The 72089-nt window shown below is 40.5% G+C and overlaps 1 protein-coding gene across 1 annotated transcript; it reads left to right on the top strand.

Annotated features, from left to right (window-relative positions):
- Positions 1-28461: 28461 nt before the first annotated feature.
- On the top strand, positions 28462-59256 carry MDFIC2 (MyoD family inhibitor domain containing 2). The gene is made up of 3 exons (XM_050712794.1): positions 28462-28570; positions 55148-55369; positions 58997-59256. The coding sequence occupies exons 1-3, from the start codon at positions 28462-28464 to the stop codon at positions 59254-59256; spliced, it is 591 nt and encodes a 196-aa protein (XP_050568751.1).
- The last annotated feature ends 12833 nt before the right edge of the window (positions 59257-72089 follow it).

Below are 72089 nucleotides of genomic sequence, written 5' to 3' on the forward strand. Positions count from 1 at the left end.
TTCTTGTAAGCCCTGAATCAACAACCAAAAAGACAAGCAGCTGTCTGTGTTTCCTCTCCCTTCCCAGTATGGGTTCATTCACACCTTCCCTCTGAACAATTCTGTTATCTCTTGGAGGTGTTGGTCCCAACTCATCTTGCTTTCCTGACATATTTATACAGATCACAGAAGTCACTGCAACACCTCTTAGGCTATGAGTCATCTGCCATTACTCTTGCTGACTTGGAAGAGATTTTGAACCCTACACGATATTCTCAGAAAGATCTCAGCCATCCTCTAAACACCTGCAATCATCACCTTCTCAAGAGACCTCTGCATTCAGAGAGGTATACTCTTTGGAAGTCTGGCCGTAACAGCCACAGCTGGAGATGTTGGCCTCAATGCTTGTGAAAATCCCTGCTCTAGGCACGGAAAAATAAAATCGATAAATCTGAAATAGGTTCAGACTGATAAGGCAGCTTACATCTCATGTAGTATTCTTCTCAGGTGCCTCTAAGCTCCCTGGTGCACAGACCTTACACAAGGCACTTTTGAGTCTAAAGATGCTCCTTCAGGATGGCAAGCAGCATGCAGTGACATGCTCCTTTTTCATGGGGTCTCTCTGGGGGTGGTGTCAGTCCTATCTTCTAACACTGGGTAGAAACATTGCTCTGAATTTCATCAGGGTTTTGGGGGAAACATGCTGCAACAAGAGGCTGGATTCTTATCTTTCCCTGTATCCTTTCTGATGCAGTTCTTGCAAACAGATGAAGCAGGGAGATCACTACACCTGTGAGAAGCATTGAGGACAGCCGAGATCCATGCAGATGTGTCTGAAAATGTTGGATAAAGCATTCACACAACAGCCAGAACTTCCTTCTGTCTACGTGCATTACATATCCTTAAGGACTGCCCACTGCAGGAGGTTTTCCTGACAGGTTGGACTGAAAACGTTTGACTGGCTGTGCAGCAAATAGTTTTTATCAATGATTTCATTTCCAGTCCATAAATACCAAAAGGCTTTGTGATTCAGAATGTTAACACAGAAACAGTCTTAGGTCCAGAGAACTTATAACCTAGAACAGAAGGTATACAGAAAACAAAGGAAATGATGCAGATGCTTAGGGTGAAGGAGTACAGAATAAATTAAAATTAAGCTAACCTATTTTAGGACACAGATTTCTAGCTATGGTTCGACTCTTTCCCAGCTATTGAGTTGTAACTCACTGGTTCATTATGAAGAAGGCAAGACCATCATCTTACTATGTATGCTTGAGAAATCAAAATATCAGCAGCAGATGAAGTAGTTGGATTTCCAGTTATGAAACACACATTTGACTCTTTAGAATGCTGGAGGCTGAATAAAGGTTAAAAACTCAGAAATAATATTGTTCCTGCAACTTTTGCAAAATCTTTGAGAGATGAATTTAGCAATATGTGGCTTTTAATGGTGTTACATTAAACAGCAGGATTTCCATATGGCGTGAATCTGCTGAATTGTATCGAAGATGAGGATTTTGTTCCAAATTTCTATGGCATTCTGTGATTGTGTCATTAGATACCCGCAAGCCTTTGCTACAATGAAGAGTACAGAACGTGCCAAGTAAAACAATCTTGAGTGTGCCTTCCAAGGGAAAATACTGAGACTAAGGTTTAAAATTTCCTAGCCCCATTTTCTTTGAAAGGCAGTGAGTTCTTTTTGTTAGAAAAGGGTTAAATGGAAATGTGTCATTTTCATAATAATAATGTGTTTTATATTGAAATTTGTTCTTCGCGTCTTTTCAGTATAAGTGTTGGTGTGTATGAGTGATATGAGGATAAGTTTGTGAGGGCAATTACCCATTATTGTTGAGTAGCTGAGTAGTCCCCTGAGCAAACTCATGCATAATTTGTTTGTTCATAAGATACTGTAGAGCTGAGGCTGCAGTATCTTCTATGCCCCAGCTTATGGGAAAATGGAAGCTTTTTCCCACTGCTCTGCATTTCTTACCCTATTGTTTGAACTCTGATCATCCTTCTTGCCCCTTTATTATGGGCACCTTCGCTGAATAGGAATTGCATATCAAGTGGGTGAAGGTCAGAAATACATCATATAAAAGGGGAAACAGCGAATTCCTTTTACAAGATTCATTATGATAATCATGTCCAAATACATTATTAGCAGCATTAAAGAATCCTTTTCTAATTTATTTTTGTGCCTCTTCCTATCTGCATATCCTTGTTATCTAAGAGAAACAGTGTGGTCTGCAAAGTTGAGGTTACAAATGTGCAGTGGTCTTGGGAAAGACAGGGCTGGCTTGAGATACAACTTCAATGTTAAATAATTTTCCACTTTTTAAAAAAAGTCTAATCTTTCCTTACATGTTTTTCTCCCCTTACAGCTCTCTCTTCTCTTATCTGTAAGAGGACTTGCCCTTTTCCTCAGGTAGCAGCATCCCTATTACCTCTTTCCCTTATACACACACAAGAACAGTGATTTCTTGCTTTACTGATCAGCTCTTCTACAGCTTCACCCTGGAGATGCCCCACAATTTAAATGTTGCTGTCTGCAGCCCTTCTCCTCCAAAGAGCTGCATGTTTAACATTGTGCTAGACGGGTAATGTATTTTGTTCTTAAAATTACTGTAATGGGAATGTGAGCTGTTCAACGTGATCCACTAGCACTAAGAACTATATGCCTGGATTTTTAAGGGTTTCTCCCCCACATCTCTTATTTTGAAGCCAAAACAGTTTTAAGCTATACCACAAGGAGAGAGGCAGGATGATAAATAACTATCAGGAGATACAGCTATCCGCATCAAGAAGTCAGTTTGTTACATGAATTAATATTATTGTTACCCAGAAAACGTTTATTTTTTGAATGAGGGGTCACACATTTTTCCTCTGTAGGAAATCAGAAGTTGGAGGTACCACCAGAAATGGTAACAACGACATATCAGTGTACCCATTTGCTATGTTTAGCATGCCACATTTTGGAAAAGTTTGTTTTAGGATTCAGGCACTTAAAGTGTTTCTATCAATACTGCTGAGAGATTACATACAAGAAATACACCTATAATTCTCTGAGTACAGAACAAGACCATTTCTGTAACGGATTTTAGGTAAGATTTTCACAAGAGGCTAGTTTTACAATACCTAAAGAGGTATTACCAGCAGTTTTATCCTTCCACAGGAGCAGTAGTAGGCCAACACAGAACATTAGGTAATCCCAGCATTAGTTTTTTGTATTTAGACAACGCATTATCACCTGGAATAAATTATATGAATTCTACTTGCATTCTACCTGTATCTAGCACACTTTTATCATGACAAATGTCTTTTTCAAAGAAATGGTACAAACAGGAGGATAAAACATGGATATCCAAATGTCAAAAATAGGCATAAAAGAGGGAAAAACTTTTTTTTTTAATGGATGATCACTCTTTTTTAAATGTTTTCAGGGTATTCTCTCTTGCTGGTGAAGCAGACAAGAATTAAAGTATGACCATAGGATAGCTCTAACACAATTTGCAACAAGTTTAAATGCTTCAGTCTGAAGAAATGCTATATCAATACATGCATCCGTTCCTACATCATTGTTCTTGGGGTACGCCAGCATAAAGCATTTGTCACAGCAACCCTTAAACTCCCTCACACCTGAACAGTATGAGCTGAAGCAATGATTCAACAACATACTTCCACATGAAGGCAAGCAAGCAAGTTCCTGAACTAATTAATCAGCCTTTACTTGCAGGTTCTGGAAATATGCTAAATATCTTCGTTCTCCATAGAAATCAATTCTCTAAGAAATTCCAGCACAGCACTCTCAGACCATCTCTTGCCTGACGAAGTTTCAGAATAAATAAATTAGTGTTCCAGGCTGATTTAAATGACAAAACCAGTTATTAATTTTGGTACAATCTTTGGATGAGCCCTCCAAGACTTTATGACACCTTCCTTCACACGTGGAACTCTGCCACCAGTGCTTTTATCTCCTCTTTCACTCTGGCTGACGTTATTAGTATCAGAAATGCTGTTTGGATGGAAAGAGGAAATGGAGATGTAGCTAATTTCTTAAGAGGTGGGACCATTAATCCTGTCAGAGGAATATTTGGATCCTAAGGAAGAAGATATTCTCAGGCTGGTAGCTGTCTGTTATAGATGAGTATGAACACTGTCTCCAAAGACAATGCCACCACTGTAATGCACTCAGGTGCAAGGTGAAGACACCATCTTACAGAAAAGGAGAAACCCACCCTGGGAATAAATGGCACACCTGTGACGGTTTAAGAGCAATTCTTCAGCCTATGCTGGAGAAGAGACTTTCAAACACCATAAATGGGAAGGGAACTTGTTATGAAGGGAATATCAGTTTTTAGAACGTGATATATTTGAATTGAAGGAAGAGGTGAGAGTGGCAGTGTGATTTCTTAGTCCTTGTGCTAAGAGACACAAGGTGTGTGATTAAAGCAGTACACAAAGTCAACACAGCAAGTGTACTGGAGCACTCCAGGTTTGGGATAGCTTTGATGTCTGAGGCTCAAGAGGAACTGGGCTGCTCATGAAGGACTGGCTCTCTTCTCTTTGAGAAGAGATCGACTGAGATCACAAGAAAGCAGAGAGGTGGTGGGACAAACAGGCCAAACTGGTAGAAAATGAACATTAAATGGATAATGAGATACTGAGAAGATGGACAATTTTGCCCAGCATCCTCTCTGGTGACCCTAAACACTGTTCTGGGAAGGAATGATGTATTCCTTCAAGAGGGAAGAAGCCTTTACATTTCCATGTGTCTATGCCTCTCTAGGACTTTGTATTACATGCAAGAGCCAAAATTTAGTGGCAGTAAGAACAAAACCTGAGATGTGAGACACCCTCCTCATCTTTCTCTGTTCACTCTGTTCTTGTCTTCTCTTTTCACGCTTTCACAGCATTAAACAATTTAATTTAAATGTCCAACAGCCTGTAAACATATATGGTGTTAGCAACAGTAGTCCTAGAGTCTGTATAGATTTTTTCCTAGCTAGTTCAAAACATGACCAGTCTTTTTTTTTTTTTTTCAGATGGGAAAAATACAGGGATTTACCCTGATCACTCACCATGCAAATGGCAGAAGAGGGAGGAAATAATCCTGTATTTTCAGAGTCCTTAGCTGGCAATTGGTACTTGCAATACCATGTCATAGCTCTAAATCTTTATTAGTTATTATAATTTTTACTGTATTTTAGTGTGTTAGTGTATTTTTATTACAGCAAATCCCAAAGAGTGAAAGGAAGAATGCTCCAATGTGCCAGAAAGACTTGGTAATGAGAAAAATAAAAATATTCACATCGTGTAATAAACAGTCATCTCTAAAGACCAGAAATTTCTGTGCTACAGCTATGTGGGATAAACAGCAACATCCTGATGTCTAAGATACCATACCTGAAAATTTAAAAGTAGTTCTTGATGTCCCATATAGTTCTGTTCCTCAGGAAAGAACTCATAAGAGCAGGGAGAACACCAGGGAATCACTTGGAAAATATGACTTGCAGTTAAGCCCTTGATCAATCAGAGTAGTGAAAGGAGCAGTATCACTCTTCGGAAGTTAATTAGACACTAAGAGTAATACTCTAGAAAGCTTTGAGAGCAGATTGTGTAAAGACAGCTCCCCATATAAATCATTACTGTACCTCAACTCTGAATTTCCATTAATTATTAAAGCCTTCTAGGCAAGCTAAGCAGATACTCTAAGATGCATATTTCAGAAATTTCCACATGTTAAAAATTAAGTACTGTCGAACAAGCTGGGCCAGGCAATGAGAGGCATCCTTTGGAGGCCCTCATCGCAATGTACTCCTGTCACTCATCATTTCCAGTGGCTGTGTCAGACTGTCCTGCTGATGCACCGTGCAGGCTCAGGCCCCGACAAGCTGCCTCTGGGCACATCACTGCCCTGTCCAACCAAGGTGTTTTGGTTTCTTTTCCACAGATCTGGGAGACACAGGTGCATCTAAGTGTGTTCAGAAGCTCTCCCGGGTTCTTCAGTGTACTTGGTGTCAAAGCTCTCGATCATGACACAAACTAAAAGAACTGGGGATATGAAATAAATGAGTGAACACGTTGAGGCTACGGAGAGCAGTTTGTGTGAGGAATCAAGGCCCAGATGGATGACAGGAATGAGGCTCTTCCACTCACTCCTCAAGTTTGCCTATGTTTTTTCTTGGTTTGGTGATCAGACACAGGAAGAAATAGACCTAGACCAAAGACATAATTTGAAAGACCCCTCCTGGCATTCTCTGAAGTCAAGAGAAGTCACATTTCACTGACCCTTGGCTTTGTTTTGGAGTTTAATTAGAAACAGAAGTCAACTAAAACGGTCTCCCTTGGGATGACTGCATTAAGCCCCCTCTAAATCCAACCTCACAATAAAGTATTGCGGGCAGAGGTCCTGTTGCTGTTTTTAATTAGATTAATTATTTTCAGTATTTTAAGCTAATACTAAGAAAATCACAGCAAGAGAGATTTGCATCAAATGCTAAAGATAGATACTTCTCTTATTTCTGCAGTAAAACAAAAGAAAAAAAATCAAAGGATCTTATTTAGACAATGCAAAAGCACAGGAAGATAGCCCACTCAATCTATTTTATGGGTCCTTTTTTTTTTCTTTCTATATTAAATACAGGAGTTGTTAACTTTATTTGTAAATAATACATAGGCTTGTCCTTCTGTTGGAACAGACATGAGAAAAAAGATCAGCAAGGAAGATGTTCAAAATAATAGGAGAGAATTGCAGGCTTTAGATTTGCATGCAAAGCTTTCTATGTGTGAAATGTACCCAAATAAAGTGTCTCAATTTTTGATTATTCAAATCAGGATATTGCAATATTTTTGGACATTCAAGACTTTGAGCTGTTTATTTATTCATTTTCTTTACTGCTTTTGTCCCCTGAGAAACCTAACATCTGAAATACAGCAACAGTGCAGAATATTTATTGGAGAAAACAAGCACTTAACGGGATTGCAAAATTCCAGGTTCTCAAGAAGAAAAAACAATAGGCATTTAGACAAAAGCTGCTGATAGCGTACTACTTTCCGATGGTACTGATAAAAGATATTTTGCTTTTAAGAAGAAACCTAAGCATAGTCAATTAACCGCATTAGACTTTGTTTTTCCAAACTACAAAGGTCTCCTTGTAGTGCAAAAGTACATGAGAAGGATGGATGATGCTTTGCAACTAAACCAAGGTAAAGATTGAGAAATGGCCACTCTCCAGAAGGGTTGGGGGTGATAAGCTGGTCTGAAAGCCAGCTGGCTTAAAAACCTGGTGTTTCCAAATGTGAAGCAGGAAGAAAGGATAGTCAATGATTGCTAATCAAGGGCAGTGAAGAAGAACTGGGATGGCAAAATAGAGAAGTCTGAGTAGAGAATTTAAGTGGGACTGGTGCAGAAAAGGAGAAGAGTCCATAGTGGTAGAGAGCTGTCTTGTCAGAGAGACAATGCCCAAGGTGAAAACAAGATCAAAAAACACAGGTACATGAGGTCATGAGTATAGAGACTGGGATGCTAAGAGGCCAGAGAGTCTCCATGCTGGGGCCTCACAGAGAAGCGGTTTTCAACGGATTTTTAACTGTTATTTGACAAATTTTTCACGACAGCCACATCCTTCCTGCTCCTTGCATTTTCAGCAAAACATGCACAGTGCTTGCAAAACACTACAAAACCCTGTCCCCAGGCTTTTCAAAACAGGAGAAATTGTCTTGCACAAATCCTTGTCTAAACCCAAGATATGGTCTGAACTAAAAATTTAGTAGCTTCAATTATACAGTCACCTAGCATGTTAATGAATGAGGGACTAGAAATAAGGTTGCCTGAGCAACCTCATTTCTGGCATTGCTTAACATCAGAGTACTTTACTAAGCAATGGGAATAATTCTCTTTTAACACCAAGTGGGTTTCTTGGACAGATCTGGAGAGCACACTTCCTTGTTATGCTTTTAGAAGTAAGAAGAATACTTTTTTTTTTCAGAAGTATTTACAAGCATACCTATCTCATTTCTACTACTCTGTGAGCAAATTTGGAAAGAATAACCCCAGTGCAGGGTCTGAAGTTGCCATAATGCGAAGCAGCACATCCAAAGTGTTGCCTGAGCTTGCACCAGGATGAGTCATCCCACAGAATAGCCCCAAAGCACATTTCCACTCTGCTCTGGCTCTTCCCTGGTTTGTCTCACCAACAGAACCTCACAGAGCATTGGAGCAGGCCTGGTCTATGGGAGATGAGCTGACACTCCAGGACAGGTTTCAGTCGCTTTTGTCTCACTTGCATACTGTTAGGATTGATGGCAGTTTATTTTCTGATGTTCAGGTCTAGGGTTGATTGCAGATATAATTTTCCTCTATTCTCAGCTGCATGCTTTCTATATATAGCACTATTTTTTTTTTTCTTCCAGCAACTTTTACTTTTTATCCCCCCAAGTTCAGGATGGAAAGAAATGCAGTCTTCAAAACAAAACAGGAAGTGATCCCGTTTCAAATAAAAATATGAACTTCATATTTTCACCTGTGATACACTTTCCCCACCCTCTTCCAGCCTCCAGCTTGTTATATATTTGAAAGAATTTGGTACTTAAAAATACAGTGAATATGTACAAATAACTTTAATCCCTATGACTGTTTTTGAACTATCAAGCTACATCGAATCAGACAATTCTTCTCTTTCATCTACACTCCAGAGAACTAACTGTGCTTTTTTCCCTGAAATTCTATAGCATTTGAAAAGAAATGGTCCTAGTTTAGAGTGATAGCGCTCCAAACACTTCTTGTGTTTTCCATTAATTTTCAGTTGTATTGGTATTCTGTTCCAATTAGTCTCTGTTAATGCTTCAAAGCTTTATCTTATCTGTAGATAACATCAAAGATGAGAGCTTCCAGTTTTAAATTTGGTTTGTAGTTATTTTAAAGATACAAAGGCATCATTTGTGAATAGCTGATCAAATAGAATAAATACTTTCTTGTTTGGGCTCCAAAAGGGCCAGAAAACTACTTTTTATTTTGAAGTTCAGTTTCATTTAGACTTCAGGCCTGATTTTCAGGGTGCTGAACTCCCAGAGCTCGTGTTGACTTCAGTTACGATTGTATGTATGCAGACAGGAAGCAGATTTCCTCTTCCACAAGACTTTGAGACTCACAGTTTTTCTCATTCACAGTTCAAATCACAGATATTTCAAAAGCATCTTACAGAGGCATTAGCAAGAAAGATCCAACTCCCATAATGACCAAGCTATCGCTTCCTTTAGGACAAGGAGTTCTTAATCTCTCCTGTTGGAGCTGTTTCACTCCAGCTAGAAATGAACATAATCATTCAGAAGGAGTTTGAACTGAGGTTTCTTGTACCCCAGGGAGATCCTAAGAGTTCAGAAAGTTGCTGTTTCCTCTCTACTGCTACCTTCTCTCTAGCCTAAGAAGTATTTAAACAAACGTAAACAAATTTAGCAAGAGAACAGAAGAAACTCATTTCACCAGTGGTTAGCTTAGAAATAGCAGGGCTGAGTGCAAGGCACCTAGAATTTCCCTTGACATTTTCCTGAAATAACCCAGCTGTTTAATCTTTCTGATAAGAGTTACGTAGACAAAAAAAAGTCTTCCTCAGCTGTACTCAGCACCTCCGAGAAGATGACCACATTTCAACCACTGTTGGGAAGTGGCTTACTTAAAAGCATGAGAGAAAACTGTCTGAAATGTTTTCCCTTCTGTTTGAGAAGCGCAGTGCTCTCGCTGACATCTCCTCTGGGATAGTGCTGTTTAGGGAGGTGCTGTCAAGCTTTGCCAGTCAGCAAAGGAATCTGTAAGTGCTTCATTACAAATACTTGCCACTGGCCTTTTACGTGTGATGGAACACGTACCAAACCACTGTTGTGCCTACCTGGCTTGTAAACAACATTAAAGGTGGTGTGCACTCACCGTCAGCAATCCCAGTTTGCACCCTGCAATTACTGAGAGCATGAGGGACTTTCCTCCATGTTCCTGCATGCCTGCTTATATACTCAGAGGTGTCATCTTGGCATTCAAGGAGCAGTCCCTCTTGTTTATCAAACCATGAAGAGACAGAGTTTGAAGGTACTCATGGATTCTGCTAAGAAAGCAAACCATGAAGGCATATATACCATCCATGAAAGTGTGGTTTGGAAAACATAATGCTTCATATTTCTGACCTACTCCAAGTGTCTATGTAGCAGCAATTTCCACGGGAGCTCTGCAAACATCCACCAACACAACCACAATACATTGGGGCTAGAAGCACTTTAGAGGGCAGGGTGAGAATTCAAAATGATCTTCACAAACTGGGGAAATAATACGGAGAAGATTGGGATGGAGTTCAGGAAGCACAACTGCACAATGTTATGCTTAGGTGTGGATAATTGGTTGCGTAAACACAAGACAAAACAACTGGTTATGTTGCTATGCTGAAGAAACTAATCTGGGGAAGAGGATGTATTATAAACTACACACAAACAGTTTCATGCTGTCATGGAAATGACATATACAGGGACGTACAAAGAGGAACAAAGACTGTAAAACATGCAAGTAACCTCAATGCTTAATCCCATATTGGCAAAGTCCTAGGAGGAATGCATGACCACTTTTGGATACCACATTACAAAGAAAGAGAAGCTCCAACAAAGATGACAAGATCCATCATACACTAATGAAAGTGATAAACATGCAAGTGTTGGAAAAACAACAACTACAACAACTCAGGGAATATGTGATCATGCTCCTTTATCTGCTGAAAGAGGACTGTTGCAGAGGGATAGGAAGCTCAGCTTTGCACAAGCAGAACAGAAAAGACAAGAAGGGCAGCAATAAACTGTCGCAATGAAGATATGACCCTCATTTTTCACATCTGTTACACAAACTTCCCTTCACTCCCATGGAAGTCCTGTAGATGCGTGTGACCAACAATAGCTACCAGAGGATACATCCCATTCTTGAACACCACATTCCTGTCCCCTGTACACAAGCATACATTCAGACGAGGCAGCAGTTAGACCACAAAGCTTATTTTCCATGTAATCTTATACAGGTTTTTCCTAATTTTTACTGTAATGGCCCAAAGGCTTTCAAACATCAGCCTGAAAAGATCTCCTGCAGCAGGTCTCCTTTGGCCTAGAGGGGTCCACCCAAGAGACCTGTACTTCCACCTGCCTTACTAAATGCACAAAAACAGAGCCTTTTAAGAGGGCAAACTGTCCCCTAACACTTTTTTTTTTTTTTTGAAAAAGCTACTGTGTTTAAGCTACTCTCCACTCAAATACAGCCACCTACATGCCCCCCAGTGCAGAGCCATGCAAAAAGACAGTGTACACATAGGTAACAGAGAACTTGGTCCACGACAGACAAAACAACATGGAAGCACAGGAGGATTTTCTGCTTGAAGCCAGGGTACACAAAGCTTCACATACCTCACGTTACTATAAAAACATTATGAAACCTGGGCCTTCATTTTGACTCCAAGAGTTTACAGTGGGTAGGAGGGATATTGGCCAAAGAATATTTGCGCATCCATAGCCCCTTCCCCAACTTGGACGAGGTTAGAGGCTGGGTCTTTCCTAGGCCTTCCCTACTCTAGCATCTCACTATCACTTGTTCAACTTGATTTCACACCTGCCCTCCATCCCATTCTGATATCATCCCCTTCATCACTTTTTAGCTCAGTCCCTCCTTGCCCTCTTGAAGGATGAAACCTGTAAGCTATCTGCTGTCTTCAGACACTTTGCTTTGCTGGGGAGGGAAGTGGTTTTGCTGACATGTAACATCTCTTTTTCTTTCCTGTTAAGTATGGAGTATTTCTAATCTCACTGGTTTGTAACATTTCCTCTGCATTATTACTGACCTCTGTGCTCAACAGCCTTTGCAACACTTTTCAAGATTTTATTCCTTTCCCCAGTCTAAGCATATTCCCAGGCATTCGCCAATCTAGAGTGGCAAGGAGTGGCAAAGTGAAATAAAGCCTCATGTCTCCCCTTACAGGACACAGTCACTGAAAAATTATCTGGAGTGTCCATGAGGCAGAGTGATGGGGAATAAAATCTGACTGTCTTTGTACTGCTCAGAGCCTCTGCAGCATATAGATCATTTGTCAGTGCCAGTTTGAGGTAGTCTCTATAAACAGGCTGTTTTGCATTTGAAGCACTCACAGGACATGATGGTTCGGCTAAAAAACCATGCATTTTACATGTAATCACCAGGATAATTTGGCTGTATATCGTGTTCCCACAACTTAATATTCTACCTACAGATGCATGATCAAGAAGAGATTCCTTAACTTTGACAGGGCACATCACATTATACTCACTTTATTATTGGAAATGATCACCTCAGGGTGCAAAAGGGAGCAAAGGCAGAGTTTCATCGTGGTGTTTTTTTTTTTTTCCCCTCCTTACACATTTACTGCAGTGTGGGGTATTCCAAAGCTACAGAGCGCCACTTGCCAGTGGACAAGTGGCTATGTTTTACCTGCGCTATGCAGAATAGAAATAACTGCTTAATCCAATGTTGTGCTGTGGAAATTGTGTCGTTCTACTTCCTGGAAATGAAGCTTTGAGGCACACAGTTCATCTCCTCAAATAAAAAGTCACTTCAGGTAGTGAAATATAACTCTGTAAATGCTGTACCCATGGATGTAACCAAAAACCCTCTTGGCTACAGCTTCGCGTCCCTCCCTTAGTGCAGCACATGATTCTGGACTCTTGACCTAACATTAAGCACACAAGGAAATCTTAAGTTTTGTTGCTTGCTAGGACCAACAATGACATTTTTCCTCTGCTTTGATGGTTATTACAGTCTATTAAAGTTTCCTGTTCTCCAACTCTACAAAGACTTGAATGCACTCCTAGCTGAGCAGACCAGAAAAATATACTCTCAAATTTCAACAAGCACTTGACACAGTACATTTATCTGGCAGCTGATTGACATCATATCTATTTTGGCATTATGATTTTTTTTATTTTTTTATCCTCCATATAAACGCCCTATTTCACAATCTGGAAGGATAAGAAACAAGTGATGGCCCATAGCTATTTAATAGCTATAAAGTAAAACCTATAAAATAGAAGTGAAATGAATTATCAAACCATAAACTAAAGTTCGGCGTTTAAAATGGGCCATGGCTTTAAAAATTCAATTACAGCTTTAATAGAAACAAGTTTACTCAATATTTTAATGACCTTCTTGCATAATGTTTTTTTTTTTCTCCTCCTTTTCAAAGTCTGGCAATACTGAGGATGCATGGTAAGCCTGCCTTTCCTCTAACTGCTTTAAGATTGATTAGGAAACAGAAGTATTGATGCATTTATCTGAAATAATTAAATGAGGGGAAAAAATAGCACACAAATATGCCTCAGTAGAAAACTAGAGCTGATCAAGATTAAGAAAGGCTATATTTCGTGTTTCTGGATTGAAAACATTAGACCATTAATTGAACATCAGCAATGGAGAACACTCCAAATAGAAAACTCATTTAATATTTTGTTAACTAGCTGGTGAGATCTTTCCCAAGGTTCAGATTCGGTAACTTCTGAGGGTTTGCATCTTACCAACAGGCAGAGGAATCGTACAACGCATCTTGTCTGAGAGTAGCAGACGAACAGGTTATCTCAGAACAGGAACCTATGTTATTCTTGCTGAACCACAGATTTAAAGCCAGGTTTTTATTTGGTTGATTTGCACAAATCAGTATTGTCATGGCTTGGGGGAGATATTTAGTGATGAGCCATCAGCAGCTGCAAGTGGTACCGGTTTCTTGCACTCTTGGAGGCTGTCTGGACTGAGTTCTAGCACCTGCTGGTTTCAAGAGCTTAAGTTGGGAAAAAAACAAACAAAAACAAAAATCTAAGGAACAGCAACTTCAGGAGCTGTTCTTTCAAGGAAGAGCATCTTTCAGGGCTGTAGTTTTGGATGGGCTTTTCTTGGTTGCTTTACTGTGGGAGACGTGAGTGCTGAGTGAATGTATAGAAAGAATTTTCTCTCTAGTTTCCTTTGGAAATAAGCCATTTCTTCATTTTAAGCAGTGCTTCTGAAATGCTGATTAACATCAGATCCAAGCTGCAATCCTATAGGTCTAGGCTGACCCATACAGAGCCCAGGTGATTTTATTAGGACTCACCAGGAGCTCGCTCTACAGCCTGTCCTGGCAAGTACAGCTGAAGAATCAGCACCACTGATAAATTTAAAACATTACAGGTGCAACAATATGGAAAGAATAGGAAAGTGTTTCTGGGAGAAACAGGGGAATTGAAAATACATGACTCTCAAAGCTGCATCCAAGGGGAATGGAACAAAGATCTTAAAATATTACCCCTAGACGTTTCCCCCCTGCGGTTGCAATTATTCCCAAAGTACCCTGCTTAAAATAGGTTTTCAAACCATGCAAGACTAATCATTGCAATTTGGAGATGTAAGTAGGCACTTACCATGCAATTCACAATTAGCTAAAGATGGTAGAAGAATCTCAGGCATGTTGGCACAGGAGAAGTAGGATTAAAAAAAAAAGAAAACATTTTTTCTTGCAAGAAAATGACATGTGATGGGAGAGTAGAGGAAGATAATTGTCATAACAAAGGGAATATGTTATTATTTATTGGCCACACTTAAGCACTGGGATCTTGGATTATAGTATCTGGTGACAAATGCTGCTTGAAATTTTGTAAATATTGCTTAAAAGGTAAGATAACTGTGTAATTCTGAGTGTACTCTGCAACTAATACTTTCAAAACTCAGTTTGGGAAAACAGAGCGGCATTTGCTTTTTTTGTCCTATAGAAGAAGTAGGACAACATTTGAGTACCCTAAAGTTTTTTTCTCTTTGGTCTTGACCCTGCTCTCACCAACATTAGAGCAGCATTGCTGGTAACTATAGCAAGTGAATTTTAACAGCCAACTAGTAGCTTTCAATTATTTAATTTTTGGTGTCCAATAGTCACCTTGACATCAGCTTTGTTGACCATCAAGCCCACCAGCACAAGCACTGTCCCCACTTGAGACCTCTCGTCCCTGTCCAATGCTTGTCTGTGCCCACCTGCCCTCCTGGGTGAGGATGGATTTCTGCCTCCTGAGCTCATGGCATTCATAGCACTCAGCTCCCCACAGGATTAGATCTTATTCTTTGCCAAAGTGGCAACTGTAAGTAGACACTCAGGGTCTGATTCGTACACCCTTCATTATTTTAACTTGCATTTAGCCAAAACATGGACACATTTATCTGATTTGTCACTACTAATTTCCTGGTTCCCTTTTTACTTTCTTTCTCCCCTTGCAGATCCACTGGTTTATGAACTGCAGTAATAGCCTTTCCAAACCAATTTTTCTTTCACAAAGCTGTTGATTTTCTACCACTCCACTAGTGCTGGGATGCTGATTACCCCCTCCTTCCCTACCCTACCCAGCTCTAGAGGTGCATGCAAACAAAAAGGGATAGAAAAAAAAAAGAAGAAAACCTCAGCAATAAGTTGGCTGATTTTGGCAGCAAGACAAATCTAGCACCACACAGCAGGCAGGAAGAGAGTGCACTGCTCATCCTTTCGGTTTTGTCAGTGTATGGGAATGCTGGACATCAACACACAGCAAGGGATTCGGCCGAAAGCACTCCTCCCCAGCATCTGAACCCTGCTGCTTTCATCCCCGTTCGGAAGATACAGGTAAAAATAGAGAAATGCTTTAGCTAACTGGATTCAGTGAAAATATAAAGCAGTTAGAAGAAGCCCGGACAGCCTAACCTTATTCCTAGCAGGGAATGGAAGTAAACCTCAGTGTACGGGCTGATAGCTACTGTATACATAATACCCTCAGGTACTGTAACTTGCATGTGATTCTTCTCGTTACAGCAAATAAATTGTCGCAAGTGGCAGTAAAGGTTTTTTTGGATACGCTTGGTTCGAGTTGCCTTTATAAATATTTATCATTATTTACATAATTATACCTCTCCGACAGCAGACTTTACAGCAACTTTGAACCACAATAAACAGGCAGGCTGGACGCCTCCTCTGTAGCCAGACCATATCTGTTCTGTGTTGCATGTACATCTCTTACCAGCATGCTACGACTGTATCACTCACTCCTTTCATAACGTAATTTATAGTAACCTTACAAAACAATCCATCTACAAACAGCAACCATGTAATATTGATAAAGCATTTAGGTACAGAACATAAATTTAATGAATGAGATATTATACAATATAAATAATCTGCAGGAAAAGAAGTGTGTCTGTGTAAGTAAACAATCTATTACAGCTGGAACCTAAACAGAGAACACAGTTGTCAGAAACTTTAAAAGAAATCCTGACATCCCAAAATTCTTTTCTCCCCCACAGATGTCAGAAGCAGAGACAGACAAGGTAAAAATCAAACCAGCAGAAAGTTTTGAAAATGACAAGCAAAATATTTCTTGGCTGAAGAAAGGTAAGCTGCATTGCTGAGTTGTTAACTACTGGTTTGTGTTTGGAAAGATACACAAGAAATTTTGCAGCCTTAAATATGGCGAGGAATTTCTACCATATTAATTCCACAGCTTGACACCTATGAAACATACATGTACGTTTGCTTTTGGTGCAGAATGGCCTAAATTACCAAAATTTAGAGTACACTGAAAGCTCATTTTTCCAATATGCTTGCATGCCTTTGGAAGCTTTATTTAAGATCACTTACAACACTAAGATGTACAGATCATCCTCTTATTCCTAATGAAAAGTTTTTGTTAAATCAAACCATTACTGCATTGGACTCACATTTGTTGGGTCTCCTCAAATTATTGGGGGTAAAAATCAACCCCAAATCTTTGGATTTGGCAGCGTGCTAACTTAGAATAAGTAGCATCAGTGGTCATCAGTTCATGAAATATAGACTCCCAGCAGTAGAAGTGTTATAGAAGATGTTATAGGGGGAATTTCCAATTTTAAAGGCTGAAAATTGACAGGTATTAAGTAGCTTGTTTAGCTTGTTTGCTACAAATAACTGTCAAAGAAAGGTATTTCAAACACTACGTTCTACTTGTTAAACTATTTTAGAAGACAGACATGCGATTGTAAAGGTTTTTATGCATATAGTGATATGCAATAAGAAAAGGGAAGGCCGGAATAAATTATTTTTTTTGCTGGAAAAATTTAGTTGTAAGTTAATACATTACTTATTACGAGACCCTCTATGTATGTTTGTTGGTCATAGCAGAATCACTTCATTGTATTTCACACACATGCACAGAAGAGAAGTATATGAATGCAGAGACTTTCAAGAATACAAATTACATATCTACAGTTAGGTGCAAATTTGGGTTTTAAAATGAAAACAGTTGTATTCTAATCCTAACAAATGTGTATTGGAAAGACTCAACAAGTGACCTCATTTTGAAAACATTAACTAGGAAGGTATTGAGGAAAAGGCCATTTATAGCAACTATTATGTCATCTGTAAAATGCGCATCACTATTTTAAACTCATGTTCTTAATTATATCTTTTAAGCTACGATAGGGGCTGCATTAAAATAGACCTAAATTAATGTCTCTACCTTGCATTTTTCATTGTTTATGCAGCACTTCTGCAGAATGAAAATTGCATGCCTAAGTAGAGCTCACTGGCCAACATGCAGGCCTTGTTTGGCTGGACAACCAAAACCCTCCACTTGCAAGGTGTCAGCTACACCAGTAGAAACTCTGCAAGATTTGCAATTTGAGCATCACAAAGAACGATATAGCCGATTGAGATCTGGGTCTGATCCTACAAAACAGCTTTGTACTTTAGTTTGTAAACAGCAAGCACATAACTGAAATGAAGATTTATTCCATCAGAATATGGTACAGCACAAGAGATTGTGACTTTACAAAAGGGGTATAGAGGGTTTTAACTGGTCCATAGTAAGAAAAGAGTCTCTGAGCAGGGTAGGTGTGAGCCCTCAGAGCCCCATATAGTTATTTATCCTCTGGACTAGATCTACTCTGGTAGCCAGTTACATCTCTCACACCTGTATGTTCCTGAGTTCATCTAGCTTGGGTAACGCTCACGCTCCATGTTTTATTACTACTCCCCTTCCTACAGAGACCTACAGTTCTGCATTTCTAGGTCATTAGCAATATATAAATTTTTTTTTTTTCTTGGAGACAGTAATCTCCTTCAGAAAGCAAGCCAAGCGCTGTCTATTTGCACCCCTTCTCTAAAACGCAACAGAGAAATGGGCCTTGAATGCCTTGGACAGCAGCTGAGTCGGGAGGTAGCTGAAGTCTCAGAAGAGGAAGAATTTTTCCTGGAGATAGGAATATGGACATTATTTTATATTATATTGAAATTTGGTTATTTGGAATGCGTTATTGTTTCTTTGCTTTACGCACTTCTGTGGTACATATCAGGTTCTTAGAAAAAGGTAAACCATACTGTCTGGAGCAGAAGCTTAACTTTTATGTTTAAGTGTTTTAAAAATACATTGCATATAGATTTCAGGCATTCCAATAAACAATGAATTGTGGAGAACAGACTTGTACTGTTTCCGTCAAGCACAGTAAGAAGACTATATGTTCTTTTAGCATCCAGTTTTAAAGAAAAGTTATTTTTGTTCATGGTTTTGTATTGATTATTTGTTCCTTCTAAAAGAAACAATCATGAACCACATAGTATCAGAAATAAACATAAAATACAGACTAGGCTGTGGCTTTAGTATCTTTTGTAGACTTCTGTTCCTTCCCAATGCTTTGCAAAGTAGTAGTTCATGGACTAGTAGTGCAGTGGGTCACAGTATGTTACCTGTTGGCTTTCAACATTAGAAGCTGTTCAACCAAGGCAGGGGGAAGGGATTTTAATTTGTCTGCCAGTTATTTATCTTCCAAGTTTTTTGGAAGAGGATTTTCTTTTTCTGTCTTCCAGCCCCTACAAATTGAAATCCATGCCTCATTTTGAAGGAACACTTTCACAAAGCAAAACAGACTTCAAACCAGCCATATAAAAAGTATTACAGAGAAACATTAAGCTGTGCTTGTAGGAACTTCTTTGGGCAAGACGACCCCCAAAAAATCCTACTCATGCTTCTACCTCTGAGAAATTTGCACCCACTGCTGCACTCATTTATCTCTCCACAAGTGCAGTGGAAGACTCATGGGAGTTAATGATGAGGGGGCATGGGGGGAAAAAATAATGCTGCATAAGCCAGAACAGTCTTGGAGAGAAAGATCTACATAATCATGGCCCTAGACTATATTTTTAAAATGAACAACGATATTTACCCTCTCCTTTCATTTCTTGCTTACAAAAGCCTTTTAGTTGGAGGGCCTGAGGTCCTTCACAACATCTAGGAGAACGCGGAACTACAGTGAAATAATAATAAAACTGCACACATGGAATCAGACTGACAGAGATACGTGGTTTGGTTTTGCTAGGCTATCCAAAAGTCCTAAAACATACCTGTAACCTCCTAAGTCACCTATCACTCAAGTCTGGATCTGAACAACACCATGAGACACGCCCTGGTTTGACGGCCTGAATGAAGACAGAGAAGGGGTCACAGTCCTATCCCAAGAGCTAGCAGAGCAAAGAATTTATGCCAGCAGTCTTTTCTGATAGTATCAATCTTTTCTGAGCCTGTTCCTCAGTGCTGTTATTTTTGAAGATCACACAAGAGAAAGCCTGTTTGGAGAGCGTGCATCAGATCATCGGATGCAAAACAATGAGAAAAAGGCAGTTATTGGCCTTCTTTTGATTTGTCTGACCTTAGCACTGGTGAGAACCAACTCAAGGAAAGCCGAGACGTATGAGTAAAGCCAAACAACTTATTTTCTGCAGCAGCTGAGGCAGTTATCTCTGCTTGCTTCTTCATATGGGGAAGAGCTCTTCACTGGAGAAAGGAAGCAGGTTTAGATGGAGGTACAGATCTCCCCATGCAAATGTCTACACAACTTCAGGTCAGAGTGAAACACGGGCTGATTTGCAAAGAAGCACTGGCAAAGTTATCTGCATTTCTACGCTGAAAAACTAAAGCAGGAATCCTCAGTGCATGCATTATTACTGCTTATACTTGTTTTGCCCTGCCATACAGAAATCATGTAAATGACAAAGCGTAAAAAATAATTATGCATATATGTAAAGAACATTCAGTGCAACGTGAAGGAAATGTTAAGAAATGTCCTCTGCATGGACATGAGCCCCCATCTGCATCACACACCCAGAAGATGGGCAACAAGCAAACCATCACACCCCAGGCAAGAAACATCTCTGAAGGCTCCTAATCCAGCAGAGCTCTTAGAGGAAGTCCTATGAAATCTGGAAGCCACGCAAGACACGCCCTTAGAAATGCAGTGCCCAAGGATGAGTAACACGCCCAGGGGCTGACCAAGGGATCCTCCCAGCTCATGCAACTCACTCCAGCCAGGGATGTCTCCTCCACGTGGACCAGGGCTCTTTCTACCACCGTGGTGATAGTGCCAGAAAAGCAGTCATCTGGTGGGAAGGGAGGTCAAAGCAGAGCTAAATTCACACCAGCTTCAGCATGTGGCTTTTGGAGTTCCTTACAAACATTTAATCTCCCAGCATTGCTTGATGATTACAGCCATATGGATACATGGATACAGGCATGAGCTTATCTGACTGATGTTAGGCGGTAAAAGGTAGCACTGATTCTGCACAGGGGCCAGCAGTGGTTTCTTCACTATTTTTTGCATCCATTGCTAAGGACTGCACGCAAGGTAAAAAGTGCGAGGGCCTAATACTGCCCTCCTACGGTTACATCCAAAACTGTCCCTGGCAGCCCAGGAACGCAGATCCAAGTTGCACAGAAATGAAATTTCATTTCAGGATATTCTCACACAAAGCCCTCCTGTTTTATGCTGCCCAGCTGTGTACACAAATGCCCTCCATATATAACTTCCAGTGAAAAGTTAATGAAATGGCTTCCTTGCTCTCCTGCGAAAAATATAACTGAAATGCTAATTTCAAGACTTTCTCCAAAATAGCCCCTTTCTGCACTAAAATTCTCATAAATCAGAAACATTTTGTCAAAAATAAGCCTGTTTTCATTGTCTTGCAAAGAGTAAGGAGTCTAACCCTGATTTCTTTAATCGGCTGCTCTAGCCAGCAGATTTTCGCTGTAGGCTAAAATTCAGCCCTGTATTGAGGGTCAGTGCAAGGTCAGCAGTTAAACCATAAACTAAGGCTTAAGTGGTAAATAGAGCCTCTGTTCAGATTATATTTCACCCCTCCAAGGAGCACAGTTCATATGAAAAGGGAGATTTACTCATATCATAGGCCTGGCTGTAGTGACATTATTCACATTATTCAAATAATCCCTTACTCCAGAAGTAATCCCATTGGGTGAGATTGTGCCACACTTCTGAGCAGTACATCCCAGAAATCTGATGTGGGAGTAGGCAACTCCTAACTATACTCCCCCCCCATAACATCCCACAGCCTTGCCCTGGGATATATTCCTGGAGGAACAGCAAAAACCTCATCTTTTGCAGCACTCAAACACCTTTTCCCCAGCATACCCTTCTCCCTGGATACCTAGGGGTTTTAAGAGACTTTTCGAAAAAAGTAATGAAGCAGGAAGGATACCCTGCCATGAGACTGGTTTTGCACAGGGGGAATTACCCCAGAGAGATTTGGAGGCTCATTTCTTTCAAAACCTTCCAGCTTTCCCCTGATTTGCAGGGGCTGGAGTAGCCAGCATGAGGTTTGTGCTTTGGGTTCAGAGAGATTATTCTCAAAGTGTTCCAATTCAACTTGCATCACTGCATTTAGGTAGCTAAATGTCATTTCTATAATTTATTTCTAAACTCAGAAGTCAATGAATGTAATTCTACATCCACACTTGGACATTTGTTTCCTGCATTTTCCTGACTTGAGTCCAGAAGCTTTTTCTCTTTTCTTCAAGACTGATTTAAGACATCGGATTGAAAAGCTTTATAGAACACCGATAGCAAAAAAAAAAGAAAATACCTCTCAGTTTCATGCAGCAGAAAACACCAAATTCTTATAAGATGAATGCTGTAATCCAAGCAGACTGTTTCCAGATAAGAACCACACACACAAAAAAATACACTTTTAAAAACTGATGACAAGGATCCCAGGGGGCTCAAATTCCTGGAAGATGCCTTGTCAGCTTCAGGACTATGACCAAATGAATTAATTGAGACAACCCTTCCTTTAAGTTGTAAAACAGCAGATTTAAAGACTCTCTTCCAACGGAGAGGGAGTATATGAAACCTGCAATGGTCCCAGCTCACCACTCCTAATTATAGTTTTATAAACTGAGTGGTCCTTGATCTTTGAACTGGAGAGTCCTCAGAGATGTAAGGCTTCAAGTACTGCCACATAGGTGGTATGAATGTACAGTAAGGAGTGGCATTGCTTTAGATGATAAGGTTATCTTAAAGTCATTCTAAGCTGGACACTGGTTGTAAAAATGTAGATGCAAGGTTTATTTAGGTTTGTCTAAGTTCTTGTGAATTTCCACAGATGAATGAAAAAGATTTTTTTGTTTGTTTAACTGCCAATGTTTGGAAAGATCTGAAGATGTGGTGTGGGTTTCTGTTTTGGTTTTTATTCTATCATTCACCGCATAGAGGTCTTCCAGAAGATTCCTATTCTTCATTGTACTGGGGCAAATTTTTCAAGATTTTCCCATTGGTTGCATGAGTGCAGCCAAAAAAACCCTAACTCCACATAACAACGCAGGTAGTCAGTTGTTAATTTACTTTTTAGTAGTACGTCTATTACAGCAGAACCCCTATTTCTAAGGGCCTCTTATAGCCTATATTCAGTAGGAAGTGCTAAGTAGAAAAGTGATCAGTAATTCCACTAAAGTAACAGAGTCATGTTGGCTTGCAAAAGATTTAATTGGACCAAGCATGTCTGAAACAGATACTTGTGATCATCTTAGGGTATAAATTAGGTAGGAGGAATAAAACAACATTCACAAGATGTCCTATTTTTACTGCTTCAATTCAAAGAGGGAAAGGTCAAATGCAAAACTCGTCTTCTCATTCTAAGGCGATACAAACCAGAAAGCTGCCAGTAGGAAACAGAGTAAGTAACTTGGTTGGTAAAGAAAATTCATTACAAGTAAAAGTGATATGTAGTTCAGAATCTATCATTCTTGATGCTCTTGACTATACCTGCTCCCTATTAGGGGTGTTGTTGGCATTGGGCTCCAGTACATGCACCACTGTCACAAAGAGGTTTGTCTCTCTTCAGTGACAGAAGTGAAGCCCAATGTCAGTTTCTCCAATCAGCTTTAGCCTGCACTTCTGAAAGCAGAAAAGAAATAGTAGCAGTTGTATTCCTTCTAATGTGGTAATGAAGATGTCATTGGGGTTATTCTCCATTTCTTCTGGAGGGAGACAGAGACCTTGGAATCTAAATGTTTATTAGTTTATGAATTTTTTAATTCTTTAAGAATTACAAAAGAGTTTTTTTTTTTTTACTGAGCTCAAAGGCAGGTAGTAATGGATCTAAACAGCTGAGTGCCAATTTCCACGTGTTTTATAAGCCTGCAAAATTATAAACTGGTACGTAGAGCCAGACTGACTGTCACATAGAGGTATAGCAAAATCCTCACTACTAGTGTGTGTTCAATCAGCTATTTAAACTCTGGTGTTATATCTATTGTTTATGAAAGATGTTACATTACAAGTTTAGACAAAGACCAAAAGTGGAATTACTTAAAATATTCATTATGTTCGCTGAGGTTCAAAGGAATTATTTTTCCATTTTTAAAAAATTTAGAACTAAATCCAAATGGAAAGATACTTAGACACTAAGATTGACTGCTCTAAGTGTCCAATAATAAAATATTGGACATAATAAAATCCTTATCAGAACAGCTTAGTGGTAAGGAATTCTTCTGGGACACTTCTTGTCTGTGCTGAGAGCACACAACAGTATGAGAGGACTTGAATTCACATCTCACATCTTCCAGAAGAAAACTCTAGTCACCTGCTATCATACTCTCCTTAATACCACAGCTTAGAGACTTTTACATATGTACTTTAAGTACATATGTTTGGACTACTTAAAGCTCATTGCTCCAGAGAGAGCAGGAAGAACACTACAGCCCAGCAGAAAAGACACCTGCTGGAATGGCAACAGATTGACTCTAGTCCCTGTGCGGGTGAGCATCCAGTTATCCAGTAAGATGTGGAAAGCTATTAATAGGTTGTCTCGGTACATTGCTGAGAGCAGGTAGAGAGCAGTTTGAACCCAGGTTGCGCCCAGTCAACAATCTGCTCTGATCTCACCCATGCAGAGGACAAGGGACTAGAGCATCTCCTCCTGCTCTATCAGGAACAAGGGCTGGTAGAGGTGCCCAGTGGAAGTGGAGCATTCAGGTTGTCCTTCTCCCCAGCACCTCCCAGTAGTTTTCCTACTCGGACTCATCTTGTTCCCACACCTCTCCCCTCAGCTTATTGCTGCTCCCTGTTACTTCATCCTCTGTGTTGAACCTGAGAGCCTGGTGCCTGCCGGGCAGAAAAGCATATGCAAGAATTAGGTGCTGAAACCCTCGGTGTCAGCCAGGTTTCTTTATGACTCTTACTACAACTGAAATTCATCTCTGAAGAGAATTGCACAAGGCTTCTTTACCACCTAAGAGATACTTAAGTGGCACAGAGATCTTCGCTATCCCCCTAAACTAGATTAATTTTTATTTTATAGGAGTGAAACAGTCTCTTAGGGTCTCCTGATTATATATAGTCTCATTCTAATTTCAGTCTTTAATCTGAATAAACATGTTAGAAAAACAGACACAATTAACTTAATCATAAATTCAGATGGATTGTTTATTATCTGTCTACTTAATGTGCTTATGATTGCAGCAGTTAAACATGATAATGTTTTCTCTCACACATAAATGAATATACACAGTGCAGAAATATGTGCAGGAAGAAAAACTTCTGCCTGAATATGTCAGTAGGCTTCAGAGATAAAGTAGATGCAGTGCTCACTGTTATGCTCTGCAGAAAAACACAAACATTGCCTTGATAGTGTTGAGACATCTGAGAACTGATTACTGACAAATTATATTTCTTCATGTCTTTGCTGAAATATGCCTAAATACAGTTTCAAAAGAGAAAATGGTATTGCAGCATCAAAGATGCAGGTAGCAACGCCATTCTGCTATACTACAGCACCTCTATTTAAAAAGAGGACATGTAGATTTGGGTAAATAAAGTTACTTCAGTTCTTCAGAGTAAAATACGGTTAAATCTCTATCTGCCCACTGAAGCAAGCATCAAACATCAGATTTACAGAGGAGAGTTCTCTGTTATGCAATCTTCATAAACATAGTCGTCAAAAAAGGTCAAACCCTTTTAACACCATTGTCCCTTTTGGTTACAAGTCCATGGCAACTAATGTGTGGCAAAATACGATCACACCCGCAAATACTTAATGTCAAAATTATAGTTAGAATACGATTCTTCTTCCTGTTCCCACAGGATACTGAAAGTAAATAATTTCAAGCATGTGTTCAGTTAAATCAGTGATTATTATTCAAATAGGCTTTTCTCTGTCAGGGTAATTTTTTTAATGGCCTCATAGGATAACACAGCGAAGTTACACTTGGCTTTGAAATATTCACGTTTCAGCTAAATTTAAAACACTACATTTTTCCCGCCCAACAAGAAACATTTATTTTTGTTGTCTCACTCTTGATTTTCAGATAAAGCTGCACTAACCCCACATGCTTACTATATACCACTAGGCCAAATTCAGCCTGGTATTTCCTACCTCTAGCCTTCCTAGGGTTTCTGACCTGTGTGGTGACAGAAAAAAGAAGTTCACTTCCAGGTTAACTCTCACCATGCTTCATGCTGGCTGTTTGCGTGATTCTCGCTAAATACATGGAGCTTAGAAATAAGTTGAGAGGAGTCTTCGAAAAATAGAGCCCATCCTCAGACACCGGCAACTTTCATAGGACTGCTTCTTCTAACATTTTTATCAGGTGCTCCTCTTTCAGCTTTCCACACCCTGGGAGCTACACTCATGTTGAACTCATTGAATACCAAGGTAGCCAAAAATCACACTAATTGTAACTTCTCTTTAGATGGTTAACAGGAGCCCAGTACACCAGGAAATCCATACTACTACATGTATAACAACTCTGAATTTGACTCAAAGTTTAAATTTAATGCCTTATAAGGCTGTCATATAGACATATCTATGCTGACTGCAGGTCCTAAACTTACATCATGGTTGATAAATCAGTCAGTACTCCTGACTGAAGAGAGGCCACTTTGATAATGCATCGACAACGGAGAAGAAAGGGGAGGATAAAAGAATTGAAATTTGGAAGTAAATGTAAGCCCCTTCAATTTCCCTTCATTTCTTCTCAAGGACTGCTGTCACATTAGTGCTACAAAAAATATATAAAATTTTATAAATAAGTTTTCCCCCCACTGATTAAATGAAACAGTCATATTACTAGAATCTTAAATCTTTGAAATTCATGCATATACTCTGGGGATAATACAATAGAAGACATGCTAATAGACAGAAGAAAAAGTCAAAAGAACCACAGGAAAAAAAACTATGGCACCTGGTGGTCATTCTGGTTAGACCAAGTTGTGACTGAATGTATCGACTTCAAATATTTTAGATGTTTAATATTTTAAAATACTACTGCAAAACAAGACAAAAGTCAAATGTGAAGTCCATTTCAGTTTCCAGCTAAGTAATGATTTTTTTTGTTTATTTATCATTTAAAAGGAAAATGACCTATGAGCTTCAGATAGTCACTTTGGGGGGAAAAGAAGTTTAAATATCTTATCTCCAAGAGAACAGCCAGGGCTGTAATGACTTGGGGTTTTACTTATTGTCATTTCTGGCTGGAAGCATCATCCCAAGGTGTCTACCAGAGACAGGGACATTGCACAGGACCCCAGAGGCTGTCTCTGCAGACACCCTGCTGAACCCACTCAGATTCGGGTCAGGCTTAGACTGTACCAAGAACAGACACACCAACAAAGCATGCACAAGCAAGTAAGAGGCAAAGGAAGCAGAGAAGCAGATGCTGTGAATAATAGTCTTATTACAAAGATAAGCATAATTAAAAAAAACTTATGTTATATAAATACACTGAGCCTGCTTTACCTAAGGTTCTCTGAAAGCTCCTTCTGCAGATGGACACCCTGAATTCAGGATGATTTTCCTCGACTCACTCTTTGTGTCTAACTTTATGATCAGACATGTCCCAGCAGAGATGGCAATCATTATGCAAAGAAAATCACTATGCAAAGAAACAGCAGTGAAAGCTTCCCCAGCTCTCACTTGGAGGGAATCACCAACAGCTGTAGAAGGATAGTACAGTCTCCAAGCTCTAAAAAAAATTTCATGAAAAATAAATAAAATAAAACTAAGCAGCGGTTTTTACAGTATGACACAGCAGTATTACTTGCATTAGGCCAATTTACCACTTATGATAGCAGTAATAGCACTAAAAGCCAATAAAAGCGGTCTGTTCGTTCAGAGATTGGCTTTTATGGCTTATTCTAAATATTATCAAGTGAATCAAAAGCTGTCATTATAGTGTCTAAAAAGCCTTCGTACCTTGTAAGCAAACAGTGTGACTTTGACAAATAATCATTAATATGCCTGTGTGAGACCAGGGCTAAAAGAGAACGAAAAAGGAAAACCCAATATTTCACTTTACATAAGTCATTAAGATCATTTCAGTTAAATTTCATACAAAAGAAAACAGTTTTATATGTAAAACACCATTGTTTTCCCAAGTGTTTTTTTTTTTTAGTATGTGAATATACTTTCACAAAACAAAAACTTGTCAGATAACTGAGCAATGAGTGGCTGAACTCTAGTGATAGTCTCAACAACCTTGGGAAAACAAATAATGCAAATAATGAAAGGTAGCACCTTTTGGGTCAGCCAAGCAGGTGGCATCACCCTCTCACCCTGCCTGCCAGAGGCCCTGACAAGCGCAGCATCCTTCTCCCTCTTCTTGCTTTGTAAGACGACATATATTCCTGTACCCCCTGGAAATGTGTAATTTATGCCCTGTCTGATATGTGGCTGGTTGCTCTTCCAAGAAGCTCAGAGGAGCAAAACCGCAGCTCTGGCAGCTCTCAGCTGCTCTCCACCCACCTGGGTGTCAACAGGAATGCCCAGAGAACTGGGCTCTGCAAAACATAGGCAGGGCAGACATAGGATGTAGAGGATTTCCTTGTCCATAGTGACCAGAGCAAATCCTTCTCAGAGGAGGATTTGCACGGCTCAAGTCAATACCAAATGTCATTTCTAGTCTTCGAACCTCTCAAACAGTATCCCCAATGTGCAGTCACCAGCAACAGTGAGGAAGATTTGGGCTTACCACAGGCTGCCTAAAACATTTGTCACTGCCAGTATTCAGTGATTCGAATGCAACTTTGAGGTGGTTGAGTTTGAGAAAGGATGAAACTAAAGAGACAGGAGAAGAACAACCTTATTACCGCCCTTGTATTGCCACACCACAACACCTGACATTGCTTCATTACATACTAAGATGGGGAAGGTGGAAATAGAGGAGGAGATTCAGGACATCGCATGGGATGGGACATCATCTGGTACTGGGATGACAGCAGAAAAGCTGAGCACACTGCCACATAAACGGGGTACGTACTGGAAAGGTTTAGAGCGGACCGTACAGCAGACCTGACTGTGTAACCATGCCCTTTCACACAAGTTTTTTTGGTGTAACATCAGTAAGAGGATTTGAAAGCCCCAGTTCCTCTCAGCACCCTACTGGGACTGCATACTGCAGTGCTTCCTCAGCCCCCAGGTAAGTCACGGTGACTTCTTAGCCATGCTTGCAGACATCCAGGCTCTGAACTCAAGACCAGGGCTTGCAACTGGGACAAACTAAATGCCTTGGGTGAGACACAGCCACCTGTCAGGTCTCACACACTGAGTACAGGCCCTGGGCAGTTGGCTAAGTGTCCATGGTCTTGCAGCTCAAGTGCTGCACCACGGTTTTCTCGCCTATTGCAGTTCTTGGGGCCTCACTGGAATGGCAAGCTAGCATGCTTGCCATTGATGGCGTTATGTGATATGCTGTGCAGCTGCACCAAGCACACAGGCTAGCAGAAACATGTGGTGCTGCACTGCCAGGGGAATTATTCCACCTAATGCAGCCCTTTAAGGGCCACGTGTGCTTTGCAGACAATTTATGTGAGCAGAAAACCAACAGACCTCCCCTTCCAAGCTTCCAATTTCTTTGGCTCTTTTTTTTTCCTCCCTGCAGATTAGAGATCTCTCCAGAAACACTACAGGTAGAAACTGCTGCACAGGATTTTGCCTGAGGTATACTAGAGGACAGTAGGAAACCATACGGATCCTCCACATGCTTGCATTTATCCAAGGAAAAGTGAGCACAACTCTGTAAGTCTATAACAAGTAGGGCTTCTTCCCTTAAAAGAAAACTAATTATGGATTTATTTCAATGAAAAGAGCAGGTAAAAGCTGTTTGTTCAGATATTCACAAGAATTAGATTTTGGTCTCTTTAGACCTTCTCTTTCAGGCAGAGTGTCTAGCAGTTATTGAGCTCCCTTCCAGACCCATTACACAAACTGAGCATCTGCTTTTCAGTGCCCAGGCATAATCTGGTTCAACAGAGGATCAATTATTGACGCTTGAAGAGCAGAAGCTGTACATTGAAGTGAATAATACCAATGTTACTCTTCTGCTGCCACCAATAGCATTTTGCAGTACTGATTTCAGTCTCGAGCATTCCTATAAAATGGTAAGAAAAGATTTTACACACACAGAGGTTTGAGTGCTTTGGTCCGTTTGCTTTTCAAGTCATGGGTCTGCAATGCGTGTATTCATCACACACAGTTCTTCTATATTATTTTTCCCTAGGGTTTAATCCCCCCATATTTTAGCTCCACCTTCATCTCTCTGTCACACACAAGTCCTTTATTACTGCTGAGGAAAATCAGAGCAGAGGACTCTATGGGTTGCTGTGCAACCTGAAACAATCTGTGCAACACTGACACAAACCAAGGCAAACATTGGATATGAGTCTTTCAACCAGGATTTCAAGAGCAAAGTCACCAGAATTACTCATATGCTCGAAGTTACACTTGTGCTTTGGCATTTTGCTCAATCTGCTTCTTATAGAAGAGGAAGATGAAGAATGCCTTGGCCTAGATTAGAGGCCACATCTTGGGTGTGTTGTTGCTCTGTTTCTAATTGCTAGCATAGCCAAGAAACTGTATCCTTTCTTCCACTTTAGAGACCACCTGCAGAAATACATTTTTCCCCTCAAACTCTGCACAAGAGCCCAAAACTTGGCTTTAATACAACACATTTTCCATTTTTCTCCCTCTAATGAGACACATTGATATTTTTACCTGCATGTACTGTGTTTTGTTAATGGGAAATTTTTCAAACACTACGTGGTAATGGACTGTGGGATATGGGATTATATATTTATTATTCTCAAGAGCACTGTACACCGTACCAGTAAGTTACAAGCAGGCTGGCAGAACAGGGTTTGAATTTTGGCAGAAGACCTCTCCTGAGCTTACTGCGATTTGCTGGTTAGGCTGTGTTTGGCTCTGCTTTTAAAACCCTGTGATGATTAAGTTACGGTTGCTTTGGTCAACTGAGCTACAAACAGGCTGCACTGAGCACTTTGTTCTGGACTGGTCATGTCAAAACTAGGGTGAGGTAGTGGCCAAGGGCTGGAAAAGGAGGAGCACTGCAAGAAGCTGACTGTTCTGGGTTGTTGTGTGATACAAAAAGTGATGTTGATGCTAAATCCAGAGATAACAAAATTTGTCATAAGATTCAATTGACAGGAAAGAAAATCTGCTCCTTTAGGTTGTATTTATACACAGTGGTGTCTAAGGCTGCATTTACACAAGCATTCGACAGTCAAAACACACCTTTCTCCCTGCCATAACAGGTCAGCCTAGGTTTTTCTATGTGCTGCCTTTTACAGAAGTGAAAGGCTTTTTTTTTTTGCACAACTGAAAGACTGTCATTTTAAGATAAAAAGCCTGCTTTTCCCCCCCAAGGGAAAGTTGGAGAAAAACTTTCATGGATTTGCCCTTTGTAATATTCTGGTTTGTCTGGAGCAAGGGGAGGAAATAAAAACCTAATGGAAAGAGACATTTTTTTCTTGGATCAAAAACTGAATACTTGGAAGAATGTGCTCTCAGACTACACTCATAAATGCTTAGAAGAAGAAACAATTGTTAGGTCAAATGATTCACAAGGTCCAGCTTCACTAGAGCACTTGATATTTACCTTTTCTAATGAGACTAAGGTGAAAAAACGTTTACTTTTTGTCTGAGATACTTAAATCCTTTTCAGTCATTAACCATTTAAATAGCCTACTCACTTCCTGAAGGTGATTAATAGAAGTTGGGGTGAATCAGTTACTTAGAAGTGTGAAAACTCTGGGCTAGATTTGTACATTAGGTTCAACACTTAGTCTACACCAAACCAAGTGAAAGCTCAGTCCAAAGCCTTTTTAAACTCAGAACAGATCATATCCCAGCTTTGCAGGCTCATTTCATCTCCCTCCCCCCCCCATGTCACCAATTATCTCAAGGCATTCTATAGGCTGAGAAGTAAAAACTTCTGTACCAATGCTAAAGTAGGTTTGCTATATGCATATAATACTTACATATTATAAATATCCAGCATTCCAGGTAGCTGAACATCACCAACTGATCACCCTTGTTTGTGGTTGCCAGTGCACAGTACTTAAAGATGTGCTTTGCATGTTTTTAAGAAAAAAAAGATAACTGTAGCACCCAAAATTTAGTAACTATAGGTGATGTAAAGATCAGAAAGAACCCAAAACTTCTACTGACCTTAATGACAGAACTGTCGAGCCCGTAATAAAAAAACAGTACTGAATTATTAGAATATGGCTTTCCCTGATTCAGTCTTATTGAGTATCTGCTTTATTACTTATCCAACTCTCCTCCAGAAAAACAAGTAGCAGCACCTTCTTTTTGGCCTGTGATAACCTAGTTTGTGCAATGCCAGCCCATTCAAAATCCTCCATTTAATTTTATGAACTTTGCACTGGGGCCCTGGGATTGTTGTTTTATTTAAAAAAAAAAAGTTTCACTCCAGAAAATAAAGCCCTCTTAAACCAGCAGATGTTAATAGCCTTGTACAGAAATTTTAAGAGGTCTCCAGGACCTGCCACACTGATCTTCTCCTATCAGCACCCAGCCCATGGGAACACAGCTGCATGAGAATCAAAAAAATTAGAACCAGATCTTTTGAGAACCTCCAAATCCCTTTAACTTCCAGAAAAGGTGCAGTAGTTGTCAGCCAGGTACAACACTGTAGTTATTGATGTGTAACTGGCCTTGCAAGGTAAGTAAACGTACCCTACTAAAGTTACTTAGCTAGTTCTGAAGTACTTATGAGGTACATTATGGACAATATACATAGCCTGTATCTGTCCTATGGTGAAGGCTACCTATACTACAGCTGGACATGAGGTGTATTTTCTTGGTCTAAACAGCACAAGCTATGACATATCCCATGACCATTGGTAATATTAGTGTGATCTTTTTATCTTCTAATACATATTAATTCGTAATATACAAAACCATTCAAATAAATAATTGTGCAGACTGAATAAAAAAGCAATTTAAACTTTTTTTCCTTAACTGGAGACACTTTTTACAAATAGTTCTTTTAAGTAGTCTTAATAGTATCTCTTTAATATTGCCATTAAAATTCACCAGAGTTCAAGAGCAGAGCAAATTTACATCTGTTAAAATAATGGAATTGACACTGGTATTACATCATTGCTATTTTAAATAATCATTCTTCATAATTTTAACCTACTTGCTTTAAGTTGCAAATACAGGGCTTGTTCCTACTTTGATGAAAGTCAATGGCAAAACTGCCTTTGGCTTTCAGGGAGCAGCACGTAGCTTTAAATGTGGGGGTCTCTGATTATACGTGGTGGGGTTTGACTGTGTTCACTTATACAGGGAAGAACAATTCACTCTGAAGGAAAAATTACTGAGAACAGTTCTATGAACTCTATCAAGCCCTGGTCAAATGGGATAATTGTACTGGACTAGCCCGCACCCCCCAAAACCATGAAACTATACTCTGAATTTCAAGAGAGGTACAGTTCTGTTTAGTTTCACAAGAAAAAAAGGTTATACATAGGTGTGCAATTTTGTGGGGTTTGTTCCTTAATATTTTGGGATAGCTTGTTTTTAAGAGAAGCATAATGGGAACCCTCAACAAATTCACCTTCTCTTGGGAGAACATTAGCAGTTTCACTGAAATTAGGTAAATATTTTTCTTTGAAGGTTTCAAACTGAACCTAAGGAATTAAAAAGATACACCATACACAGATGGAAAGCCGCCTAAAAAATGAATCCACATTGCCCTCTCCCTGATTACAGGGGAAAGTGATGCAAGGCCTTTTTAAAGAAATGGAAGATGAAGATTATAACCAATTTGAAGAATATTTAAAACTGGAGAAAATATGGATTTTGCTGTCTATCTAACACCCTAAAGAAAGCTTACCCACGTGATCATCAGGAAAGAGAGTCAGTAACCACACTGCAGCTCATCATCTGCAAAATCACCATGACTCCATTGTCTACATAGACTTCCATAGTTTTCAGGGACAGGAACTTTTCAACTGTATCTGCACTAAGCACCTAGTTTGACAGATTTTGGCCATGGCAGAAATCACCAGTCACTACAGTTAACTTTTGACTATCATGCTACTAAGATGTGTCTTCACGGTTTACTGGACAATAACCATCAGCTGAGTCTTAACCATAAGATTTCACTGCAGTATAGGGCCTGTTAGTTGTTATCTGGGAGCCAGAGAACTTTATTAGCACTATCATAAAAACTAAAACAAGGTCAATCCCTTGTTTTATTTATAATAGGCAGTGCCAGGGATAATAAAACATCTATCAAATATCTATCAAACCTCAGCAAATGAAGAGTTGAAATAACAATTGCCTTGGCATTTTTAATAGTTACACATTAAAAAAAAGACATTACAACAAAATGCAACCCTTTGCTCTGAAAGCAAAAACAAGCAACACCACCAAGGACAGGGAAAAAAGATCAAGTTATTCCAGAAAAATCAAGTTTTGGAGACCCTGCTGTGCTGACTGCCTTATTCCACTTGGAGTTATTTACCCAGTTACGTTTCTTTCCACTTCCACAGCAGGACACGTTTGTGAGCAGAAAAAGTTTAGTTTGGATGGAAGGCAAATGTCTTCCGAGAAAGGATGATTAGGCAATACTCTGCCTCAGGAAGAGTTTCAGGCACTGTCACTTAGTGGTGTCTAGGAAGAAATGAGAAAACACCTAAGGGGTTAGCCTGCAGAGACTTTCACGCCATGCAGGCTGGGACTAGCTGAGCTAGGAGGTCTTTTCTAGGCCCACCGTCTGTGATTCTTTTTGGCATCATTTTTTGCCTTATAGTATCATGTCTTCCCCCCAGCTGTGGCAGTAATACAACATGATGCACGCTGCAACCCAGCCTTAAGGATAGCCTAGAATCACACAGGAAGCCAGCGCTGCGACCATTAAATAAGTTACAAATATGGCTTTTGTAAGCAATTTACTTTTTTGTAGCTTCCCAGCCACAGCACTGAATGCTAATAAGGGGAGAGGTGTATACCTGATGTGGAGAACAGGTTGTTGGCAGAACACTCATCACGGAGGAAAGCAGGAATATACAGATATATCATTCTAACCCTATCTACTCAAGTGTATATATATAATAGGGAGACTTTTTATATTATAGTCTAGGTTCTTCATTCCAAAACTATTATTTCCTTCCACTAAAACCTGTTAATGTGAAGATTTTACCTAGCTGCATAAATCTTCATGGAAAGAAATATGTTTCTGTCATCTATTTTTGACTTTCCATGCTGTGACAGTGAAGGTTGGCCTGGTGTTGCTAAATATGCACACTGCTCAGGTAGCAGAATAGCTACTGCAGATTGCCTGGCACCTGCTCGAGGATGAGGTGAACAGAAAGTATTTTTGTTCTATTGAGAACATCTTGGCCAAACGATATTTGTAACAGACAAAAAAAAAAGGAAACTAAACTGAGTGGGAATGGAATCTTAATATTTTGGGATCGTGAAAGGGTGAAATCAGAGTTCTGAACCTGAACAGGTTTAGATGCAGTGGAAAAAAATGGCAGGTGTTAGGGAAAAATATCTTCCTTGGACGTAGGATTTTCAAAACCTGGTACTTAGATTTTGTTAGTTCTAATCTGTTTTAAATGAAAAAACTTCTGAAAAGGAGATAAAAAGCATGGAGCATGAATGCCAACAGAAACATATTGTAAGTATGATACATTATCAACAGTTCTACCGCTACTGGGTTAAGAAAAAAATAATGCACTCAAAGGCACCCCCTTTTGCTTTTTAATATATCTTTGGAAACATCTGTGTTTTATTTATTTATTGTTTTTAAGTATAGCAGCTAAGAGAGAAATTAATTACGATTTCATTTTTAAGGACCTGGATTTCCTCTTGCATGTATCAGTCTAACTCAGGAGTAAGCCCATTGAAGCAAATGAAATGAGGTTGGTGTGAACGAATTTAAAAGTGATCTGAAGCAGACCCTCAGATATTTATGGACGGAGTGAGTCATTCTTGTTCTGGTTGGTTGATTACATCAGTGGAGATCTAGTATCCATCACGCAGGGCCTGACTCTCCTTTCTCTTATATCACCATGCTTCAGAACCATTGTGTGGAGCGCAATGATATTTTACTCCTAAAACCAACAAGTTGAAAGAACTGAGCCCCCAGCCCACTAAATTTGAAGTGCGTTGACTGCAAAAAGCCACCCCCAATTAAATCAACAGATCATATGGTCTCCATAGTCTGTTTACCAACTAAAGCTTCCATGCAAATTGTTTTAAGACATTTTACTCATTTAAAATTTTAAGTAGCTGCTGTCATAAAACACACATTCTTGCCTGGCACCACACTCAAGAAGTAACTCTCCTTCCAGCTGTTTCCAGTGACAAAACTACACAGATATTAAGGAGAAACTGAATCGATACCATGAACTTGACTAGTCCAATTCACAACAAAAACAGTTCTGTAAAAAAAAATCCTTGCGCAGTCCAAGCCCCTGAACATTTTCTGATTATTTGTGTGTCAATTTTTCCTTTTAGGCACACACCAGGTTTGGTGGTGCTGGAACCTGTGGTCTTCCCATATTGTGTCTCAGAATAGGCAATACCAGCTATTCAAGAAACAAACCCTGGGAAACCTTTTTGTGGGTTGCTGTTAATACCTGAGCTAGATTATAGACCAAAAAAAGGGTGGAAAACCTTCAGCCATCATCGGGCTCCCTGAGGTTTTCCCTCTTGGCAATGACTTTATGGCTAATCAGAGGCAGAAAACCAAAGTGGCAGGCTATGAACTCCCCAGACACCAGGTTTTTAACCAGGAAATCCCTTCCCCAGCCTCACCCCACCTCCGTTTCTCTGTGGTTCCCTGGGCCTCTACCCCCATCAGAAGCAAGGCAGCTGCCTTCCCAGTATGTCCATGTACTTCTCACTTCCGGGAAACGAGGACTAAAACCACCTTCAGAGTGGAAAAACCTGATAGCAGATATTTCTTGGATCCAGCTCAGCCAGTCCAGAAACTGTCTTAGAAGCAGGACAATATTTTATACCAGCTTATTCATAGGGAAGCTATATGAGCATAGAGCATCCTAGTTCACTGCTATCCTGTCCCTGGCCACGCAGTAGTCCAACAGGGACACTGAGCTAAAGAAACCTGACTTAAGACACTTCTAGTACAGACATTTTACTTCCTACCATTACACCTTCTCAAGATATTTAAGCACCAAGCACTGTAGGTATCATGGTTTCATATTCATGTTACACTTAGCTAATACTATCTAGAATTTCTCTGCATTAAATGGTGTATTTTATCTTGTCCAACAAGTAAGACTTCTGCACCATAATGTATCCTACAGGCAATTCTTTTCATATCTAAATCCCAAGGATGTTTGGGAAAAAAAGGAGATTATATTTATTCAGAAATTAAATGAGATTAATAATTTTAAAAGTAATTTACAAATAGCAATCAGCCTCTGCAATGAAGGTCAAAAGAAAAAGGACACATTAGCAATTGAATATCTTCCATCCCTTTAAAGTTTTAATACCTCATACCTGTTAATAATAGGAAATATTCTTCTTCAAGAGTAGCATTTTCAAAAATTGGTAGGATCCTTTTGCTAATTCTAATCTCCTTTTAATAAAATAATTTGCTAAAAAGGATTATAAAAAAAGCATGAAAATGGAATGCCAATAGAAATGTACTGCCTACACAATAAATAGTTAATGTATTTTCTAAATGAATGATTTAAAATAGCTATTAAAGTAAAGAGAATGAGCTTATGTTTCTAGTAATGACTTCCCTGCCTCAGAATGAAATCTGTAAATCCCCGATTGCAATTTCACGTCCCAAAAGAACAAGCAGTCCTGGGACCAATGCTTATTGCCTTTATCGTTAATACTAGCATACCACATATGTGATTTTTATATCACTGGTTTGAATATTTAGATTTATACTTATGTGTGCTTTTTATTTTAAATCTCATACAGTTGTTCTGTCACAAAAATAAAGCTCTCTTTCAACGAGGCTTTTTTGCATGTACATGCATACATGTATACACAGACATTCAGTATAAGTACAATTTTATTCATAAGAGTGCATAATGATTCAGGCTGTGATTGTTAATAAAAATGCATTTCTAACCATCAAATTTGAGTCTATTATTCTAAGTTAATTGCATTTGCCCTAAAGAGACTTGCGACTGGCTGTCAGCCTATTTGTGTCAGTTCCATTTTATTCATCAGTCAATCTTGTCTCCTCTTTTTTCACATCCCATATATTGATCAAATAGATTTGTTAGCATGCCTCTGCAGCCTTAAAAAAAAGTTTGTTATTTGTCAGGTTTATTTGATTACTATATTAGTTTGTGTGTTATCTTAATTGTTATTTCAATAGAAAATAAATGGCCTTTGATAGCCCCACAAGATTCCCATTAAATATAATCCATATAACAAGTTAGTGGATGGAGTGAATGTGGTAAGAAAATAAACACATTAAACCTATTTTAGAAGGTGGTATTAATCTGCAGCTGTACTGTACTTGATCCAAAAGACAGGAATAGAAATAACTACAGTGTGAAACAATTTTGATAAACATCAGTGCCGTATCATTGCATATTATGCTATGTATAAAATACTTTAGGAAAAAGAAGTGTGATATAAAATAAACTGAGGTCATATCTGGAAGAGTGGGTTTAGTGGTTAAGTGTGAATTGGAACAATATTATATATGGCTTTAAACACTAGAAATTAGGCTAGAGAGGCTGTAAGCAAATGCAGGTGGAAATGCATTACATGGGGCAAATTGTTGATCAGGAGAGGAAGAACAGCTTTACAGGAAAGTATTTACTGGAGAAAAAAATAAGCATTAAGCAAGATACATTGTGTAAGGAAACAAGAGTTTAGCCAGATTTAAAAGATAAAAATAAAACGAGCATCTTGTGCACACCAGTCAATCAGTATTGGTAGTGACTTTACAAACTTTTACTTCGACCTTCTCAAAGCAGAAGATGATGCAACCGTTTTTCCCCCCTGTATGATAGTCTCAGAAACCTGCCTCTGATACTTTCTCTATCAGCAAAACTACATAACCTCAGGCTCCCTGCTTAACTTTGAATCTGATCTCCCCAGGTGGTACCTGAGATTACATACTTTCCAAAATAAACACCACATTAAAGTCAGCAAGAACACGTGCTTACCATTTCATTTTAAAAATGATTCAAGAGTCCATGTGTATTAAGATAGTTGTTCAAGACACAGAAGTGCTGCTCATAAAAGGCATTAGGAAACAATCTTCTGTTTTACTTAAAGGCTCAAGGAACACTGACGAAGCCCCAGCTTTTCAAAATTGAAATGTGAGATTAACAGAACTTTCCAATCTTCTTATGAAAATTGGAAGAAGTTATTTCATCTCTTTGGTCGGGATTAGTCTTTTTGTTATCTAACTTTAGTCACTTATAAGTTTAGTTTCTGGTATGGGCTAATTCATTATTACTATTTTGGTAGCCAACTGCTAGGTGGTTTCACGATGGGGAAGAGGGACAAGATATTTCTTCATAAGAGCAACTTATTCCCAGCTTAATTTTTTTTCTGTCAAGAGGCAAGGCATTGCTAGGAAGACAGGCTTGTCTCTTCCTTTGATTATTGTAGGAGTTTAGGCCAGGCTAGAGCTACTATGATGAACACCACCCTGAGAGGGATGTATTCCATTATAGCAGAAGCATTTTAAACGCCTGTATGTAGCTGCAGACACTTGAAAAGCCCAACTCCTAGGTTATTATTTTTCATCTGGAACCTCTTTAACTGTATTTCATACAAACAACCACGCTAAGGCTTCAGATGACCTAAAATAATGCTCGAATTTGCAACTGTCATAGAGCAGTTAGCAATACCCCTGCGATTCAGAAGCACACAGCATGATGATAGCTTCAAGCCAAACTGTTATGACCAGCTAGTATAGAATATAAACAGGAACAGATGAGAAGAATACAGCCTCAACATTTGAGACAACAAAGAAAGAGTGAAATGATTGCTACATAAAAGACATTTCAAAGACCTCCCTGAAAAGCAGGCATAAAAATCCCCAATAAAAAGGCTCAGCAAGAAAACTGTCACACCCCCTAATCCTCAGCAGACTTTAACAAGATGTTTGCATGAGCCAGAGATTGTCTCCTTCCCCAGAAGACAAAAGGCACAGAAAACAATACTGTCTAGCACAGGATTAGGAGGCAAGAGATAGATAAAAAGGATTCCTTAACCTTACAATTAGAAGCCCCAACTCTCCAGCCAAAGGGATAATCAGAAACAGACGGCAAACCTGTGTCACAATAATTGTCACATCTTTTTTTACTCTTTGAAAACTGATATATTTTCTGATTTTTTTTTTTTTTTTTTTAAATTTACTGCCACCCCAAGAAGGGTTTTGATGGCCACTTAACTACAAGACAACTGCTGCTACCAAACCACAATTCAGCACACATGGCAATAACCTTTTATTTCCCGTTCTTTATATTTCCATCACCTCCAACCAGGCAAAAATTAGATTACCAATGCTCATACCAGCTTTCCAGTAAATGTACAGCTAAAAGCTAAATTACATGTAATACACTCATCTTCTATCAAATGATTGGCGTACTGTGCCCTAAACCAGACGCATGCACAGAGGTTCTTCATGCAAACCTGGCATAAGCACTTGCTCTGGTTAAAAAGGAAACAACTTAGTTGTTATAATGAGCATCTCTAGCTTTATTTGGTATTATTAATGCCTTTAAACAGAAGGCAGGGTAGTGGCAAGAGTAGAAAACAGACTTGGAGGAGGAGAAATCCTGCAGGCTGGAAAGAAACTAGAGTCTGCAAAATTTGACCCTCCTGCTGTAGTTAACTAGTGACCATAAACTGTAATAGCCATGGAAGTTAACTGCATAAAAGTTTAAGACTTTTTCTGAAGCTGAAAAAGGCAACCACCAGACATTGACAACTGCATTTACAGGGCAAATATTAACTTAGTCATGACTTCAGTGCCAAAACAATCACATATGATTAGGAAGTATACGTGTCCCCACTTTATAGAGGATAATTTGAGGCACACAGGATTTGAATGGTTTGTCCAAGCACTTGTGAGGGACAGTCAGAATTTAAGCAGTCACCAGCTCCAGTGGGCAGATTGATATTGCTAGCCTTTCCCAGTTTTTGGGTGCCATCAGGAAAGGAAAGGCCAAGCAATTTATGTTTTTTCTTCAGGTGCAGCACACTTGCAAACTATTCGTCTGTGCTCTTGTGATTCCATCTGTCTGTTTGGCACCTTAAATTTCCTGCCTTAAGTTCAGTGGCCTTGTTCCACACAAGCTAGACACTACCTTAGAGCTGCCTCATATTCTGGGGGAGATGAAAAAATCCCCCTTTAAGTAAACTACTTAAAACCACTTAGAAAGAGGTTGTCAGAGATGCCACCTTAACCATTTCTGGACCTTGGTGCAGGCAAAAGCAAGTAACTAATATATCCCCGAGGCACAAAGACAGGCAGAGCAATACAGGATGTCAATCAGTGTAGGGTAGGAGCAGAGGGTAGCATGGTTTGTATGGTGGCAAAAGCAAATTAATCTCTTCAGCAACACCAGGGACTTCAGGTCTTGCTTGTGGTGTGGTGTTGGTGACCCACAAGCACTCTTGTCCCCATGCCATCAGGATCTTTGCTGCTGTCCTGCTGAAAGACCAGCCATGCTTGAATCAGGAACCTGGAAACAGGGCTGTGGCACCCTGTCTATTGCCTCAGATTATTTCCAGATCAAGTTTTCCTCATTTTACACGTAGGCTTCTGGTTGCCGCTATTACAAGCATGACCTGAGATTTACAAGTTGGGCTAGTGGTTTTTTTTTTTTCCCCAGTTCACACATACAGACCCAGATTTACTAAATAATGGTCTGGTCTGAATTTTTTTTTTTTTTTATGAGTGACACCTGTGCAGCACAAATTCCCATACCCTATGGCACAGCAATGCCACCCAAGTACACAGTCCCCCACTCAGGTTGTTACTTATGTCTTCCCCTCCAAGCAGAGGAGAAACATAGTGTCGCAGACACTTAAATTTTCTGCTTTGCCATCATTATTCATTTTATCAGAAACCCAGATACTATGATGATGAAAGACAGTGCAAAACCCTAACACAGCTAGAAATCTAGGAAAATTCAGTCATGATGAAACAGAAAAATAAGAGAGGCGATCTAAATTTGAACCCCCAGTATATCACACAGCCTTGGCTCAGAAAACAAAACGGTATGTATTAGAGCTGTTTGATAACTTATTCTGCTTGATTCAAAAACCTGAAGTCCAGCATCTTCATATTTACCATTGGTAGGAACAGGGTTGTGATGAAGCACACAGTAATGAGGTCTACGTTCAGGTTCATTAGCAGTGTTTTCCTTGGTTGTAATTATTTTAATGAAGACTTTGCTTAATTAAGATTTTCATGACTTAGCATAGGAAGCAGATACAACACCTGATAACAGTATGCCCTGAAGTTAAACATCTCTATCAGCTTTAATGGGCATTAGACTGGTCCCTAACAGAGTAAGGCAGAGCCTTTTCACCGAACAGGTGAAGACAACACAGACATGAGCCAGCAAAAAGACACAGCCAAAAACATAAGCTTTACTCACTCAAATTCAGGGATGAACACCGCACCAGTGAGTCAGGATCCTCAGAGAGTTGCTGCTCCTCTGGTTAAGATGAGTTGTGTTGGCCATACAAATGTTGGTGTGTTCCCTGGGGAAAAAAATAAACCTCAGCGAGGGGTCACAGGACGCTGGATCTTTAGGGGGAAGAGGTACCTCTCAGCTTCTATTAAGAACTGTTTTTCCTTACTTGTGAAGTCAATTAGGGAAAAAGTCTCCAGCCCCACTAGCTTCACTTCTCACTTTTCTCTGATGACAATACAGCATTGAGAAGTTTAGGAAACACTGCTGCCTATGTGGGACAGCAAACCCACCTCACCAGCTGAGGAGCTTCTCCTGCTTAGTGAAGCCTTCCTTTCCTGCTCTTGTTTTCCAGAACTGGACAAGCCCATCCTACAGCCTCTCGGAGATTCAGGTAAGACCCCCTGCCTCCTCAGCTCCTTCTGCCCATGATATATGGTACCACATAAAAGTAACTACTGAAGTGGCCCTTTTCTTGTACGAAAATGAGCTCGGTTATTCTAACTCCACGGGGAATATGAATGAAGTATTTTTTGCCTCAATATTAGCACATTGCATTTCAGATTTAAGCTCATTTTTAGAGCAAGAATATTATTTCTATTAATGTGAGGTAAAGAAATATTTCAAGATTTACCACAAAACAGCAGAACAATCATAGGAGTGCCATGCAGTTGGCTAAGCCTACATGCTTTGGAGTACAATGATGTTTTTTTAAACAAACAAACAAACTCAGCCTCATGACCATTTTCTTCTGAAAATTGAGTGAGAACCTCAAAGGGCTAGCCTATAAGCCACAAAATTTTATTGTTTCAATTTGCTGGCTCTCAGTGGATTACTCAGGGATCAGGCAAACCCCCAAGTGATACCCAGCCTGCTTACAAAGGCTGCTGAACCTGCATCTTACCAGCAGAACACCCATAAGGTTTTTGGGCCTTCATCTTACCTTTATTTACCTGTTGAAGAAGGAGGACTAGCCGTGGCCCCCTTCCTCCTTCCCTAGCTGATGATGATTTCCTGATTGAGAGCTGTCTAACCCCTCAGTGCCACCTGAAAACCTTTAGAGCAAGGGGGAGATCAGCCAATTTATCCCCTTCCTCCTCAGCCACAGCTGAATCCGTGAGGCCTACCTGCTCTCTTTACTTCTGCTGATGACCTTTAATTGGAGAGTCCCAGCCAGAGCTAACCTGAGGGGCTTCTCAGATTTTGGAAGGGGCCCTCAACAGTTAATTGAGCACCTCAACTGTTAATTGAAGTGCTGCTGATTAGAGGATGAGCACACCGCACTGGGCAGCACCTACAAGCTGGGCTCTACCAGTCACAGTGACCTGGCTGCATTAGAGACCACAACACCCAAAAACATTCAGAAAGCACCATGCCCCCATGAGGACCATTCTTGATGTGGTGTCCAAGACTCTGCTGATGCAAGCAAAAGGCCTACACCCAACAGCTCTGTGTTTCTTTACATTGCGTACACACACGCAATGCAAACTTTCTCTGGTAGTTAGAGGACACTGCTGGGGCTTTGATGGGCAAGGTCAAGACAACGTTAGTCTGGCCTGATAAAATATGAGGAGGCAAATCATTCCGTGCAACTCAGAAGTCATTCAGATGGTACTTTTGGCTTTTCCCCCCTGCTTTTGTTCTGTCAGTCTGAAGAGAACAGCTCGTGTGATGTAATTTAGAATGGAGCTTTTTTAAAGCTTTCACTCAGGAAAAGCTTCAGGAGCTCTGGGGGTATAGCTTAGCTCTGAGAAATAGAAAGAAAGCAAGTTTGCATTGACAGCTTGATCCCAGAGAGAGGTGGCTGCCTGCTTGTCTAACAGGTCCTCTGGGTCTGGATGAGGCAGAGACAGAGGAGCAGTCATATTAAGTGAACGTGCGCTGCCAATGTTAAAGGAACAATTACCATTATTCTGCATAGTTCACTGTTTGCTACTGCTATTTCCTTCAATAAAACCTCTTTTCACTTGCCAATTGGAGCTTGTCATGTAACAATATTTCTTATGCACAATACACATACTAAAATGCCCCTGTGTTTTTAATACATTTATAGTTGTTAACAATAGTGGTATAGTGACAGAAAAAAATGTACTTGCTTTGAATACAGAATAGACTGAAAAAAAAAGAACAAACTAGAGGCCCTGCTCTGAAGGATTAATGGGTGTTAGATTTTGCCTAATCTCAGCATTAGAGCGGTGACATCTCTTCCATCTCATTTACACCTAGTTTTTCCTCTCAGGGCCTGGGCTGTGACCTCCTTGCTTAGAAGGGGTTGTCCACTTGTGAGACTTTTGATGTGAGGAAGTGCTGAGGAGGGAGATGAGCTCCTCCAGCGGGTGCTCTCACCTGCCCTGTGTCGGGCAGCTGAGGGATGCTGCCCCTGGGGCTTTGGTGAGCTCAGTGCTCTGCAGGTTGCCCAACCAACCCTTTGGTTCTTGTGCATGGCCCAGTGGTCACTGCTCACATCGGGCATGAGCTCCCAACTCCTTGGGAGTACAGTTTCTTATAAAACCAGACAAACGGCTGGTGTTAGGGAGAGTTTGGCATTTCACTGAGATTTCAGGAACTCTGCAGCTCTCCTTTGAAAGCCTGTACAATGAAGACATTGTGCTAGCACTGTACTCACCAATATTATAAAACCAGGCAGAAATGACCACAGCGGAGGTGCCATGGTGAGAAGAAATTAAGTGCTTGCTTGTGACCAGGCTGAACCTAATATTTCATGCACCCAAATGATCAAGCAGCTGTTCGGAAACCTTTGGAGCACAGTCATGAAGGAAACTTTCTTCTGCCATAAGATTCATGGTTTCCAAGAACACTATTTTGTTCCAAACAAGTTAATATACACAGGGAGAGACATCTTGAGTTTCACTGGTCTCTCCTACACTATGCAGGAATAGCGGCAGGCTGCAGTTTTAAAAACATCCTTCCACTGCACAATGAGAGGAGTGTATTTAATGCTGGGAGCAGAGCAGTTACCGTGTTTGCCTTTGCCAGAGCAGATGAGTGCACCACCCTGAAAGTACTTGCTGTACAATTAAAAATGAGTGGATGTTATCTGTGCGCTCCCAGAACACATATTCTGCATCTTTAGTGTTTCCCAGGAAAAAAAAAATAAAATAAAATAAAAAGTTTGGAGAAAAAATGTATAGCATGGTATTTCTTCTGCTTCAGATATTGCTTTGTCTACAACTCTTTCTGAAGAAAAGATCAATGAAACAGAGAAGGCAATTGTTTTGGAAGTTGTTTTGGAACCTGATCTGCTGAGTTCCCTGGAAGCCTTTCCATTGACATCTGCTGATACTGGATCAGGCCCTCGTGGAACTGGATAAATGGCTTTCCAGCACAGCCCAGCAAGGGCTGCTCAGCAGCACCCAGGGAGGGGCTCAGATGGCAGTAATATTAATAATAACGTGCTCTGGTGGACAAGTCCAGCTCCCAGTCATGCTACAGTACTGCATGCAGCTGAGAGAAAAAAATGGGAGCTTTTGCTAGGAAAGTCTCTAGAAGACATTACTCTCACAGATTGCCACTCATCATTGTATTTAAAGCAAAAAAAAATAAATAAATTTTATAACTTATTAGAAGACATGTATTTTTATAGTTATATACTATCACATGTCAATTTACCGTGAGTAGAGCTTTAAAGGTCCTTCTATGTTAAATGCTGCATCTTCAGTGATTTGCAGCTCTTTTTGACAGTGCTTAAACTCTCTGGGTATATTTTAAGAAAACATGCTGCTTTGACGGCATTTACCCCCACCAGCGTGCTGACAGCCTCAGAGCTCCTCTGGCATTAATGCTATGTGAGGATATCTGTGTGACCATAGCTGTGTATAACACCTGCTTTGGGAATAAACTCCGGGCACATAACTTCAGTGTCACTTAGGAAGTGACACAGGTGCCAAAGACCATGCGACATTAAAGAAAGACACTGCACTGTCTTTTCAGGTTCACAAACTCTGCCTGGAGTTGCCTCGAAGATTTCCACTTCTCATTAGAAAGAGCTTACCAAAAATAAAACCAAAAAATTAAAGTTCCTTCCAAATTTAATTGCAGCGAGTTTCAGGTGGAAAAAAAAATCCTTTGTAATAAGGGGAAAAAAAAGGATAATATGGAATGGAGACTTTATTTCTCTTTACAAAAGTTTTACAGTGATATGCCACACCACCCACAAGAAACAAAAGGCCAATCTGGGGCTTAAATTCAGCTTTAGAAGTTGCTGCTCCCTCAGCACATGGAGGTGTATGTGCAACACCACAGGGTCCAGCTGCTCACCGGCAGAGCCTCCATTACTATAAAGGAATTATTACATACAGTCCCAACAAACAGGACATGAATAGAGACATGAAGCAAAATTTGGTAGGAAGGAAAACAGTGCCTGAAGCAGAATTGGAAGATCCTGTCTAGAAAGAAGCCCTGGGGGCTCTGGCACAGCTCTCCCGGAGGATGGTGGCTGAACCCTGCACCCTGCCCCGCACAACCTGCTGAGGTTATGTTTCTGCTGCAGTTCATACCAAAGCTGTGAAGTTCTTGTAAAAATCCAGCGATATATCCGGGGCATATCAGCTGAGGGCTCTGGAGGACCTGGCACCAAGCTCTAACGCAGAGCACCAGAGAGTGCAGGGCTCTGGGCAGGCACTTGCAAACCATCCTGTGAACGCAGCACAAAAGCACCTGAGTACTGCTATTATGCTCGTTGGGAGCATGAATTATGTCTGGTGTCTAATGCAGATGATGATGTCTGATGCAACAGGCAATTTTGAATTTGCACATAAAAACCTTTTCGTAGTTTTTGGTCCCCCTTTTTTTTTTTTTGCAAAGTCCGTTACAACAATTCACACCGATCCTTTCAATTCTTTTTTAAGCATCTTTAAATCCACCCCAGTCCCCTCCCCCCCAAGCTGTACATTCTCACTTTTTAATAGTTAAAAGTAATTTTAAAGCAAAAAAGAGCATAAACAATATACACTGACTCTTGACACTCCATTGCTTTTTTAAACTAGAATAATAAAAATTTGCAAATGAACAAAAGAGTGGGAGGAAGATATCTGATTTACAATGTTTTTGAGATAAAGAACACTGTAAAAAAAGATCAATGTGAATAATAAAGCATTGTTAACTGAGTCATGACATTTCTATTCTCAGTGAAGATTTGAACAGTAGAGCTCTGCAAATGAGCACCTTGTGCCATTTTCAAAGTGGGAGGAAGACATATAATTATAATTTTTAAAGTGAAGAGAATTTTTTTAAAAATCTCCGTTAAAAAGTTTATTGAAAAACATATCGACATATCAATATGACATAAATTACTTTAATTTTATTAAACTAGGAGGGGGGAAAACCTCTTTTTGAAGACTGGCTGCAGAAAGCATTCCTTGAAAAGAATTTTCTTTATTAAAAACTCTTTTGCTAAGATGAAACAGCACTGAATGTCAGCACTACCGTATATTTATTCTGTAACTCTTCCAACAGCTGAGATCCATAAAAGAAACATATTTTCAAAACAGTTTTAACCTCCATTGTCTTGATCATTCGTATTAACATTTTTCATGTCACCTATTGAAATCCCTTAAAGGAACCTTTTATTCAGTCAAAATTAATGAAGCCATTTTCTTAAACAGCCTCCAAAAAGTAAAAAGGACGTAATGTTGTGCATTTTACTTGACATACGTTTTCTTCCATTTCACTTATTTGTGTGACGAGAGCAAAACTTCATGTTTATATTATCAATTCTGCAGAAAAAAGTGGTTTTGAGAGAGAAGAAAACTAACTCTGCTCTTGCTGTGTGCGCAATTTAAATTCAGAGCAAAAATACAGCATTGATCAGATTACTCCAATTGAATCATTTAGTGCTTTGGCATTCCTGAAGTTAGGGCCCAGCTGTGAAATCATAGTTGGGGCCAAACTTTGCTGTTAGGTGAGTGCACATGGCTCCCATTTTCTTCAAAGGGAATGACACACATGGCCAATATTTAACTTTCACCTCTTCCATTTTTCAGCTAGCAAAGCCAGAACCAATGCAGGCAATTTAATAGAATTAAGAATATACTCAAGATTTTCCAGGACTTACTAGTGATTTGGACTATATAATTCAATACACCTCAAAGCGCAGATGCTCAGCATATTCTGAAAATCAGGCCATCTCGTATGTCTTATTCTAAGCAAGTAAAATCATAAATCACTTTGAGTATTTTGGCCATCTAACAGCAAACAGGGTGCAGGATACCTCTTCAAAATCATAAGCTCCAGTTTATGGGCTGGCTGGGATGCCTGGGGGACTTTCACTTCCCAGGCCACTTTGGGCACTGGGTTTGCATTCATTTCTCCTCTGCCATTGCCAAGGGGGCTTGAACACAGCAGAGATGCCCACCTGCAGCAGCTGTCTCCTCAAGACAATGCAGTGTACGGTCCTGTGAATCTCCTGGACTGCTGGCACGGCCCCCAGGACTTTGAGGTGCAAGTGCCACAGGGGGAAAAAAGTATGCATCCCAAAGCAACATCTAGCTGCCCCAAGGTATATGCAGCTCTTCATTTCAGCTCAAGGTCAAATGGAAAACTTTCCTTCCATCCTTCCTGACTCTCCCCTTAGCTTTCCCTCGATTCCATCTGTTCTTCGCCCATCTCCTTCATTCCATGCTCGCCTCCCTCCTCTTCCTGTGTCCATCTGTTCCCTCCTTCCTCAACGCGAGTCGGGGAAGGGAAGTGAATTCAGTCATTCACTGAACAGATTTCAAGATGAACCCCCTCCCTCTCCTGTTCTAACTTCATTCATCATGGTAAAAATTATAATGAATAGAAATGTTGAAGGTGAAAATTTATTAGGCATTGTGTTGCTTTCCTATATCAAAAGCAGTTAAAGCTGCATATAAACATTGGCTTCATTCATTTTTTTTAATATACGGTATAATTAGCAAGAAATATTAGTGGAAGTGCTCGGTATGCACTCCATCAACACATGCCCGTCAGAGTTTAGGATCTGGGCCAAAATTTTTTGCTAGTCCTGTGATAGATTTATAATAAGCCTATAGAAGGCTTCACAGTCAGCTGGGTCACTAATTCATGAAGTTAAAACGTACGCAATGAGGTCAAAAATTCACTATTGATAAAATACCCCCTCCAGGGATCGCACCATTAGCTTTGGTACTGCAACAGAAAAAAAATGAAAAAGTAAACCCAAAGCTTCTATGAATTACCAGTCCATCATCATAAATCAGAAGAGAAGCACTTGCACAAGTTCGTGATGTCACATGAAGCCCAGTATATATTTATAGTCTTGTGTACCATTTCCTGTTTCCCTATTGCAAAAATAAACAGTCTCAAAATCCCTTGTATCCTTTTGGTTGACCTCAGCAAAATGTAATTGGCATAGAACTATGAAAGCACCCATGATACGTTCATTACTTTAGAGCAGCTTGCTTTGCATCGGCCGTGACACCACCCTCCCTCTGGTCTCTCCTACGTGGACAACAGCAGTTCCTGTGCAGTGTGCCCCATTTGCCTGGGCTTGCTGTAGGGACAAGCACCCCATCCCACTTTGCCTATCTGATCCCAGGAGGGAGAAGGAAGTGGGATTTAATGCTCCAAGCCCTATGCCGGGAGCAGGTGGGGTGGCAAGTGTAGCTCAGCACCCACAGGAGGGCCTTGGGCATCTTGTCCAAGAGGGCTAAGCCGTGGAGGCTGGGGCTTGGAGGTGCGTTTTCCTCTCCCTTCCTTTGCTGACCATTTGGGAACTTTATTTAAGGTTTCTGGGGTGCTTGGGCATGGATGATGCCTCACAGTTCATTGCAAAACTTCCAGCCCCAAAACTTTCTGTACCTACTCCAAACGGGAACTTCTGCTCCTGACAGTGATCCTCTGTCCTGTCTCCTCAACTGAAACTCTCTCTCTTATCAATTTGTTTTTCTTTTGGGTTATTTTATCAAAGCAAGGTATAGATATCAAAAAAAGTGTACGTTCCACTGTAACCTCCCCTCCCAAGGAAGCATACTTGCCTCTATTTCTCCCCAAAGCAACAACTTTTAAAATAAATTACTTACATTCAATGGCTGGTAGTGATTTGTGTGCTAAACCATGTTTATCTACAGTGTGCCTCTGTAATATTGTGTTGTTTTTCCACCAAGACAGCTGTACCAGCTCCCTGACTCTCCCAGTGCTCCCCAGGGTGACGCTGAGCAGCGAGAACTGCCCAGGTAAGCTGCTGTCCCTGCGCACATATTGCACCATGCAGAGGTACACCTGGCATACATTCCCATTGCTGCAAATTATTATTTATTATTATTTAAAGAACAAATTGTGTCCCTTAGACTGGTTATCAAGTGTTTTTTTTGTTTTGTTTTGCTTTGTTTTTTTAAATTTATTTTTTCCCCTCCCTTTATCTCTTTTTTTTCTTTTAAAAACGTCCATCCAAACCTGGGGTTTGGGTTTTATTTTGCTCTGAGTCTTTTCAAACCAAGTGAGTTCAGTTCAGGCCTTTAAACTTACAAGTTATCATCCATCAGGTCTGATGTAGCTCTGCCAGCTCCATCTCAGGACTGAACGGACATGGCACTCAGCTCTTCAAGTGATGAGCACGTGAGATATTAAATAGACAGGCAGTGACAGCAGTACGTGGGATAAGGAATGGCAGGGAGATCAGCCCGGCGTTCCTTTGGTGCTTTCTTTGCACTGATATATGACGATGCCTTACGGTGAAATTAAGAAGTTACATGTCCTAAACTGCCAGAGTTTCCCACAGAATTTACCATTAAACCTCGGGACTCTTTGCAACAGGAGTGCAAGGCAAGGGGCCACAGCCAGAGCAGCTTGGGAACAAATGTCAGTGGCGAGTAGAGCCACAGACACACACGTCCTTTGCTCCAAGATGTGTACGAGTCCTACACAGGGTGATAGATCAGTTCCCTCCCTTTCCTTCTCTCTCAGAGGCAACTGCCCCCATGCAGCATTACCTGGCTGCAATCCAATTCAAGACACTGTTGTCTTGAATTCACCTGGCTTAAAAAAAAAAAAGTCTATACTCACATGAAATTTCCATCTCTGTCTTTACATGGGAAACACAGGAAAGCGATCCCAGTCCTCTGCAACAACGGTCAAGGCAAGTCCCAACTTCCCCAGCTAAAAAAGAAAGTTGCTACTCCAGGACACACTTTAAAAATGGTAACTTAAGGGTGTTTACCTCTACCTACCTCTAACAGTCTTGCTAACACTGAATAGACTGAGCTTTTTTCATCACAATTACCTATTTTTCCCCTCCTAATTAAGTTCAAAGGATGATTTCTGCATGTTAAAAACGGGCATTCGTGGGCATGTGAAACTGTGGACACAGGCTTTTAGAAGACAGTAACAAAGTCTGACCTCCTGCCCATCTCTAATTGGAATTTAATTCTTTTACATTCTCATTTAAAAGTAATCATAAATAATCAGTTGTACATAATATATTTTTAAAGCCTATTTGGCTCCACTTATTTGTTCCAATCCCGCAACCTATTACTGTTCCATGCAGCAACAAACTATAAAAGAAAAAAAAAATGCTAACCACTTTTTTTTTTTATGCTGGTCTAGCATAATCTTTATTTCTTTAGACACTTTGTGCAAACATTAAATTGATAAAAGACATAATGTAGATGGACCCACAGCTGAACTGAAGGTAATTGCATAAAAATGAAATGGAGACCTATAATTGTACACTGCTTTAGCCTCTCTCGCACTGTTTTCTGGAAGCAAGGATCTCGCTTGTCATAGCAAGTTGCTTGTTACGGTGATTGCGTGAAGACTTGATCTAGCTGTACAAGACAAGTATAACATTACTTAAAGGGAGCTTTTCAAACTAAGAGTCTGACACTAAAATGTACTGTATTTTCAAAGATGTAGTATGCTTTAACAAACAGAAGAGTCCTTGAATGACAGCTTTTGTTACCCTTTTGTTTGATGGTGCTGTATTGAAAAATTCAGGTTATGTCTATGCCTTTCTATTTCTGGTTTTGATTTCTCTTCAACAGCACTTCAAGAATAAAAATTGACTCGAAGCATGAATAGTAGAAGTCGGTGGATACAGTAAATGTTAGTCTGGCATTTACTGATTACTTCCGTCTAATTTTTTTCATTCTCATTTGTTGAATGCTTAAATGCTTTCTGTGGACCATTGTATTGCGGCAAAAATGGGAAACCGAACAGATATATTGCAATTTAAAATATATCCAGATTAGACTTTAGGGCCAATTTTGAAAGGGGGAAATGACAGAAAATGTCATTCTTGCATAGACCTTTCAATCTGACTCATGAGTATTCGTCTGCTCAGCCCATGTACAGCTCTCAGCCTGGACAAGCAAGATCCATTTGTAAGATTGGCACCTGAATACCAGGTGGGGCACGTGCCTTTTGGACCCATAAATCAATTATTATCCAATAAAACCAATGCACAAGCAGGACACTGCTTCCTCCAGATCCCTGCTACTTCAATTAGTACAGCCTTTCCTGGAGATGGCATGTTATTGAATGAAAGTTCAGGGAAAACTGTGATATGCCATTGATTTATAAATGCTGGAAAATAGTGGTTACTGTATCTATAAGTAAATACATCCAAAACGCAAGAATTTTCACATTTTTGGTTTAAGAGTCTAGACAAGAAGTCAGAGAGGAAAAAATAAAAGCTATATTTACTTATTCCGAGGGAAAAGCCATTGCCAAATTTTTATAGCCAAGCAAAATCACAGATGTGCTTTGTCCAGGACACTGTTTTTTTACACACTAATGTGTGACCTACAGCCTTCGCACTGCTGCTTCACGCAGAGAAGCCACTGCCTCTCCTGCTCTTCCCAAGTCTCACCTGGGGCGTTCCATCGTCATAATGCTCACAAAACCTGACAGCTATAGGTTTCCAAGACTCCTTTCTGTGCCACCATCATCTTACTTCCCTTTCTTTCTATCCCACCAGTCACCCCTTCCCTAAGGCCACCCCATAAACTCTCCAGGAAAGGGAAAACTATTTCCTTCACATCAGACCTTGTCATTACTAGAAGTTAACAATCCAGCCAAAACACCTGCCAACAAACATTTTTATGACAATGACTTTAAATGAAGATAATAGCTTAGTATTTCCTCTCTCCCTCTTCAATGGTATTACTCCACTAACCTTTACCCAGTTTTTTTCACTTCTAGAAATTTCACCGCACGATGATGATCTAAAATAGCATGAAATCTGACTATGGGTAATAGTTTAAACAAATTGTTCACTCATTCTGTAAGTGGAATCATAGAAAAATTATGATTGGAAGGGACCTCTAGAAGTCATCTCATCTGGCTTCCTCCTCAAACCAGGGCTAACTCTGCAATAAGAGCAGGTTGCTGGGGACTTGTCTGCTTGAGCATACTTCCCAGCCTCACCAGAGCCCGTTCCAGTGCTTTCCAGATCCCATGATGAAGAATTTGCTTCTTCAAGCAATCCTAATTGCCTTTGCTGCAACTTGTGACTGTGTCCTCTGGTCCTTTTGCCTCTGGGCACTACCGAGTGGAGCTGGGGTTTGGTTTCTCCATAACCTTGGGTATGAAGAAGAAAACAGTATCTAGCACTGACCTCTGCCTTCTCTTCTCCAGGACAAACAAGTCCAACTCCTGCAGCTTCTTCTCTTTTATCAGGTACTCCAGACCCTTCACCACCTCGGTTGCCTCCACTAGACTCTATAGATACCAGTTATACTCAAACTGCTTCCTCCCACTGAGCAGAATTTTCACTTATTTTGCAATCCAGTCATCCCATCCAAATATCCTCCTTTTGGCTACAAGTGGACACAACTGCAATTTCACACTCTATCAATCTTTTATTGGCTTTTCTTTAATATACAGCAGGTGTCAAAGGTATCTGAAAAACAAGACAGATGCAGGATCTCTCTTCTAGCTCCTTGCAGGAGAACACAGACCAGTTGCCTTAGAGCACTTACTGCTCCCGTCAGAAAGCAATGTTTGCAAAACTGAGGTGTTTGTAAAGATTGATTTTCTGTATATAGCTTAAGAGCAAGCATATCGCAAGATTTAAGTAAGATAAAAAGTGAGGCTGTGCTTGATGAGAGGTGCAGGAGTTAATCAGCTGTAGATAAGAACTGATGAGGTTTTATCATCCCAGCAGTAGAAAGAATGACTGTGTTTCTTGGCCTCTTGATCACTTTGGAGAATAAGTGAAACTGTTTATCTACTCATGTTTATCTGTTCCTGAGAAGTTCTTCAAGAATAAATTGAGCTCAGAACTCTTCTTAACCTTTCCCCTAGTTGGGGCTTAAAAGCAAGCTCTCCCTCTCATTTTTGAGCTGCCTCTCTGGCACACTGACAGCATGTGGAGTATCCCATCTTCTAGTTGACTTCCAGGCCAACAACACAAGTGGGGATGAAATTATGAAATAACGAATCTGGATGTTAAAGAGAGACCATCTGGCTTTCTTTGCAACAAGACTATGAACCATGGCAAGATGGCACATCTGCATTTAGGTACCACCTACACACACAACGTTGGCTGTAAATTTAGGGAAACAAGAGCTGCTGTTGAAAAATAATTGTTTTGCTTTTTTGCATGTCACACATTGCAATTGGGAGATCACAATCCAAATAGATTTCAACTGAGCCGATAGTTCTGTTCTCCTTCCTCCCCTGAACCCACACAATGGAACTGAGTAATTACCCTAGCCTATAATCCCCCTGCGTTTAAGAGAAAACCTTAGAGTGCAAGTGTAAAAATACTTGTTCCATGAATAAACTTATCCAAAGAGACTGAAATCAACAGGTAAGTAGGGTTAGGCCTTGGAAGTAAACACCTGTAGGCTTGGAAATTCCGCATATGTTATTCCTTCAGATCTTTGCCTTAGTATCACAAACAAGTCTTTTTTCTCTTAATCCCACCAGATAACCAACTTATAAATGAAAAGCATACAGATGAAAAGCCTGTGAAAAATATTGTTATGAGTACTGTCGCAGAATTCAGCATCACAGATGCTTCATCAAAGGAAACCAAAAATGAGAAGAAATTGTCAAATGCAAGCAGATCATCCATTGCTTCCCTGGAGAAATGCAGAGAGTTCACCTACATCGAAGATGATGCATCAGTACGTCAGAGAGATAGTGATGGTATGTTTGATAACACAGATTGCATTTAAGCTCATTTCCAAATAACGTCCATTTCAAGAGCACTATGTGTATCTAACTTGAAATAAATGCTTACATGCTGAATGGGAGGTTCAAGAACATAGCCAAAAGCAGTACTAATTTGCCCCATAGACACTTCTTATGATACATGAGAATCTGTAGATGATGATCTTAAATTGTCAGTGATATTAAATTCATAGAAGAGCTTAGAGCCTATGGAGCTGTTGTGTAATGGAGCATTTGTACCTTTGTAACCAGTGTTTGCATGGAGCTACTAGTGACAATGTCAGATAAAACACTGTCAGACATGGGCCTACTTCTTCCCAACAGCAGGGGCTGTTGCTTTTGCAGTAGCTGCAGTGGTTGCTGAACAGATGGTGTATTTCGTGGTCTGGACATGTCTTATAAAGACTTTTGCATATGTAGTTGTATGGACCATTACGTCCAACCCTGCTGTTCTGCTGGTCCATCACCAAACCTCTCCTCTATTGCCTACACTGCAAAACTCACACGGGTCAAAATGAGGAGATCTCTTCAAACTCTATCATGATTCTGTAGAAAACCGCTTCTGATGACTGAGCAAGGTGGATGCATGTGGACAGGACTCTGGGTTAGCTTGGTATGATCTGCATTTTGAAAAAGCATATCTGAAAACAAAGCACTATGAAAGGTACCTACAAACCAAAATTACAGCAGAGCCCCAGTAGCTCAAATGCATTTTTTTTTTCAAATGAACACTACATATTGCTAAAACAATTTGCTCTGGGAATATTAATCATTGTTACCTTTTCAGAAAGGGAGCTGAGCCTTTTTATTGCAAAAGAGCACAAGTAAAGGAGCAGAATATTTGCATTATTTTTTATTAGAGTTCCACAGACAATAGCATAACCAAGAGAAATGGAAGAAAACTGGTTGTGCCCATTACAGACCATGGGCCATGACTCCTGGTAATGTAAATGCTGTACCAACCCTGATTTTAGTGAAATTATGCTGAGTACCAGCACCCGAGGAGCTATTCCTGGTTATTCACACGGGTGTGGGAAAAAGTGCTTCTGTGAATCACTTTTTCTGTTTCTTACGTGTGCCTTTTGCAATAATGGATGAGTATCTTATGTAAAGTAGAGTTGGGTTCTATCATGCATTTCATATTAATGATCCCCAAATTAAGAACTTCTAAATACAGATCATCACAATAAACTGCAATGCTCTCAAGGAACCATTACCGTCTCTGTTGTAACGCTGATCCCATAATAAAAGGGATGTCTCCGTTACATCTATTAGAATGCATTTAATTTCAATGAAAGCCATGAAGTATTTACTCCATTTAAGGGATTCATCCCCTAGTCCAGACACTCACTATTTTCTGAGTTTACTGACTATTGGATCGAGCCCCTCAATCACACACAGGTGAGTACCATGTGATGCAAATAACAGATTTCATACTCCTTAGAAAGCTGAAAGTGAAGGAAATTAACAAAAAAAACAAGCTGTGCTCAATTAATAATGTTAGGGGCTGGATGGAAGCCAAGAGAACCAAAGGAAGCCAGATTTGTGATTGTCACTGCATACTCTGCTCACTCTACTCTGACAAGTTAATGCTTATTTCACACACACAAGGCTAAATCTTGCTCGCTGATGCATAGAGAACCTCCGAAAGCAGAGCAATAGCTGAAGAAAGCAGAGACCTGCTGAGAGAGGAGCAGATCCAAAGCTCATAGGTCTCACCAGGGGTGACCCCGGTGGCACGAGCGAGCTTTGGACCAGGTTCGTACAGGGCTTCATCTGCCTGAACAGAGAGCAAATTGACAGTCACCAGACAAGAACAGGAAAATTTAGAGATGAGGCAGGCTAGTGAAATTATTAGAAGTTTTTCTTTTGTGGTAATTAATCTACTAATGTAGAGAACGAGAGCTGAGGTCATTGTTCTCACCGAGATAAATGCAATAATGCCTTTTCGCAAACAGCAGGGAAAACAGAGGAGAAAACAGGAGATTGCATCTCCTTTTACGCAGTTTGTGGTTAATTTATTTTCAAATATATAAATGAATGCATAGGAATGGATGTTTAATTGCTAATATCTATTATTTATATACATTACCCCACTTAAAACAGGACAAAAAAAAGCCTCACACATGCAGATTTTTTGAAATGTGTTACATCCATTATCACAGTTCATGGTGTGTGCTCTGATGGGAATTTAAAAGCATCTTTACTGCACATCACAGACTCTGTGCTGAAACATTACTTTATTATTAAAATCTTGTGCTTTTTGTGTGCTCCCTTTCCTGGATGAGGTCCTAAGAATTGTATCTATTCTCTTAAGATTACATAAGCACCATTATGGCTAACGCATTTAGAAAAAAAATGTTATTAGAAAACAGATCTTTGGAGAGAAAAAAATGGAACGGTATAGGAAGAAAATTTCATAAACACAAGATACTTAAGAAGAATAGTCTTAATTACACCATGGACTACTGGATAAAATGATTACATTTTCTACACTGTAAATTTCATACAATTAAATGCAGCAGTGTCACCTTATAAAATGTTTCAATTTTATAATTATTTCAGTTCATTTACTTAGAAAAAAATATAAGCATGAATTTACTAAGTATTACCAAAATCTAGTCATTCTTATTCAACAGAACTGACTTCGAAGTTAGTTGTGCTTGTCTGAACTCAAATAGATCTTGACATATTTAAATAAGTATTAAAATTGATAACATTGGTGATGATATGCTACTTAGAAAGAAGTTCAATCACACGTTATTCATTCTTGCTACCTGCTATAGCTGCTTTATATATACATGTATATAAATATAAAGACATTGGAATGATTTCTTAATTTTGTTTTTTATCAAGAAAGCTTTCTTCAAAAAGAAAGAAAAAAAAAAAGCGTAATTCTGGAAACTTCCTGGCAGTGAACTTTATGTTACGTGAGAGAGAAAATGCCACAACAGAACCAATGCAGTTGAATGAGTTCACAGTTAGTCATCCTAGGGCAAGGAATGCAGTTATAACCATATGCTTTCCTGAAAGAACCAATGAAAAGACATTCATATTGTTGAAGGCATTTTTCTTTTCCAAAAAACAAGGAGGGAAAAAAATTTTGAAAGGTTTGGGTCTTTGCGCTCCAACGAGATTCACACAGTCAGAATCTCACACCTGCTCAGAGCCCTGCTGCACTCCGAGGCACATTCCCCAGATGCTGTCATTTGAACTGTGGGTAGTAATTAATTGATTTTCAAGGGGAATGAATAGAATAGAATAGAAAGTTTTTGCCATAGGCAGCCAGAGTTTGGGGAATACTCGCTGGCTCCACACACACGTCCTAGCTGATATTATTTTCCAAACTTTTGTCTCATAGCCCAGGCAGTTCAGGAACACTTGTTCCTCTGCACTTCACCTCCGCAGAACATTTTCACCCAAACTATTTTACTATTTTCATGTCACTTTTTATTTTTTTTCCCCAGGACAAACAACATAGGAAATACTTCCATAGAATCAAATCAAAGGGTTTATCTCATTTCTGCATAGTCACAGTAGCCTAAACGTGGGTAATCAAGCAGGCCCTTTTTCTTATGTCTTGCTGCTTTTCCTTTTTCTTAGATGAATGCGCAACACTTATCCTGGCCTGCTTGTTCTGCCAATTTTGGGACTTTCTTATAATGCTGCCTGATACCTGTGAACATTGGCTGACAGATACCTGTTGTCCATCCAATAGATACTACCAGACTTCCAACGAAGACCACACCAACAACGACTGCAACTGTGACTGTGACATTGATTGCAGCCTTTTTGAGTCCTGCCATGAGACTGGTGAATGCCTGGAACTTGCCATGGAGATTTCTGAAGTTTGCTATCGCTAATAGGAAAATATTAGACAAAATTCCTGAAAACTGCCTGAAAGGGAAATGGCAGAGTACAAAGGAGATTTTTTTTTTTAATAATAACAAAAATAACCAGAGTGTTTGCCAACCAGGACTGTGTGCATCATGCTGCTCCCACCCTGGAGGTCTGTATATCTGTACCATACTGATTGTATGATAATAAAGGGCAAAAAAGGGTCTCCTCCTTTGCCATAGACAACAAGAGAATTCCTAAGTGCCAAGCGTGCTCAATGCTTTATCCACTTTCAATGCGATGCTTTTATAAACCTAATTGCTTTAAACATGGATTTTTCCCATTCACAAACAGGACAAATTAGGACATTCTTTTAGGACTGATATATATTAGTTCATCTTCCTAATGGATTCATACATAAACATGTATTACACCTTGTTGGTTATTATTAATAATGTATGATACAGCATCATTTTATAATTAAAAATTTATTTATTCAATCTCTTAAAACACACTTATATGCTCAGTTTAGGTAGAAAAGAAAATTAAATGAATTAGAAACCATGCTAGCTGTAATTACAGCAAATGTCTCTAAAAATCTCCAGTGAATTTTGTAGAGGAAGCATTTTAACAGGGTAGTGCAATTCAACAGTGTATTAATGTGCATGCCTATGGTTATATAATAACAGGTTATGCCTATTGTTCATTAGTTATAGGAAAGGGCTCCTTAAGTGTAATTAGCCTAAATGGGAATTGACTGCACACTTTCAGAGGAGAATTACCCCATGGATAGCCAGTAACTCCTTTGCCTGATTTTCATCTGTAAGAATTCTGCAAGCAGCAGAATATTGCCATCTATTCTAGTGGAAACAGGCATCTCCACCTGCGCACAAAAGATTACAAAATGACAGTATCTATCCTGGTTGTGCTTTCAAACTCTCTCTATCTCTTTTCTGATGGCAGGTCTGATTAATAAAAAGGAAATACATATTGCACATTACACATATGACAACAAAAGCATGTAAATTCAGCCGCCTCAGGGTGCAGAACGATCGCATTAAGCACAGAGGAAAATACAGAGTTGCTTGCTCACATTAGATATTTATAGACTAACACCAAAGACCATGTTTGCTTTGTATAGTCACTAAAAGTTCTCCCTAAAACCCCACTGATCTCAGTGCAGAATTGCCTGGGGAATCCCAAACAAAAATCCTGGACAAGATTCCAGGACACTCAGCTTTGCTGAAATCATTGAAGCCACTTGTTTAATAATCTGAGTCTCAAATCTCTAGTCCTGACACACAAATATTTAATGAATGGAAACAAAGACTCATGTGAATTTCCTTCCTCCCACCCCCTTCTGGAAATTCATGCTTTCAGAAAATTGGAAGTAAGAAGGAGGTAGAAACGCTAACGATCTTTGTCAGGTATCTTACAAAGCTTAGTGACCTCTTAGCAGATTAAACACTTTTTTATAATAAATAAAAAATGAGGTGGCTTTGAGGACAACGAACCTTAGAAGCACAGCAAACAGCCCAGCATACCTTGTTTCTGTACTCCTTCCAGGATATTGGTGGGGAGTAAGATAGCTTTGCTTCTTCTAATTGCCACATCCCTTTGTGAGTTGTAGTCACCTGAAGGGACAAAGTCATTAGTCCTTAATTGTCATACCTGTGCCAGCCTGCCAGATGTGGTGGGACCCAAACACAGAAAGCGCTCACCACCGCCATCTGCGAGGCTCTGTCTTTGCGCACCTGGGCTGAGCAATGCTGGCTTTTAATGCTTCAGTTTGTATTCTCCCATGGGTTTTTGATCTTAAACCTGTCCATACTATGACTAAACTGTCAGGGCAACATACTGGGAGTTGGCCACAGTCTTGGATCGGTCCACAGGTTGTCTTCGACAAGTTGGCAAGCAGACACGTGTGACTAAAGACACTGACCAAAACCATTTAAGAGTCAGAAAAGGAGAAAACTTGCCCCACGTTCCATTTCTGAGAGGAGTACCAATACACACATTAGTGATGCACACAATACTTGCTGTTGATGCTGCCATCCAAAAAGTGGGATTTCATACGTGCAAGGGCTGGAAGGAGCCCGAGAGGCAACCAGTTCTCTTCAACTGTTTTCCTAGTAATCATTATCAAAAAAACTTTATGTTGTAATCCATTGGTTGGCAAGCTGAGGTCATGTCTATTATAGGGCATGGGTAAGGTCAAAGACAGATTTACAATGGACATGACCATAGCCATGGCTAGACAGGATGTCCCAACAATATGAATTGAATTACACTGTGAAAAATATTAAAAACTGCTGATGTCATGAATAGTGTTGTTTTAAACAGTGCAGCAATATCTTCTTGACTAAAGTATACAAAGACACATTGCTCAGTTTCCTGTTTTAGGAAGTAGATTTTCAGTGGCCTTCTGTATAAGCAACGAAATCTTGAAGAATGTGTTAATATTTTTTCCGTATCTAATGGTTTTCATACCTTATTTCATGTATCATAGGAGAACCAGCTGCTCATGATGACTGTTTTCTGGCATAAAACTGCTAATTGTACTGTTACACTTTCATGACACAGGGACCACTCAATACACTGACTGAAAGTCAGGTTTTTTTTTGTTTTTGTTTTTTTTCATTAAGCATTCCAGAAACTGGATTTCCTGTTTGGAGAGCCACCCTATTCCTATATTAAACTGACTTCCTCAGCCAGAGAAATACCCATTTATCAGATAAGAACATGGGTAGACATTCCAGTTAAACAGAAATATCAATATCTTGGAACAATTCAAAGCTCTCTCTGTATTTTTTATTTACTGTGGAGAAAGGCCTGAGCATGCGAGTAGGAGGCGTTCGGGTGGATGGCTGTTCTGAACATGTTGGACTCAGCTGTGCTCCCGGAGAGATGTCAGCTCTGCAGTGTGTGAAACCGGCTCCTCAGAACAACAAATAAACGTTACCATTTTGCAAACGGGAACATCGCTCTGACACGACGCCTCTCCTCAGCACCATAAATGAGCTGACAGATTGGTTGGGGGAAGAGAGAGACGGAGATAATAAAGAAGAGCTATATTGCTACCTTCTACAGGAAGGGACCATAGGATGCTCTCTAAGGATCTCCTCGTGGAAACAACTCACCGATCTCACCCTTTAAAGGAAAATGTCTTTATCTCCTTTTGGTGTGCTCACAGGACATAATACTGATTTGGATGCAAATTCTTTGCAGCAGAAATTGTCATTTGCTAAATGTTGTACTGCACCCACCACGTAGAGGACCCAATCAAAAGGCTTCAGGGTGCTTCTCAAAGGTTAAAGAGAAGTTATCTCAAAGGAAATGAAATTCTCCAACTGAACATGAGCCCTTCCATTTGTAGTTCTGGTGCCTTACTCTCCACGCACACTAGGAGTCCCTTTAGATATAGGGTAAACAAAGATTAGCCTGTGTAGTTCTCCGAATACGGGAATGGAGCAGATTATGTTATCTCTTTTGACTTTCCTCTACTTCCTAGAGCATTTTGATCATTGATATTCTCTTCAGCAATCACAACCAGAATAACCAATCTCTTCCAAATGTCAAGACAACAATGACTCTTGCCTTAACTTCAGCGCTGCTTAGGGATTCAGGCTGCATGCTACAGAAGAGCTCTAGAAAACATTGTTTCTCAGGAAGAAAGCAAAAAATGGGAGCAAGTAAGATGCCTGCAATCATATTTCGGCTATTGTTACCCTTGTATATATTGAAAACTTTCAATACTGTTTGACTAAGAATGTGTGTAACTATTAAATTTATCTTTTAATTATATGAAATGGGTGGTTCCAATCTGCCTTTCGCATTTCTGTAATTTTCACCTATGTCAAGCTGTATTTTAACTCTCTTAAATGCAAGGTAAGTTTCCCATTATGCAAGAAAATCAGGTTACCACACAGCCTGGGACCACCAGGCACTGCTCTACTATAACTCACAGTAACTGAGTATTAATCATGATTAATTTCCTATCATTCCTGTAGTTAAAAAAAAAAAAAAAAAGAAAAAAAGGAAGGGCAGGTTATTGAAAAACTGTACTTTCTCTTTGCATACCTCATATAATTGCAGAGCAAACGATTATACGGAATTCAATATTCTGCCAGTAACAATCTAGATTTCCTTAGCATTGCACACGAACAGGAATCGTCACCATCTGATGTGTGTTCTGTGGCCTGTGTGAAATGAGTTGGTGGGTGCAAGCCAACTCATAATGGATGTGTGCCCATCTCACAAAAAACACCATTATAATTGGTACCCTTAGGAAAAATGCCAAGGCCTGAACATAAACGCAGTACTTTCTGTCCCAAGTGCTAGCTCTTCCATGGTCAGAGCTGAGGCACAACAGAAAGAGCAACGCTGAACTGCACCTCCCGCCTCTGTAAAGGGCCTCTCTCCCCTGAGGTACCCGCTGGCAACTCAGATTCCCCTTAAAACCAGGAGAAAAGTCACACTTAAGGGTCATACCCAGCATGCCTCTTCCTCCCCGCCCCTGCCATGTCATCATGGAGGTTGCAGAAGCAGGAAGTGAAAGTCAGGATATAATTTGTCCTCTTTCTAGGTGTGGAAGAGAGCTAAGAGAAATCTATTAGCACTAAATATAAAGTATTTATTCAGGAATCCCCATCTGAAATCTGAGAAATCTACAAGCCAGAAAATGTTGAAAGTCGCAGAGTTACCATTTTGTAGGGCTTTCCTGTGGAGAGCCACCACGCTCCTTGGATTTCAGAAGACTATAGACTTCCAACCAGTTCACAGGCCACATGAGTATCCTAAAAAATAAAATAAAATAAAATAAAATAAAATAAAATAAAATATCTCTCATAGACACTCTGTTGATGGCCTGCCTGAGCAGAGCAGTTTATGTGACAAAGTAATATTGGAGAAGTCTGCTTCCTTGTTAGAGAACCTTGCAACTGAAACAGTCAGTCACATCCTCATGCCACAGTATATTAAAATGACCATGGTAAAAGAGAAAGAAAAAAAAATATACCTTGTACAACTGCACAGGAAAATCACCATCAATATCATTAAGATGCAGACTCAATTTATATTGCCAGTTTTGCCATGATTTCTATGAAGTAGAAAATAATGCCAGAGAGCAGTGAAGAAAATATTATTAGATCAACTGTATAAAAAGCATGAATGATTCCATTAGCAAGCACAGCTGAGAAAAGACAGGATTTAAATCAAATCTAAATATGATAAGATTATACAGCCAAAGTGACATGTCCATTTTAGAAAACATACAGGATGGGGAAAGAAGCAGCAGAACAAAGTAGAGTTTCTGCTTTATGCTGTAAAATGTGGTGGCTTACACAACATTCAAAAACCTGATAGAAGCATCCTGCTAGCTCCTCAGTTTTATGCTGTACTTGTTCTAGCTAAATAACAAGTGTGAAACTAATATACAGGAAGACCTTTCTTCATCTTTATTTCGGTGTATTTGTATCATTCATTTCCTCAATGTGTCAATACGCCTTATCACTTGGTACAGTCATTGCACACACAGACGCGCCTGCTCAGGAAACAGCAGAGCTGCCCACAGACCCCGTTTCAGATCCTAAAAACTTTTGGGATGTTGTACTACGTCTTTGAGGACAAAGAAAACGTGCTGAAAGTTGGCACTGAATAACAGAGACAATCATTTAAAATGAAAGGCCCAGGTTTTCTGATCTGTTCTCTTTTGGAATAGAAGAGCTTGCCCTGGATTTCATGAGAATTTTCCTTAAAAAATGTAGCTGGAAAAATCTCTCTCCAAAAAATGGTTTTGGCTAGTACAGTGTCCAACAGACTTTACTGTATACAGAGAGTGACAGGTAAAGAATTAAGAAACAGAGAGATGGCATTTCTTTTGGTAAGGTCACTGATAACAGTTGTTACTGGTTGTGCTCTCCGATCACTCCCTGGAGCAGGTTTCTCTCATCAAAGAGATCTTTGTGACTTCTGTACCAGAGGCAGAATGAGCTGCAGAAAGCAAAGAGGACAAGCACAGATGGGCCTTTGCCCCAGCTCCTGGAGCTTTCTGCTTCCACACCACTGCCCACTCCTTTCCTTGTTTACATCCAGGTGGACTCTCTGAAATGTTTCATTTGTAAGGGATTTCAATGCTGTTCAAAATCAGGAGTGGAAAAGGACATGCATCAACATTCGCCTTCTCAAATATATAATCAAATATTGATCCATTTTCAATCCCTTGATTTTACTACACATTTCAGAGTTTCCTATATTTTGTAACCCATACACACCATAAAGCCATCACCGAGAGGGGAAGCTGGAAAAATCCAGCTACCTTTCCAAATGGAAATCAAAAGATATATTTTTAGCTACGTTAAGCCAACTGCATGCAGCTCTGCACACTTATGTAATTCCAACATAAAAATAATCCATAATATTCCAGAGGAACAAATCCAATTCTTAGTCATATAAATTTTCATATAAGTCCATCAAAACCCATTCCAAAAATGTCTCAGTCTCTCTGAGCGCTAGAGTTGGAACAAAAGAGCGAGTCCTTTAAAATGCCTTTGGAGCTTCCAGGGATGTTAAATCTAATTGCCCTTAGCACAGCACCGATCCACAAAGGTTTAAGTCATGGAAAATGTATTTTACCTTTATGCAAGATATACTACGCAAAGTTTATCATGGCACAGTAAAGTCAGATCTAACTTTGTGCACATTTCAAACAGAGAAAAATTAACCTTTGATGCTTCACTTTGACTGACTAATCAGGCCAGAAAAATGTGTCTTCTCATTGCAGATATGCAATACTATATTAAGTTATATGACGCAGTACAGTATGATATGATAAAATATCAATTTGTGCACTTGAGTGTGTGTACGTAGAAATCCATATTTATACTCAAGACTATTTATAGCAATGCCTCTGTGTTCCAAGAAGCAAGAAATGATGGAGAGTGGGCAAAGATTAATTGTGATAAAAACCTTCATAAGACAAAGCCAGATCAGCATTATTTGTTAATACTTTTAGAAGCTGTATAATTATCAGAGCGAAAGTACAGCAGAAATTTTCCAATAAAATGGTTGGTCATGACAGAACGATCATTTGCTTAAACTGACCTTACAGCATCACAGGCAAGAAAGTGTTGGGAACCGAATGTTTCCCCGGAAAGCTCTGCAGGGCTTTGGCAGCCCGCAGAAACAAGAACAACCCAGTCACTTTCCTGGGAGCCTGGAAGTCCTTGGGATTCAGGTCAACCATCTGTGCCATTGCATTCAAATGTAAAACAAGAACCAGAACAGAAACCTTATTTTTTTTCTAGAATGAGTTTTCTTTGACCATCCTTCTATACGAGCTCTTTCAATTTCTAATGTCTATCTCAAGGAGTATTTTTTTCGCCAAACTTTGGAATCCCTGGTGGAATAAAAACCCCTAGCTTTGTGTGTAACAGCTGTGTCAAGACCAGTGTTTTATAGGCATGGGAGGAGACTACATCTGACCCAGAGGAGCTCCTAATTTTAAAGACAGAAAGGGAGAAATGTAAGACTGTACAGTCTGCAAACAAGAAATCAGGAGTAAGGGACCAAGGGTGGATTTTTCCCTTGAGAACTTTATATCCTCAGCTAGGAATCTGACCTGTATCAAGGGGACCCCAGGGACGAGACGTGTTTATAATGCAGCCAAGGACTCTGCTCCCTTGGTCCAATCCCCTGGCGCACTCAATACTCCTAAGAGGTGTCTACTCCATAAAGACCCAAGAAAATTTAAGAAGCCTTTAAAAAAAAAAAAAAAGATTTGCAATGGCACGTCTTCTTAACCAACACCATGGAAAAGTCACGCTGCTCTGTATATAGCCTTCAGGATTGTGTCTGCAACACTTGAAATCCTGCCCAAGTCTGGCTTCGCTCTCACTAACAGGTACTCTGTGTGCTTCTGCATCTTTTCCTACAAGCAAATGTTGCAACTTTCCTATTGCGACAGCTGTAATAGGCATTCACTTTACTCTGTTTTTCCTTAACACTCCTGATTCCTTTTATATCTAGTTGGGAATACGCTCAAGCGCTAATGGCACTTGTTCAGCCATCCAGAGAAGGCACAGCGTCGCCTTTCTAACTATTTGTATTTCTTCATCTTGGAAATCTGGACTTTGCTGAGATCCAAATGCCTGATATTTAACTTAGATTCATCCCTCTTAAGGTCAGAAGACACCATTAAAATTATCTGGCAACACAAGATCAACATCTACTTGGAGAGACGAGGTTTTAAATCAGTCATTCCTTCCTCCTATTTCTGTTTGGGCAACGAGAGGAGCCCAGGTGCCAGATAATTAAGTCACCACTGACAGATGAGACAGGTGATAGACCTGCATCCATATGCTATCACTTCTAGTTTGGTAACCTCAAGGGATGTGGCTTGCTCTGCACGATAGCGATCTGCAGCTGCTGGTGTTTGCTCATCGGTCAGCGTGGGCTCCTTCTGCCACCACCTGATGGAAAAGTCCCCAGAGCCTGAGCAGAAATGGAGCTATCAAAGCTCCAAAGACATCACTTCATAGAAAAGGACCTGCTCACTCTCAGTGCCTCTTACCTGCCCTGGGCTTTCTGCTCTTGGCCCTAAGGGGACGTTCAGGGCATAGGGGGCGGCACCAGCACAGTCCTGCAGAACTGCAGACAGTCTGAAATCCCTTGCAAGCCACTTCCAAATCTTTGAATCCGCACATGAAAAATGTCTTGAACAGTATAGGAAGAAATGGCATTAATAAGCCCTGTGAAACCCATTGGTAAGGCAAAGCAAGGAGAGCTGCAGGGGAGCTAAGGGAGCGTGGTGACAGCCAAGGAATTCAGAAACTCCTTCAGCAAACAGAGACGTACCACCACCCAGGCAGGTCTGACATAAGGGTTTTGAACAGGAGCCTTCAAACTTTTATTACTAGGCTTCTTTTTGTAAGGCAGGGCACAGCAAATACTCCATTTAAGGCTTCTGTGGAGTAGAACCAGAAATATCCAGCCTTGCAAATATCCTCAGCAGCCAAGCGCAGAGCCGAGACATGCAAAATGAGCGCCCGTCAGCTCGGTGCCAGCACAACAGAAGGCAGAAGTGCTTCAAGGAACTTGTGACAGGTTCTCTGGATGCACCAACTCGAGATGGGCCAATCCCTGCTCGAAATGTGCAAACTCTCACACTCCTTGGCATGACCGCACAGCCAAAATGCACATTTTTTAAAGGATTCAGAGAAAACACAACCAAGGGGACAGGAACGCAGAAGAATTTGGCAATGGGAAGCAGATGCTTCCCGGGGAGGAGACAGGACTTAGTTCGAAAAAGGTTTGAGGAAAACTTTATATATAGCAATGAAGTTGCAGAAGTCTGTTGTGTTGTAGAATATCTAACTTAGAGGCAGGACTGGGCTCTAAAGAGCCACACCTAGGAAATCAACTCTTAAGTGGTACAAAAATCAGTGCCCTGGTTTACCTGCAGCAGCCGCTGCTGGCAGACACCGCAGACATCCGTCACAACTCAGGTTCCCCAGGTTTTGTCACTCGCTGCTCCTGACAACCCCTCTGAAACCCTGGGGGTGATGTACCGGAGATGCCAACAGCCAGAGGGTGAGCTGGTGTGCAGGGCTGGGAAAAGAAAGAGAAAGGGAGGGGATTAAAACACATATAAGGCACACACCAAGCAGAATCCAAAGAATCCCAAATTTGCTGGCAAGAAAGACAAACTTGACCGCTGGTTTTGAGAAGGGCAGTGGTACAGCTCCATCTTGCTCCTGGCTAGTGGGATTCAGTTTTCAGTTGACTTCGTGTGAGGACCATCATGGGGCTGAGCACAGAAACCGAAAGAAAAAAGGGGTGATAGGCTGACCTGCGAGGGATTGAGTTCCCTACCTAAAAGGGACAGACATGGCAGATTTTAGGGGAAAAGACCTAGTACAGGGCAAAAAGTCCTAAGAGAGAAGGAAGAGGAAAAAAAAAAAACATTCCTATTCTCCTTTATTGCACTAAAAAGGGCTTGCCTCCGTCCAGAGGGATCTTGGTTGACTTTCTTCTCATAGGCAAGTACAAAATACATTATTCAACATGGACTTCAGGCACATCCCAAGTGAAGCCTTTGCATCCTTCAGTAAAAAAAGAATGAGACGCTTGCTGTCCTCTGGGCTTCAGTCCTTTTCATACTGGTGTTAATTTTATTTTTCAGGCTGAACAAGATCACTCCTCATTCACATCTTAGGGCCTCCTCATAAAATTAGCCTGGGAAAGCAAGATGATTGGACTGAAAATTTTTGGACTTGCCTGGACTTTGGAACACTGTTAAAAACCTCATGTTTCCTTGGAAATCCTCTCCCTTCAACCAAACTAAACCTGCTGTATTTCCACCAAGTGTCACAAGCTCATTCCCCTCTCCAGCGGGACCGGAGAATTTCCTTCCTATAAAGCAGGGTTTAAAGGCCAGCTGCACTCCCGAGGCTTCAGCAACAGCCCGCAGTCTCCAGCACACCACGTGCCAGAAACAAGCATCCACACAGGCTCACAAAGGCTGTAAAACATCTTGTGCAGAAAGGAAAAAAAAAAAAAGTTTTTAAAAAAAAAAATGCCAGGGAGCTTTGCCAAACACTTTCTGCTTATTTGCACCGATGCCAAATGCTTTGCAATCTTTTGCAGGGGGCATCAGAAAGTCACCCCGCAGCAGCCCCGGGAAGTGGGGACGTGCCTCCTGCCGGGAGCCTTGGGGAAGGGCTGGGGCAGAGCCCGTGCTCCTGAGGAGCTGTGGTACCTTGGAAATGTCTGCTTAGAGATCAGGCTGCCTGATGCCCCTGGGGGAAAAACTTTTGTTTGAGGCACGGTTTAATTCCAGGCCTGCCCCAGAGCCTTTTTGCAGCACTGCTGTCTCACCCAAGTCCCCTGCCTCAGTTTCCCCGTCCAGAAAAACCATCAGTATGTCCTTTACCCAGCTCTCTGAGGCACTGAAGGTACATTCACTTCTAAACCGCGTGGTTTGGAAGCTGAGAAGCAGACAGAAAGGAAAATACAAGACTTGAGCTGTCCTCCTGCTGGAGATGCCTTCAGCTCTGCAGCGGTTGGCACTGCTGCCCACACTGCCCTGCAGGGAGCTGTGAGACGAGCCATGCCCCAGACCTAGCATGAGTCTGTGCCTTCAGGAGAAGCATTTTTTCCCAATCTGGAATGTAGGAGGAGGGCCTTACAGGTACAAAGAGGAACCTTTTACCAGATAAATATTTTTATTTCTTGCCCAGAAGGAACAAAGACTGGAAAGAAAATGAACCAGGGGGTTAGCTGGCTTAGGCTATGCCTTTGCTTCTCTGAAAGGAGCTGAAAGGAGCTCGATTTGCCTGCTGCAGAGAGAGAAAGAGGCAGTTTTAAGTCCAGTCCTTTCAAGCAGCAGAGAAAAGCCAGTGTCCTGGCTGGGGCAGGCGTCCTGGGACCATCCTGCACCAGCAGCCCAAGGGAGAGCCCCAGCAGCAGGGCAGCCCCAGCCCCTGCACTGCTGGAAGACACAGTGAAGCTTTTCATCATGCAAGAGTAATTTCTTCTGCTGGGGGAACATTCAGAAGCCACAAGGAGCCACACAGACACCCAGGAAGCCTGTTTGAGGCAACAGCACCACAAACAAAAATACAGGAGAAGGCACGGACAGGGGGATACAGGATGCTCTGGGGTTCAGGCAGCCGGTCATTAACTCCTTACTTCAGCGTGGTTTTATTTCTCTGTACTACCATTTGCTTAACCAACCTCGAGAATCAAACTGTTAGCCCTTCTTCGAACACACCCAGGACACTCGGTTCTGATGGGGAAGCACGGAACAAAGAGGTCCCTGCGTATCAGGGCAGCCCGTGCCTCCCTCAGAAAGGTGGCTCCCAAAGCACTCCCAGGTCAGCCCAAAGCTGTCCTTCAGACAACCTAAAACACACCTGTGCCTTCTCACGGCCTCCTGCAGGCTGGCACCCACGTGCTGAAGCAAGGATGCCCATGCTCACAGATGCTCCAGCACCATCCTGTGCTCCAGCACCATCCTGTGCGCCTGCCCTGGTCCCCCACTGCCGCCCCATCGCTGCTGACGCAGGGCTGGCTTTTGTCAAAACCCATCATCGGGACTCGGTTTCCCCCCTGCTTTGAACCTTCTTATGCACAACATTAAAGCCTCAGATTTGTCAAAACACGCGGAGGTGCTGCCAGAGGCTGAGCAACTCATTTTAGTCCCTTTACAAAGCCATCTTAAGGGAAGAAACAACATGTCAGGGCGATGCCAACAACTGACTGTACCAACAAGGAGAGATTTGACGTACTTCTCTGTGCCGCAGTGACTGTTATAATAAAAGACAGCAGTGCATTAGTGAAAGATTTATGCTAGTATTTCAACAATGGAAAACATGAGCTTTGCTGTATCCTCATTCACACCGAGACAGGCAGAGAGGGCATGTCACGTCGCACCATTTCCAGGAATGATGTTCCAACAGAAGAAATGCTGATTTGCCGGTGCAGGGAGATCGTTCCTGGAAGCAGCAGAGACCCTCACGGTATTAGCACTGCGGAGGGAGAATCTCACTGCTGGAGCTCTCATCCCGGGCTGGTTGGTGCGAAGGAAAGGTGAGCCAGCAAGGCTGGGATTGCTGCCGCTGCGCCGTGGCCCCGCCGCGCGGCACCAGCCTCCCTGGCACCGCCGCCAGAGCCCTCCATGCCAGCCAGAGCCAGTGCCAGCTAATTGAATTTGCTAATGATCCATCCTCTCAAAACCCCTCTCGCGCTGCACCCACCGTTTTGCGCTTGCAATTAAATCACAAGCGAAAAATGCCATGTGGTGTCATTTGACATTTAGATGTCAAAGGAACTGATTGACAGGGGGGGAAAAAAAAAAAAA

Source organism: Cygnus atratus, chromosome 10, assembly GCF_013377495.2.
Source record: "Cygnus atratus isolate AKBS03 ecotype Queensland, Australia chromosome 10, CAtr_DNAZoo_HiC_assembly, whole genome shotgun sequence".
Taxonomy (NCBI): Eukaryota; Metazoa; Chordata; class Aves; order Anseriformes; family Anatidae; genus Cygnus; species Cygnus atratus.

Excerpts from the sequence above, each read along its gene's own strand:
- MDFIC2 (XM_050712794.1), top strand. The coding sequence starts at position 28,462 with ATGGGGAAGGTGGAAATAGAGGAGGAGATTCAGGACATCGCATGGGAT. Across the intron at positions 28,571-55,147 it reads CACACTGCCACATAAACGGG|ATAACCAACTTATAAATGAA; the intron begins GTACGTACTGGA and ends TAATCCCACCAG. Across the intron at positions 55,370-58,996 it reads ACGTCAGAGAGATAGTGATG|ATGAATGCGCAACACTTATC; the intron begins GTATGTTTGATA and ends CCTTTTTCTTAG.